At 43.0% G+C, this 72,089-nt stretch overlaps 1 long non-coding RNA gene and 1 pseudogene across 1 annotated transcript; both read left to right on the top strand.

Annotated features, from left to right (window-relative positions):
• The first annotated feature begins 18,872 nt into the window (after nucleotides 1-18,872).
• LOC146058922 (uncharacterized) lies at nucleotides 18,873-51,214 on the top strand. Its single transcript, XR_014470042.1, has 3 exons — nucleotides 18,873-19,005; nucleotides 46,950-47,075; nucleotides 51,119-51,214. It is a non-coding gene; the product is annotated as an uncharacterized LOC146058922 (long non-coding RNA).
• On the top strand, nucleotides 42,853-42,991 carry LOC146060915 (U2 spliceosomal RNA; annotated as a pseudogene).
• Nucleotides 51,215-72,089: the final 20,875 nt, after the last annotated feature.

Below are 72,089 nucleotides of genomic sequence, written 5' to 3'. Positions count from 1 at the left end.
ATGTTGCTGAGAACTGTATGTGAAGCCTCACGTTGCGTTACTCCGAGAAGGAGAGCATAAAGTCCGCAAGTCTGTTGGCATACAGTAGTCAGATTAGACAAATGGTGAAGTTATTGTGCGTGAACTTACCAGCCGCACGGTTTACAAGGAAATACAGATATCACGAGTGTGTATACTCACCAATCACACAGGGATATTGAATGAAAGAAAAACTTATACTTTAAGACAATACAATAAAGACAATTGGCCAATAAAGAATGGGCGTTCAAAGTGAGGTACTATTTAGACTAAAGACCCCAGGTCTCCTTCGTACTCCAAGTACGGCATCTGATCCTAGATCAGGTTATGTGCACAAAAATAGAAGACTTTAACTTCTATGATAGAAGACTCTAACTTCTATATAAGACATTCAACATACCCCAGGCATGGTGTCACAGGTTCAGGATCGAGTATGTCCGTAACCTCACAACAGATTCAGGCAGACTGTAAAATCTTTATGACATCTGTGTAGGAATGGACCTCGCATCCCGGTGGCCGAGCCCCCACTTGAAGAGAATCGATCATACGCCGATGTATCGATTGTCTAATCTATTAATTACCTTATCTGACCTCAGTGTGAAGACCCCTTAGAGCTCCGTGAGAGTGCAACCTCATATGATATGACCAGTAACGAGGACCACAGATACAAGGTTGAACTCTGATTTAATGATGACGAAAACAACATATTTATACACAACAAACGACGCTGGTTCAATTACATGATTGGTTAATATTTGGTGCAGAGGTAGGGAAATAGCAGTGTCTTTGTGGGGTGGCTTATACATCGCCTTGTGTAGTATTCGTTAGTTATGAGAAAGCACAGAATGTACAGTGTCTAAGGAAAGTAACAAAGTGTATGATAGCAGCGAGTACTGGAAAAGAGCCAGGATATAACCACCTTGAAATCAGCAGGGACAGACACAGAGAAACAAGATGGCTGATTAACCCTTCAATGAAAACAAGATGGCTGATTAACCCTTCACTTACCTACATGCTCATTGCTATGAGTTTCTTGCTCATTGCCAAGGGATGAGATACTTGTTATGCCAGGGTAGGTCAGGGTGACAGCAGCAGGCAGCCGGGCATAGAACATAGAGCAGGTCTATTCTGCAGGTTACATTACGCAGCGCTGATTCTCACACCCAGGCTCCAGAGGCTGTGTGCACAGACAGCTCACTGCTCAGCTCTCACAGGCTGTCTCAAAGTCAGATTAAAGTAGTCGTCAACTGAGCAGCCAGTGACTCAAACCCCAGCCGAGCCGACAGCATAGTCTCTCACGAAGCCAGCAGCACGGCAGAACATAGCTGCACACAAGCCATCCAGTCAGCAGTTCCCAATGTGATTTGGCCGCCTATGCGTGGAAGGAGCACAGCCACATTACATATTGGTTTGCTGTTGCTGGACCAGGACAATCAGCACATGACACCCTGCCCCACGGCCAAGCCCACCACTGATTGTATACAATACACTGGGGCAGATTTTATATAGTCCAATAGAAAAAACAACGAATCATCTGCATCTAGTTAAATCTCTCCCCTGCACATTCAAAGAGGGAAGAGGGAGGGCAGCTGGCATCCAATGATGTCAATGCCTGTCCCTCATACCCGCATTACTGGCGAATGCCCATGAAATGCTGGGCATTCCCATGAGACTAGACGCCCCATGCCCCCCACCACTTCTGTGTGTGCGCGGCTGGCGAATAATCAATTCTGCGCATGCTTATGTGCATGCGCAGTCTCTAAATAATGCTCCCATGGGGAGCATATCAATGACAATGACCTCTATAGTGTGGGAGCATACACCAGTCTCATAACAGGATATAAAGCGCTATAGCAACAATGGAGCAAAACACACTGCATCATTTTTTTATACATCAATCAGGATCCAATCTAGTCCTGGAGCCTTAGCCCCTGTTAAATGTCTTAATAGGCCACATTATTTCCTCCAACTTCAGTGGATCCTCTAGATCACAGCTGTCTTCCGCAGTGAGAGATGGTTTTTGCATACAAATTCCTGAATTTGAGTCTGAGTATATGACAATCTTGATTCATAAAGTTTGCTAGAATAATCCCTGAATGTTGTATTCATATTGTAATATCTGCTGTATTGTACTTCACTACCTCTTCCTTATTTAAAATCTTGGGTATAGAATTTGTGGGTTTATCTGCATGGGCCAAGTATGCTAGATAGCTTCCAGATCTATCCGAATTGGCATAGGAATGTTGCGAAATTATATCTCATAGACTTTGCATTCTCTGCCCTTATATGGTCAAGCCAGTTGTTCTTAGCTATATCCCATACTTTTTTGCCTCTATAGTTTCATAAGTCAAATATTTAGCTTTGCATATAGTACAATTGTTTTCCAAATCCATAATTTTCTCCCTACTCACGCTTTTTATCTCCCAGATTCTCTTATAAAGTGCAATACTAAAAGCAAAAGAACTTTGTTTCAAAAGAGTTAGGAAAAACAAAAGGAAAAGGAAGGTAATCAGATGTGCAAAAGCACAGGCTGAGTAGAAAATGGCCCAGTCAGTGTGTAAAGGGGGGGAAAACTTTTTGAGGTATATAAGTGAAAGGAGAAAAACAAAAAATGGAGTAATAAGACTAAAGATAGAACGTGCACTGCACAAAAGTGGAAGCAAGGAAGAGGTAAGCAACTATAGACCAGTGAGCCTTACATCAGTAGTAGGAAAATTGATGGAAACACTTTTAAAACAAAGAGTTGGGGAATATCTCAAAACCAGCATTTTACAGGATCCGAAACAGCACGGGTCCACTGGGGGAAGATCATGTCAAACAAATCTTATTGACTTTTTTGACTGGGTGACTAAAGTAATAGATGAAGGTGGGGCTGTAGATGTAGCTTAACTAGACTTAAGTAAGGCTTTTGAAACTGTCCCACATTGCAGACTGTTAAATAAACTTGAAATCTTGGAAGTGGATTCAAAGATAGTTCAATGGGTAAGATCTTGGTTGCAGGACAGAAAACAGAGAGTTGTAGTAAATGGAGTACAGTCAAAGGAGGGAAAGGTTACAAGTGGAGTACCCCAGGTATCTGTACTTGGACCAGTGCTTTTTAATATCTTTATTGGTGATATTGCAAAAAGAATTGAGGGTAAAATGTGCCTTTTTGCAGATAACACAAAGGTATGCAACAGGGTAGACACACCAGGAGGGGTAAAACAAATGATTCATGATCTAGGAAGATAAGAGGAATGGTCAAGAGCATGGCAACTGCAGTTTAATGCCAAAAAATGCAAAATCATGCACTTGGGTCCCAAAAGACTAAATATAGTATAAATGGCACTATAATGGAAACTACTGAGGAAGAGAGGGATCTAGGTGTCACTATTTCAGGGTACTTAAAGGCAGGTAGGCAATTTAACAAAGCAATGAAGAAGGCAAGTCAGATGCTTGGTTGCATAGGGAGAGGTATCAGCAGTAGAAAGAAAGAAGTAATAATGCCACTGTATAGGTCATTGTTACGACCTCATCTAGAGTACTATGTTCAGTTCTGGAGAGCATATGTCCAGAAGGATATAAATACATTAGAGACTGTACAAAGAAGGGCAACTAAAATGGTGCATGGCCTACATCACAAAACGTACCAGGAAAGACTAAAAGATCTTAATATGTATACTTTAGAGCAGAGAAGGGAAAGGGGGGACATGATAGAAACTTTCCAATATATCAAGGGTTTTAATAAGGTACAGGTGGGAGACAAGAGGAGCAACAGAACACGAGGACATGCACTGAAACTAGAGGGAGGAAGATTCAGGGGAAATGTGAGGAAGAATTACTTTACAGAAAGGGTAGTGGATAAGTGTGAAAGCCTTCCATAAAATACAGTCAAACAATTTAAACATGCTTGGGATAGGCATATTGATATCCTTACAAAATAATAAGGATATCAAATATGGTTTGATGTAACATGTTTAAAAAAAGGGGTAGACTAGATGGACCAAGTGGTTCTTATCTGCCGTCAAATTCTATGTTTCTATATGTTTCTATGTAAAGGCCTTACAGGCATCCCAAGTTATATCCCCTGATGAAGACCCCTTGTTTATTGCCCAGAATTCCCCTCATTGATCTGTTAGTACACCCACAGCGCCCATATTTGTCAGCCATGAGGCATTGAATTTCCAAAATAAGCAACCTTTATCAATAGACTCCAATATCTCAACTTCTAATGGGAAATGATCTGAGATCCCCATGGTTTTATATGCCACTTCTAATATATGGGGAAAGAGATTTCTAGAAATCAAGACCAAATCGATTCCTGAGAAGTCTATGTAATTCTAAGTTAGACACAGAGAACTGAATTACATCAGGATATTTTTCCCTCCAGGGATCCACCCAGCCCATGTCTTTTATGAAGATCCCAAAGTCCTTATTGCCACTGTTAAAACAAATAAGAATGGAAATAACCTGCACAGAGAATGTGTAGGGAGCATGGTATACTGTGCATTGCCCACTCAGGGCTTTATAAGCGTCTGTAATTTTGCCCCTATCAGATGGGTTTTGGTTAAACATACTAGCCCCATAGTGTCTAATCTGTCGCATCAGGATCAAGAATTTTATCTTGTTAGTCATACCCCTAGTATTCCATATTAAAATATGAACCATTTACTGGAATGTGGAAAAAACTTTTAATTTTTACAACACTACCATACATTGGCAACAACAATCTTTTTATCACAATCAGGCACCTCACTGCCCGCTTTAACAATAACACATAAAATATAATACAATTACCCCCACCCTCATCCTGTATACCACCCCTCCCAAGGCATACTTAATAACCACCCAAAATACCCAAAAATCAAACCTAATTAACTTTTAGAGGCTTTAACCCCAAGGCCACATAACGAAGAGAGGCAGTGTAAGATACACACACACACACACACACCCCCGACATAACAATTATATTGTTTACAGATTATTTAAGGAGCCAAATGGCATTTGGCTGGCACCCTTTTATCTAACCACTCTCATCTTTCTTTCGGAGTATGAAAAAATACAGATTCATCATCAACAATGTATTTTAGTTTTGCCAGATATATCATGAAATATTTTAGGTTGAGATCCCTTAATCTCTTCTTAACCTCAGCAAATTTAACTCTACAGTACTTTTCTGGACCTCCAACAAAAATTTGGGAAAAGCTGACCTTTTGTACGAGAGAGTCGCAGAATTATGTCATGGTCCTGACAGTTAAGCATTTTAATAAGCATAGTGCAAGGAGGAACTCCTTGTGGGGCTGCCTTAGTTGGTACTCTATGTTCCCTTTTATCTGAAAATTGACCAGAAAAGGATGTAGCTGTGTAATTATTACACAACATTTGATTCACAAATTTTGATACAAAGTTCCCTTCCGCACTCTGGAAGACCCACAACCCTTATGTTGTTTTAACTGTATATGCCCTTGATGTCTGACAATTTGAGTTTTATCTGGTGAAGTCATTCATTTTTTTCAGTTAGATGCTGTTTGCTGTTTCCGATGGCCTCTAAAATCTGTTGCAGTATAATGGCAGTGAGGTTAGGCCTATTCAAAGGGATGGTTTGTGGAGTAGTGAGTGTGGATTGTGATGTATTGCCTGTTTGAGATCTAGTATATTTCTCCAGGCATGTGGCCGCAGCTGTATCACCTGTTTTACCCATGTCGGCGACCAGGAAAAAAAACAAAATTTCCTTGCACATACAGGGAGGGATACAATGCATTAAAAAAAAAGAGTTACTGTGCTGTACTGACCCAACCAAATCTATAAGATAATACATGAGTACCGCCAGTAGTATATACCGGCTGAACTGACCCAGATGGCACTTATAACAGTTCTAACATACACCGTGTTGCGTCCTATAGCATAGTGTGCAGCCTTATATGGGCCCAAATCCCAGTTCAGGCAGCACAGAACAGAACGCTGGACACAGGGCATCCAGCAAGGAGCAATCCAGTGTTTAGGACGCACAGGCCAGGATATACTGAGAAAATTAAAAAAGGCAGATAATCGGTACAGTCCTGCACCTTGCATTAATTTGGTGCTCCTACAATGAGGGCACCATGTGCTATTATATGTCTCATTGCATCATATATCATAGGCACTGATCATTTGTGTGCCTTGACCAGTATCTAGGCAACACAGGGTAAAATCAGCAATGTGGGACATCCGGCATAATACTAGCAGTACTAAGTTTATTAAATATATCATGGAGGAAAAATAAAAAAATCAGTCTGATATATAACAAAAGTACCAGGAAGTAAAGGAGGAATACACAGGAATCCTGTGGGATAATTTGACCAATCATGAATATAGAATTATTTATACACCATGGCGCGCTCCAGAGGCATCAGCTATTTAATTATTGCTGTAGACTGTTATATGACTAATGAGCCTCAACTAGACAATTCCTCGCCATCTTTGCTCTTCCAATAGGAAGAAGTCTATGGCAATCACATCCTTTAAACACACAGGTTGTGCCTGATATCTGTCAGCTCTCAAATCTGTAAATTACAGACGGGTGAAACAATTGGGGTAGACAGTGAGCTTGATGAAGAAGTGGGTCTTGAGAACCAATTTGATGTTTTTGGGTAGAACTAAAGTGTTTGACAGAGACATGGAGAGAATTCCACAGTTAGCGATGAGTGTAGGAAATATCTTGAAGCAGAAATGATTAAGACATTAAGAAAGTGCTGGGACATCAAGGAATAGATAGTAGAGACACAATTGGCGATATATGTGATGAGAGAGGGGAAGAAGTTGGGAGGAAAGGAAAGCAGATATCATCAGCATAGTAATAATATTGGAGGACCAAATGAGCAGATGAGTTCATCTAAGAGGATGTATAGAAGATGTATAGAGGAAGAAAAAAACTTTGGGGAATACTTATAGTTAGGGAAAAAGGTTGAGTCAAGAGAGGAGACAGAGAAGGAGTGGTCAGAGAGGTAGGAGGATTGCAATGAGAAGATAGTATCACGTAGACCAACAGAGCAAAAGATTTACAGAAGCAGATGTAGACCACAGTGTTTAAACTTAGCAAGAGGGCTAAGAAGAATGAGCAGAGACTACTTGCCCTGATGACTTTGTGTGGGTAGTTTAAGTGGAGTGGACAGAAGCCAAACTAAACAGAGTCAAGCAGGGAGTGGAATGAAAGAAAGGTAGTAAGGCAGTTGCAGACAATACTGTATGTTAAGAATATGGGAGACCAGGGCATGCTTGAATACATGTCAGATGAAAGGAAGAGAGTAAAGAGGTGGGTAAGATGAGAAAAAGCAGAATGAGCAGATAAAGTAGGGGGGAAACGGGTCAGGGGAGTGAAAGGGGGGGAAACTTGGGGGCCATGACTTCAGGGGTGCAACTATGGCGGTACGGGGTGGTACGGCGTACCATTAAAACAAATGGTGCCGGTACCCCGTACCGCCATAACAAATAGGCCGAAATATTTACTGCGCATGTGCGCATATGTAAGTGGCGGGGGGCGTGGCCACTTACATATGCGCGCTAGCGCCGCTCCCCCCAGCCGGGTCTTCCCTGCTCTCGTCTCCCCCGCTGTGTACGCGGGGGAGACGTGCTGCTGCTGCTGCTGCTCTCATGATTTCGTTACAGCTCCTGCTGCTGGACCGCGCGCGGCTATTGGTTAGCGCGCGGTCCAGCAGCAGGAGCTGTAACTATCAGGAGCAGCAGCAGCAGCAGCAGCAGCAGCAGCACGTCTCCCCCGCGTACACAGCGGGGGAGACGAGAGCGTGCGGGCGGGCAGGCACAGGGGGCTGTGTATGTGCCTGCCTGCCGGGGGGGTTCTATCCCCCTGGGCAACGAGCAAAGTGGCACAGATATATCCCCCTGGGCAACGAGCAAAGTGGCACAGATCTATCCCCCTGGGCAACGAGCAAAGTGGCACAGATCTATCCCCCTGGGCAACGAGCAAAGTGGCACAGATCTATCCCCCTGGGCAACGAGCAAAGTGGCACAGATCTATCCCCCTGGGCAACGAGCAAAGTGGCACAGATCTATCCCCTGGGCAACGAGCAAAGTGGCACAGATCTATCACCTGGGCAACGAGCAAAGTGGCACAGATCTATCCCCCTGGGCAACGAGCAAAGTGGCACAGATATATCCCCCTTGGCAACGAGCAAAGTGGCACAGATATATCCCCCTGGGCAACGAGCAAAGTGGCACAGATCTATCCCCCTGGGCAACGAGAAAAGTGGCACAGATCTATCCCCCTGGGCAACGAGCAAAGTGGCACAGATCTATCCCCTGGGCAACGAGCAAAGTGGCACAGATCTATCACCTGGGCAACGAGCAAAGTGGCACAGATCTATCCCCCTGGGCAACGAGCAAAGTGGCACAGATATATCCCCCTTGGCAACGAGCAAAGTGGCACAGATATATCCCCCTGGGCAACGAGCAAAGTGGCACAGATCTATCCCCCTGGGCAACGAGAAAAGTGGCACAGATATATCCCCCTGGGCAATGAGCACAGTGGCACAGATCTATCCCCCTGAGCAACGAGCAAATTCAGTCCACCTTGGCATCGGCATGAAGCCCCTGGCATTGAGCATGTAGGTAAGTGGCACTTATGTGTCAAATGTGTATGGTGTGTTATACAGTATGTGTTGGGCATTGCGTAGTGTTATATAGTATGACATGGGCATTGCGTAGTGTTATATAGCATGTGATGGGCATTACACTGTGTTATATAGTATGACATGGGCATTGCGTAGTGTTATATAGTATGACATGGGTATTACAGTGTGTTATATAGTATGTAATGTGCATTATGGTGTGTTATATAGTATGTAATGGGTATTACGCTGTGTTATATAGTATGTAATGGGCATTACGGTGTGTTATATAGTATGTGATGGGCATTACAGTGTGTTATATAGTATGACATGGACATCGCGGAGTGTTATATAGTATGTAATGGGCATTACGGTGTTATATAGTATGTAATGGGCATTACAGTGTTATATAGTATGTAATGGGCATTATAGTGTGTTATATAGTATGTAACGGGCATTATAGTGTGTTATATAGTATGTAATGGGCATTACAGTGTTATATAGTATGTCATGGGTATTGCGGTGTTATATAGTATGACATAGGCATTGCAGTGTTATATAGTATGTCATGGGCATTGCGGTGTTATATAGTATGTCATGGGTATTGCGGTGTTATATAGTATGACATGGGCATTGCAGTGTTATATAGTATGTCATGGGCATTGCGGTGTTATATAGTATGTCATGGGCATTGCGGTGTTATATAGTATGTAATGGACATTATGGTGTGTTATACAGTATGTCATGGACATAGCAGAGTGTTATATAGTATGTCTTGGGCATCGCGGAGTGTTATATAGTATGTCATGGGCATTGTGGTGTTATATAGTATGTCAGCGGGCGTACAGACTCTGTGGGGGGGGGCGGTGGCATGTAACCACCCCCCCTTGTGTCATATGACCACGCCCATGGCCACTCCCCTGACCACGCCCATTTTTCGCTGCGCGCCGAAGGCGCGCAGCACAGTACCACTAAGTCGTTTTTTCTACTCGCACCACTGCATGACTTTATCTCTAAATAAAGCGAAAAAGGAGGAGAATTCAGAGTTGGTGTATTGGATTGGTAGGGGTATAGCAAGCTGGGAAGAGAGGGGGTGTGCAGAGAGCCTGTGAGATATGATGCATTGATGTATGGAGTCAATCTTAGATGAAGATTAAATGGATGGCAAATTTAAGGGCAGAGGAGGGGGGGATAGAAAGCTATTGGCAGAGGAGGGTGTTTAAAGTGGCAAAGAGACTCAGTGAGTTAAATGACTCTGAGGAGATGAGGTTATTGATATGACTGTGTAGAGAGAGAGAATAGAACTGTAGGATGTGAACATACATATAAAAAAGAGGAAGTCTGCCTTGTAGCATGATTTTATCCACTGTTGCTTAGCAGTTTGTGAACACTTTTGCAGTTATCTTCTGCATTTGGAATGACAGGGCTGAGGTCTTTCTCTGAAAGGTAGTGATTGCTGAAGTCAAAAGCATTGTATAATAAAGCAGAGAAGTGAGTCGGGCAGGAAGGATAAGGATAGAATGTAGTTAGCTTCAATGTGGAGAAGGAGAGACGGTTAAGTTAAAGAGAGAAGGCGATGATCAGAGAGGGGGATTGGGGAATTGCTGTAATTAGAAATCAGATCACTCGTGAGGGTGTGCATCCAAACTCCCCCGTGCACGCCGCTGCCGTTGCCGATGGAGAAATCCCCCACGTGCAAACAAGCTCTCATGGCGTGTTAAAGCGCCAAACTGTCCCTCTGTGGCGATTCCTGGCTTGCTGAGACCTGACAGTACCTGTGGTGAGACTGCGAAGAGTACGTCCGGGCCGTGTGAGAGGCGGTATCCGGAGACGGGACTCAGCTCCAAGGGTCCTTCTGAAGCATGTCTCCTGCAGTGCCTGACCGGAAGACGGCAGTGGGGCTGCGACCTCAGAAAGACGCCCGCACACAGTCCCTGCTAGCGGCGGGTGAGAGCGGCTGCTGTCAGGGCGCCCCAGCGCTGACAAATCTACGGGGAGCAGAGTACCCGTGAGGCAGAGCAGGAGCAATGGCCAGCTTTGGAGGAGACGGTCTCCAGCATATGCCAGCCGGGTCAGTGTCATAGTGCCGACCATCAGCGGCAGCAATCCCAGCCAGGGCCTGGGTGAGAGACAGGCTGTCTGACAGGCTACAAGACCATCCCACAACACAGCCAGGCTGCAAGTCAGCAGCAATATTCGAGAGGAGGTCTGACATGTGGCATTTATGAACCTCCTGCAGGACACAGCCAGCCCTGAAGTTTGTGGGTAAGTCCAGCTGGGCAAGGCCTGTTTGAAGTCCTGCATTCTATTCCTGGTAAAGGTTGAAAATATTGTAAGGAGTACGTGAGCCTGCCTAATAACCAGTTGGGACTACACAAGACAGAGGGGGCATTGTAGTGTTTGGAATATTTGGCCTGAATATTGTGTCTGAATCGTGTTACCCAGGAAGCACCCAGTTAAAACCAGGGCTGGTGTGCAGTCAAGAGACAAGGCGGGGGGACATATTGTTAAACACAGCCAGGACCCGGGTGTGAGACGGGCCTGGGGGTGGTTGGCACATCATAAAACTGTGAACTGCCTTCACTGGGGGCACTTGAAAGTGGCTGAGATTAAGCACAATAAAGGCCAAGTGGGATTTTGTGTGACACACAGGGCCGGTGAGATTATCTATCTCTCTGTTTATTAGAGGTGGTGCCTAATGTTCATAACCATGGGCAAAACAGGCCAGAACACGGCCGTGGCTAGACTGGAGAAATATGCCAGGTCTCAAGCATACAGTAGTTCCCAGACAAGTACCCCTTTATCCACTCCTACCAAGGAGAATAAAAATCCGCCACCCCAGGAGGTAACGCTGCAACAAGTCCTCGAGGCAATAAATACCTGCGAAACACGCCTCCTTGAACAAATAAACAAAGTCCAGTCTGATATCACATTACTAAGGAATGATGCCCAAAAAACTCGCAAGAGATTAACAGAGGCAGAGACCCGAATCGCGGCAGTGGAAGATATAATCGGTCCACTACAATCTCAGGTTAAATCCTTGAATGGCCAAATGACTGATATCCGCCAGAAAATGACAGACATGGAAGGAAGGCTTAGACGGAATAATATCCGCTTTATTGGGTTCGAGGAGCGGATAGAGAGCAATGCCCCGGAATTTTTTTTGGAGGACTGGCTAATACAGATGTTTGGCAACAAGGCCTTCTCAGCTCAATTTGCAATTGAAAGAGCCCATCGAATCCCTGGTCGTGCTCCCCCCCCCCCCGGGTGGTCCATCCCGCACATTAATAGCTAAATTTTTAAACTTCAAGGATCGGGACAGTGTGTTAAGACTGGCCAGGGATAAGGTGGACTTTGCCTTTAATGGAAGGAGGATCTCTGCCTTCCCGGACTTCTCCTTAGAGGTCCAGAAGGACCGGGCCAAATTTAGGGAAGTTAAATTGCACCTCAGGGAGTTGGAATTAAAATATTCTATGCTCTATCCGTCAAAATTGAGAATTGTGGCGGATGGGACTACGAAGTTTTTCTTCACTCCCGGGGAGGCGGCGAGTTGGCTTGATGCCACATATCCCGGAAGGAAACAGGTCGCTGCAAATTGAGATGCTCATGCGATAGAGCATCGGCTTGTGAATTTACTTTTACAGTTCTTATGTCTGTTTATTTCTTTGTTAAATCAATAATGTGAGGACATGGGTTGCGTGCCTTAGTGGGCACAAGTATATTGAACATGCTGGGCTGATTGAGTAATTTAAATATATGACAAAATTCTGAAGTTTCTCCGCTGTTCCTCTCTCTCTATAGAACATCTGCTAGGCAGCGGGGGGTGCATGGGGGAGGGTGGGGGTAGGCCTCTTTGGTGGCCATTAGTTAATTGCTCCAGAAGATATTACTGGTAGTGATACTGTGAAGGGTAGGGATACATGTGGAAGGGGGGAAGGGATATAGGTATGCCACGGGATTTGGTTATACAGGGAGGGGGAGGAGGGAGGGGGGAGTGTGTATATGTGTTTATATGTCTTTGTATTTGTTTATGTGTGTTCACAGCAACAAGTTAAGAGTTCTTCTTAGTTGGCACATGAAGGGCCATGAATATCTGGTAGGCACAACCCACCCCTTGTACATATCCCAAAGAGTGTGGGATAGAGGCAAAAACCTAATTTCTTCATTAATGTATAGTATAAATGGTTAAGTTCGTCACCTGGAATGTCAGAGGCCTGAACTGCAGGGTAAAAAGAGCCTTGGTTCTGAAACAATGCAGGAGCATGGACTCTGACATCATATGTTTGCAAGAGACCCATTTGTCTACTGAACGTCTGGGTTCTTTAAAACGGCCGTGGATCGGCCACAGTTTCCATGCTCCGTTCTCTACTTCCTCTCGTGGGGTAGCAATGTTGGTTAAGAAAACAGTGGTTTTTGAAGTGGGGGCAGTGAAGGTCGATACAGGGGGAAGATATATATTTGTGGAGTGTGCTATTGATCACGTACGATTCTGTATACTCACAGTGTATGTTCCACCCCCGTTCTCATACGATGTGGTGAGAATGGCGGTGGAATTTGCAGCTTCATACTCGGATAATATGATAATTTGCTTGGGAGATTTCAATAAGGTACTGCAGCCACGCCTTGACAGATGGATGAGGTCTGAGAAAGATATTCTTAGTGAGGGGAATACGTTTTCGGATTTTATAGAAGAGATAGGGTTGAAAGATCCCTGGCGAATGAGAAATCCAGACCTTCAGCAGTTCTCCTGTTATTCATCCTCCCATAAAGTGTTTTCAAGGATAGATTTGATCCTCGTATCCGAAAAGGTCCTTAGTAATATTAAAAATGTGCAATATAGGGCGCGAGGGATTAGATTTAGAGACCCAAACTGGGTTTAGATATTGGAAAATGCAAGCATATTGGCTATCTCAAATGGGGGAGCAGGAGGAAATGGGGGGGAAGGATAGATGAATTCTTTGAGGAGAATGAAGGGTCCTCCCCAAATATTGTTGTGTGGGATACCTTCAAGGCCTATCTGCGAGGGGTGTTTATTAAAAGGATAGCTTATCTGAAGCTCTCAAACCGTAAGAGGGCGAGTGAACTGGAAGCTAGGATGATTAATCTTGAAAATATCTTTCTGGCCAACAAGACAGATCTAGCCAGGTCTACATGGCAGGCCGCCCAAAAAGATTGGGTGGAGCACCTTCAGGAGGTTACATGTCGGAGGTTGGCCTCAGGGACTCATAGGTGATATGCCAATTCTGATCAAACCGGGAAATTTCTGGCTCATATAATGAAACAGGAGAGTCCGTCTAACATCATACCTATGATCAAGTTAGAATCAGGTGCAGAGGTGACCAAAACCCCCGAGATAACCAAGCTCTTCTCTACGCACTTTGAAGAGGTGTATAAATCTAAATTAATTTGTAGTAATGTGGCAATTGGTGAATATCTGGCAGGGATGGAACTTCCAAGACTGTTGCCCACTTCAAGGGACATTTTGGAAGCTCCCCTGACAATGGAGGAATTAATAGCTGCTATTAACTCCTTTCCAGGGGGTAAGGCCCCTGTCCTTGACGGTATCCCTGGTGAGGTATACCAGAAATACATCAATAAACTGGGCCCGCAGCTGTTGAGGGTTTTTCAGAACATGGAGGCAGAGGATTGTATACCTCAGTCAATGACAGAGGCAGCAATAATTATGATCCCCAAGAGTGGTAAAGACCCGACCCGTGTCGACTCTTATAGGCCTATATCATTAATAACATCCGATGCTAAGATATATGCTAAAATACTAGCAACTAGACTGCAGAGAGTAATAGACCAGGTGGACCATCCCGACCAAACGGGCTTTATGGTGGGGAAGTCCACTATGATTAATCTACGTAGGGCGTATACCTATCTTCAGAGGGCTGAACTGAGGGGGTCGGATGCAGTGCTCGCGTCATTTGACTCGGTCGAATGGCCGTTCCTATGGAGGGTACTACAGGCCTTCGGGTTCGGGAGAGGTTTATCAAATGGGTCTCAGTACTTTATCAAAACCCAAGGGCTAGAGTGACCATCAACGGGTTTACATCCCCCTCTTTCTCTCTCTCCAGAGGTGGTGGAGCCCCTGGCGTGTGTGCTGAGAACAGCCTTGGGGGGAGAGAATAGGGGAAGGGGTCCTAGTAGCGCTTTTTTTTGCGGACGACTTGTTGGTGGGACTGGAGGTGCCTGGGGAGTTACCTGGGGTATTAAAGCTTATACAGGAGTTTGGGGGCTACTCCGGACTTATAATGAACTGGGACAAGTCCAACTACATCCAGATAGGTAAAGAAGGGAGGTTTGGCCAAGGGATTGAGATACAACTCAACAGGGTGGAAAAATGTAGGTATCTGGGCATTTTGTTTACTAGGAACTCAGTAGATTTTATACCTAAGAATTTAACCCCATTTATTAAAGAACTAAAGTCCAGATGCCGAAGCTGGTCCAGACTCCAGTTATCACAAATAGGCCGGGTCAATCTGGTTAAGATGGCAATCCTGCCCAAGTTTCTGTATATAGTGCAACACTCCCCAGTTTTTATTAAGGACGAGTATTTCAGGAAGATAAAGAGCATTGTTTCCTCATTCATTTGGAGGGATAAGTTGCCCAGAGTTAGAATAGACATTTTGTGTCGGGACAGAGAAAGAGGAGGACTGGCACTTCCAGATTCTAAAACATACTATATGGCCGCACAGATGGTACAAATATGTGCATGGGTTAGGTTAGGGGAGGACTCATCAGAGTTGCGAGACCTTGTGGAGTGTGTGGATCCAGACTATACCCCTCTCCAGAGACTCTTTGTAGGGGGGCTTCAGAGGGATTTACCTCCTATAATTAGTCAGGCCGTTAAAGTTTGGAGATGGTCTTGCAAACTCACAAAAACTGTGGGTCTGGATCCAGACACTCCTATTCTCTCCCTGCCTGGTATGAGAGTCCTTAAAGAACAACAAGGTGGGACAGTATGGAAATCCTACGGAATTAGTTCAATAGGCCAATGGTGTCAAGATGGGGTGCTGAAATCATTTTCCCAGTTACAAGCGGAGTTTGGTATACAGAAGGAATCTTTCTTTAGATACCTACAAGCAAGAAGTGCCATGACCCAATCTGGGAAGGTTGTATCATGGGTGGTGGAGGAGGCTCCCTGAAAAATATTTTTTAAACAACTTGCAAAGGGTAAACGTCTGTCCAAAATGTATCACTACCTACACTCATTTATTCAAGCTGATGAACTTGGGGCTTTATGGGTAAAATGGTCTGAGGACATCCCCCAGCTGGAGGAAAACAGATGGAGGGTGGCCCTGGCAGGTCCCCGGCAAGCTACTAATCTAATGCGGACGCAGAAGGTCCAATTCAATATCCTACATAGGACCTACATAACGCCGGTTACAATGAAAAAATATGCTGGGGCAGTGGCCGATAGTTGTCCAAAGTGCGGAGAGGGGGTGGCCACATTTGACCACTTGTTGTGGAGTTGTCGGGTGGTGAGCAGGTTTTGGGACGAAGTAATAAAAACCCTAGCCTAAAACAGGGAGAGAGAGACAGACCAGAGTAAGAGTGTGAGAGAGAGACCAGGGAAAAAAAGAGAGGGAGAGACAGACCACAGAAAGAGGGAGACCAGGAAGAGAGAGAGACCATGTAGAGAGAGCAGGGAAGGAGAATGAGAGAGAGACCAGGGAAAAATAGAGAGGGACCGACAGACCAGTGAATGAGAGAGGAAGAGATAGACCATGGAAAAAAAAGAGAAACAGGCCAGGGACAGAGAGAGAGACAGACCAGGGAAAGAGAGAGGGAGAGACAGACAAGGTAGAGAGACAGGCCAGGGATAGAGTAAGACAGATCAGGGAAAAAGAGAGAGGGAAAGACAGACCAAGGGAAAAAAAGAGGGAGAGACAGACCATGGAAAGAGAGAGAGGGAGAGACAGATCAGGGAAAGAGAGACCAGTGTTTTGAATTTTCACACAGCTCCAGGGAAAATGTTATTTTCTGTCCCTTTGGTTGCAACTGCTCCTTCTGCTGAAGCCTGCTCTGAAAGTGAAATTAAGAGCAGCTCTTATTAGTCCAATGTTGTGGATGCTGATTTTAGTGCAGTTGCTGGATCTCTGCACATCCTGTGCTGACACTCCACAGATTCCCCCCACTGTCTTCAGGTCACTCACGCTGCCCCCTGGTTGCTCCTCTCTCCCTGCTCTTCGGTGCCAGAAAGAGGCAGCCAGGAAGTAAAGGCACAACGTAATGATGTTGTGAAGTCTACTGAGTCAAAATGGCCACAGGAGGGCTGCTGCGCATGCGCAGGTGCATGCAGCTCCTCTTGCTGAAATTTGGGGTGTTTGTGTGTGCTGGTAAGTTCTGCTCCACCCATCCACTGTCATTTATTCCGGTCCCTCCCCACGACTACTGCCAAAACGGTCTGGCTGCATATGCAGCGATTTTTCATTTGGGCAAGCGCCGCGGCCGCTAACTGCTGAGATCATGCTGTCCGGGGCCCAGCCAGGGAGGAGAGCTGCCAGCCCGTTTCTGTGTCTCATGGGCCAGCCAACCGGAAAATGGCCCTGTTTCCCACCAGGGCCAATACACCCCAAAAACAATAGTAATTCAGACAGGACTTTTAGGGGATATAAAGATAAATTCACATTGATACAGTTATGTAGTTAAATATTTTTGAAAAACAAAAGTTAGTCCAAATATTTATAAGCAAATTTATAGGTTCCTGTGTGTCCAATCAGAGAGTTCAGTGACCGGGTTGTCCAGATAGCAGGCAATGGCGTAACTATGAATTGGGTGCCCCCCCACCGCACCCCCCGCCCGCAGCCTTACCTGTCTTGCTGGTCCCGTCCCGGCTCCCTTGCTGGCTTCATTCCTCTTCTAGTGAGACGGACCAACACAAAATGTCCGCCCCCATACAGCAGACAGTTTCAGAGAACTGTCTTCTATATGGAGCGGACATTTTATTGTGGTCCGTCTCACTAGCAGAAGAATGACCACCAGTGAAGTCAGGTAAGGCTGCGGGCGGCGGATTGGCGGGCGGCAGATGGGCGGACGGGAGGGGGCAAACTATAGCACCACAGCCCCCCGGCGCCCACACATGCACAGCGCGGTGTTTATTTTGTGCTTCTGTAGAAGAGATTGCTGATATAATGGTTTCCTTCAGTTCTCCTTTGGTTTAATTACAGTGTGCAACTAAAATTATACCTAAAATGTAATAACAGTTTCAAAACAAAACAGTTTTAACTGTACAATTGCAAACAACCTCAAATGCACTCCTACTAAAATAATAAATTGGCTTAAACTAACATACCAGCATACAAGTCACACACCTAACAAACAGACATGCCTTCACTTAGTCTACATTCTGGAGATAGTAAATATATTTATTTTTCTACAATAATATATCATAAGGCACTTAAAGGTATATTTATTTTACATCAATCAGCGGAATATGCGCTATCCCCATGTGTTATGGCAGGGGATAGCGCTTCCCCTGATCTATGACACCCGCGATGCGGGTGTTAAACAGGTGGCGGTGCGGGGCAGGAGGCACAGTGCAGCGGCATTATTTTAAAAAGAGCGCCTGCGCCTTATCTTATGTATGATCCGGCGATGTGGGGCTTTGTTCTTTATGGAGCCCCGTCCCGGATCGCCATCTTCTTCTGGCACTGCGGGGCTCCTGCTTCATGGTCAGTGCCACTTGCTGGTCTCCGGCGTCTCCAAATGCAAACTGCACATGCGCCGGGTACACAGCATCCCCTGTAAACATACCCCGGTGTGTACCCAGTGCATGTGCAGTTTTAATCTGAAACCGCCGGAGACCAACAAGTGGTGCCTAACATGGAAAACTGCGCATGCACTGGGTACACAACATGGAGGCAATAATACATTCAGGCGAACGGGGGAGCAGCTTCACCACGAAAATGTGGTGAAGCGAACCTGCATGAAAAAGGAACGTTATGGCCACATTAATAAATCTACCCCTTAGTTCAAAAGGAGATGCCTTATACCTTTGATGAGGTGCAGAGTCTAATCTATTGGTGGTCACGCAGGATACAGTTCTCTGCATGGGTTAATATGTATGCTGCTAGAGAACACTGGAGGCACTGAAGGCAAGCAGTGAGACTGGTCACTAAGAGGTGGACTGATGCATAGTCTTACTTGTGTTTAAAATGTGTTCAGCGAGACTGCATGTCAGACAGCCCTGCCATTAAACAATTCTGGGAACAGATTCAGATTTAGGCTTCAACTCACCTGCTTAACTATTTTCCCTTATTTCCAGAATAAGCCATCTTGGGCATCAAGTGGATCCATCTTTCCAGATCACCAGTGATCAGAAGTGTTTTCTCCTGATACCGTTATGCTATAAAGTGCATTTTTGCAAATGTGGATTTCGGAACAAACACCTACCTTGGTAATTTTCCTTCATAAGCTCTATTTATGTCTCAAAATGGAATGGATGGAGGCTTTACTACTTGGGAAGGTCCATACTAAACTCTTTTTTTCACATGGGAAAGCTTTATAGATTGTTTTCCAATTACATTCTGTATACAAATTCACCACTGTTCCCACACAACCTCATGGTACGAGATGAGACTTATAGATGACTTCCCTATTTCCCTCACCGCTGCTCCCTGCTCAACTTTCTATATCGTGACAGTTCTAGTATTAGATTAGATTTTTATGAGGTGGCTTACCTCATGGTTGACTTTCTTTATTAGGTTTTTCTGTTACTCTATATTTGAATACTTTGATTACCTTATTATATCCTGTGCAAAGCATTTAGGGCCTTATTCGAGTTCACTCTTTCAGACAAAATCCTTCTTAGATGGACAAAACCATGTGCACTGCAGGGGGGCAGATGTAACTTGTGCAGATCTAATTAGATTTGGGTGGGGTTTTACTTCAAAGTGAGATCTATATTGCAGTGTTAAAATAAAGCAGCCAGTATTTACCCTGCAAAGAATCACCAAAAAATCACCAAATCTATTTCTATCTGTACATGTTACATCTGCCCCCCTGCAGTGCACATGGTTTTGTCCATCTAAGAAGGATTTTGTCAGAAAGAGTGAACTCGAATAAGGCCCTTATTGCTCACTTTTGGGCATGCATGTTTGTATTTGTTGCTTTCTTCAACCTGTATTCCAATACATTAGGAAAAAGGCATGGTTAAATGCCAATAAAAACACATTAATTTGACAAACTATTATATTACGTGCATTAACAACATGGTCACTTATACCCCTTTTACACCAAAAATCTCGAATACGACCCTGCATTTGGAAGAAGGATCCGGGATTGACACCGTATAGACTGCGATGCCCACCCGCAGTGTAGACGGAGGCAGCGCTTGGAGATGACATCATCTGCAAGCACCGGGACCACGGTGATCCCCGCTGGAAACACCGATCGCCATGCTGGGGGCAGCCCCCATGCATCCCCCCCAGCTGTCATCTGGGACATGAATGGATGAGGCTGACTCTGCCCCCCCAGTCCAACCTGCGGACACTGCAGTCCGCAGGTTACACGTCCCCATTGATGTAAATGGGAGCTGGGTCGGATGACCCGGTTTACCCATTTACACCACCCTCTATTCAGGTCCTAGCTGTGTTCTAACCAGGTCCCATTTACACCGCCGCTGACCCGCTGAAGACCCGGGGTTTTGCGGCGGTGTGAAAGGGGTACTTATTGAACTGAATGAAATTAAACCATTTTTATGCATTGAATGCACTGAATTTCCAACAAAGCTGTAGAATTTCTAATTATTCTAACTTGTTACAGAGGCAGGAAGTTCTTAGTGGCATGAGTACAGTACATGTGATATAATACACATTTTTTATGATGTATGCTCTGAAGACACCTATTTCCAAAGCATTTTGTTTGGAACACCTCCCAACCCCCAGTCAGGGCAAGCTTTTCTGATAGTAAGGATTGTGAGAGAGTCCTCCAAAATTGTGATGGCTAAAAGGTACCCTCAGACTAAAGCATTCCAGTAAGTACCAGACTAAGCCCTCAGGGGGCCCAGGGCACTTGAAACAAATGGGCCCTCCTTCTCCCACTAAACCTCTACCCAAACGATGCAGGCATCCCCAGATCAAAATCCTCCTGCAACCCCAGGCATAGTTGCCCTCACCACATGGATCTGCTCGGCAACATCCATGATGCACCTTCCAACAGCATAGCTAGTAATAGGCATCATTGAGAGGAGGGCCCTACGTTGCTTTAGACTAGACTATAAGAAGAATGTCCATAAATAAGATTTCTCAAAAGTGTACTTTCTCATATTGGAGAGTATGGAACCACACTTTTAGGAATTTTAGGTACACAAGATAAATAATTAACATTTTTGCATTACATGCCATATCCACAGTATTATTAGATATCATATTATCTTGTTAGTGATTTATGTGATTAGTTTCTGCACTCTGCTGCTTAAGTCTATTCTCTTCTGTTTAGACCTATATTTGTTTGCCCATGCTTAGCTGCCTTTTGCTATGTAATAGGTCAAAGGATGATATCCTCCATTTTACTTACTGCTGCAGTTGATCTGGGATGAGCTGATGCGAAGCTGTGTTACTACAAGTCTGCTAACCCTACAGGCTTAAATCTTCCTACCAAAAGCAACAACAAAGACATATATATATATATATATATATATATATATATATATATATATATATATATATATATATATATATGTTCCCATGATCTCTTGTACATGTACATTGATGTACCCTGGATAATTACAGCTGCAGTATATTATATGGACAATCATTTCAGTCTGTATGAATAAAGGTTTAAAGTTCCAGAAGTTTCAATGTGCCTTAATAGAAGATGGGCTTGGTTAAGCTGTCTGAATAGTTACACACCAATGAGGGTCAGAACATGCCTTTTCTGTTCTGCCCATAACTTTGGCACTTAGTCAAGGTGGCCTGTCTATAATTCCAATTGTAAAAAGTCATACCTTTTGCAAAGCTCCCTTTCTATTCAGCCATGCCCCTGATCTTCTCTGGTCACATTAGTAATCCTTCATGTTTACTCATGGTAAACACAGGAAAGTATCACAAAAACATGAGTGTTGATGGTATAACTGGATATTTTTAAACACAATTAATATAGTTTATGCTTTTTCACCTCAAACAGTTACCATAGACCTAATGCCCAGTTGGAAGAAAATGGGCAAATGCCACTCCAAAGAAGAGTAAATAAAAATTCATTCATTCACCCATATGCAGAGTACATATTTACCGGCAGCCATACATAATACTACATACTGTATAAAAGAGACATTAATAGAGTTTTACATGAATACATCGAGTCTGCTCAGTGCATTTAAATCTTGATTGCTTTATGCAGAATAAACCAGTTTCACATCCCATTACTATTATATTTTGAAAGTATGTGTATCAGAGTTCATTTCTATAAAAATAATTATTTATATATCCAACAACAACACAGAATGTACTGGGAAGCTAAAAATACATATATCCCAATTTATAAAATGATTTAAGAATCATTGTGATATTTTAAGTATGTAAATAATTTATTCTGTCTCAGGGATTAGGAAACAATGTTAATCGCAGAGACACTAAGAAAATGTTTTAATGGCTTATGTCTATTTTGCTAATTATGTAACAAACTGTGCTTTTATTATTTTCTAAAATTCAAGCTTTAAATTATAACTTTTTTATTGTTTGACAAATGAATGTTGGAAATATAAATGTGAAATTTGAAAATCCTTTATGGGGATCCTTTGCCTTCTTCATGATCATCATTTTGAGCATTATCAAAAAATGAACAGTTGAATAACAATGAATTGCATATTTTGCCATCTTAATGAATATGAATAAATTACCATGCAATAAGTTCATACAGAGGAACTGTCAAGGCTAAGGTGTGAAGCCTTGAAGGAACCAAAAAGCCATCTTATATAACAGAATTAGAAAAACAGATTCTCTAAATATAGGATTGTGTACAGTTATCAAGTGATGTTTGGTAACAATATTTGGTACTTGTGTATTATCATGGCGCGTGTGGCGAGCGTAGCGAGCCACCGAGCCCGAAGCGTAGCGAGTGCAGCGGTACACATCCTATGACCTTTTCATACCCCCTCTATCCATGTCGGCGTGGAGTTGATTTTATAAAGTGTGGCAGGCGTAGCGAGCCACCGAGCCCGAAGCGTGGCGAGCGGACGCGTATACCTGTGAAGTTATGCGCGTCCCCTCACGGGGCTCGCTTCGCTTCGGGCCACGCCACGCTTCGGGCTCGTACCGCCGCTCCTCGCGGGCTCGCTGCGCTCGCCACGCTTCGGCTTCACGTTTATAGTGGGGGGTGGCGTGGGGGTGCATTTAACATTGTAAGCACCCATTAGGGTGCTTATCCAATTTTTTAGCGCATCCCATCGCATTGTATGGCATTGTATACATACATTGTATACAATGCCATACAATTTTAAAATTGTATGACATTGTACAACATCGCGCACCATCGTATGCCTTATGGTATAACATGCAATGGGCGCCGTGATAATACACAAGTACCCAATATTTAGACCCGCAATGTGTGAGGTGTAATTAAAAAAAATAGCGGTTCTTTCTAGTTGTGGTAAGAATTATTCTGTAGAGTGGAGATCTACTTTCTTACTCATATGATAATAATATATTGATGTATGGAAAAGCCAATAAGTGAGTGAAATAAATACATTTTATGAAATCAAATGATAGAAGCAAATATGTCTACAGTGTTTATCCTTCCAAAAAACGAATGGTGTACAATAATATATAGAAATTTATATGGTACTTGTTTCCTAGCACGGCCACAAATCTTATGGATCGTGTACCTTTAGTTAAGGTACACGATCCATGCGATGGACCCGATTTCCTTTGAAATCAGGTCCATTTGGCCGGCTAGGACAAAATATCGGGGGCATCGCGTCGGTCGGGACCGTTAACAATGGTCCCGACGCGACTGACGCGATGCCCGCGATTTCCCCATAGGCTTCAATGTTAAAAAATATTTTAACATTGAAATCGTGTCGGGAAAGGTAAAATATCGGGGGCATCGCGTCGGTCGGGACCATTAACATAGGTCCCGACGCGATGCCCCCGATTTTTACATAGGCTTCAATGTTAAAAGATTTTTTAACATTGAAATCCTGAAAAAATGTGAAAAATGTGAAATGGGCCAATATGACCCATTTCACATTTTAGATGTCCCCGTCGTCACCCCACGATAGACGCCAACCCGAAGCGTGGCGAGCGCAGCGAGCCCGCGAGGGGCGGCGGTGCGCGTCCTCCGACCTTTTCATTCCCCTACTGTCGGCGTGGAGTTGAGAATAGAATAGTGTGGCGAGCGCAGCGAGCCACCGAGCCCGAAGCGTGGCGAGCGCCGCGAGGGGACGCGGATACCTTCACAGTTATACGCGTCCCCTCACGGGCTTCACAGGTGTCCGTGGCGTTTACCTGTGACGGTATCCGCGGCCCCTCGCGGGGCTCGCTGCGCTCGCCACGCTTCGGGCTGTGCTCGCCACACTATTCTATTCTCAACTCCACGCCGACGTGGATAGTAGGGGAATGAAAAGGTCGGAGGATGTGCACCGCCGACCCTCGCGGGCTCGCTGTGCTCGCCACGCTTCGGGTTGGCGTCTATCGTGGGGTGGGGTGTATGCCGTGACATTTGGGGGGGTTGGGAATATTTTACATTGAATCCAATGTAAAATCGGGTCCCAGGGACCCGATTTACATTTCATTCAAAAAAAAAAATCGGGTCCAAAATCGGTCGGTCGCGTCGATCGCATCGCATGCGATGCGATCGACCCGATTTTTCCGACACGACCACCCCGATGTAAATCGGTGTGGCCGTGCTAGGAAACAAGTACCATTTATATTTAGGGCTTTGGTCCCACTCTCTGCATATGAATGAATAAATAATGGAGAATACAAAGCTACTGCACCAATAAAATGTATATCAACAGGGACAGCATAGTTCCACATAAAGTTAATGTGAAACAGCAGGATCAGGGTTTAGAGCAGAAGCAGGACCGATTAGATCCAGTCCAGATTCGCGGGGCTCGCTGCGCTCGCCACGCTTCGGGCTGCGCTCGCCACACTATTCTATTCTCAACTCCACGCCGACGTGGATAGTAGGGGAATGAAAAGGTCGGAGGACGCGCACCGCCGACCCTCGCGGGCTCGCTGCGCTCGCCACGCTTCGGGTTGGCGTCTATCGTGGGGTGGGGTGTATGCCGTGACATTTGGGGGGGTTGGGAATATTTTACATTGAATCCAATGTAAAATCGGGTCCCAGGGACCCGATTTACATTTCATTAAAAAAAAAAAATCGGGTCCAAAATCGGTCGGTTGCGTCGATCGCATCGCATGCGACCAAATCGCATGCGATGCGATCGACCCGATTTTTCCGACACGACCACCCCGATGTAAATCGGTGTGGCCGTGCTAGGAAACAAGTACCATTTATATTTAGGGCTTTGGTCCCACTCTCTGCATATGAATGAATAAATAATGGAGAATACAAAGCTACTGCACCAATAAAATGTATATCAACAGGGACAGCATAGTTCCACATAAAGTTAATGTGAAACAGCAGGATCAGGGTTTAGAGCAGAAGCAGGACCGATTAGATCCAGTCCAGATTTGCTCTGACGTGAACAATTGTTCAGTTAATTAACAATACCTATGGTTTACTGTTAAATGTTTGTTCAGGGCAGAGGGTCAGGAATCCAAATGCCACATAGTGGCTGGGCAATAGGCTTGGGGTGTAGGGACTCTGTAGTGTTGTACCCATCTGTGAAGTCTGTGTATTGCCTACTCGAAAACCTGCCATGCTGTAATCTGTGATTTGCCAAGCTGTTGAACCTATATGCTGTCTATCTGCTACAAACAAAGGAAATCAACTTTTTTGTATTCAGTGTCTGTAATATTTGTCACATGTGGTAAGATAACTGTGTAGTCTAGCAAAACAAATTGTATTTGAAAAGTTATAGGTGGCTTGGGAGCCAGAAATGCTATTTGTATTGTATCTATATATACACTTACCAGCCTCCTGAGATCTCCTAAGGTTGTGCTTGTTTTGAAATAGAAGGGCAACATAAGATTGTGTACAGTATAATAGTTATTTAAGTGGAAGCCAGCTTTAAAGGGCAACCATATTTAAAACAGATTCAGTATTAAATCCCGGCGGTCTGGATCCCGGCGTTCAGAATCCCGACCGCCGAAATCCCGACAAGGGGGGGCGTGGATCGCCCCCCCTTGCGGGCCCGGTGCCTCGCTACGCTCGGCACACTAATTTATTCTCCCTCCGGGGGTGTCGTGGACACCCCCGGAGGGAGAAAGTGTCGGGATTTCGGCGATCGGGATTTCAGCGTCGGGATTCTGAACGCCGGGATCCCGACCACCGGGATTTACACTGCATCCCTTTAAAACAGATTGTTGATATTATGTGTCTGAGTGGCCAGCGAATCAGGCAGGTGTGAGCTTATCTGTGTTGTGAGACTGGAACATTATATTAAGCTACCTACATTTTCATAAAAGGGGGAAATGCAGTGTAGTATGGAGGAAGTACTTAAAAGGTCTGCTGAAATGGCTGCAGGGCAGCAAGCTCATATTCAGATGCTGCATGAGGGGCAACAAGCTCAAAGTAAAGTGCAGAAAGCACAGTTTCAGCTGCTGCGTGATGAATTAAAGGAGGTAAGAAACAGTGGGCAGGAAAGAGAGATGTTACTGAAGTTATCCCCAGGTGATGACATTGAGGAATTCCTTTGCACATTCTAATGCACTGCCACTCATTTAAATGGCTATGGGGGAATGGTCTGATACACTGGCTCTGTGTTTAATGCAGTAGGTGCAGAGAGTCTATGTTGGCAAGGGTGTAACTACCATAGGTGCAAGGGGTGCAGCTACTATGGGGCCCAGAGTTGAAGGGGGCCCATATTTACTGTATAAGTAATATGTTTTACATATTTTATCACCATCAGTTGCTAAATAGGGGGCCCTTACAAACTTTTGCTATAGGGCCTATAAATATCTAGTTACGCATCTGTATGTTGGTATGACTGTAGCTGAGGTATGCTCCTACCCTAGCATTAAGACGTATATACTCAGCAGGATTGGGGTGATGGGCCCCAAGAAAAGCGCAAGAGTTTCATGATTAGTGGCTGGATGCATCTGGATGCATTGGAAGACTTGACAGTGGTGACTGAGCGACACCTGACCCATGGGAAACTAAATAATGCTAGGAAATGCTTTTGTGTGAGTACCAAAGCCCAGAACCCAGGTTCCATGAGCTAAGTCAAAGGCCCAGCCTGCTACTGTGTGCTTTGATAGCAGCAAGCCCATTCATGAATGGTGGGACTGCTCAGGGCAGGGAGAGATTGTAGCACAAGGAGAGTAGCTCGGTCCAGCATGGGTGCTGGAAACATCCATCCTGTTCCGTATAATGGTACAGGTGAAAGGCTGGGTGATCTGGGCACTAGTTGCCACTGGCAGGGAAATTAGCATCATCTCTGCTAACATGGTTTCTCTGGGGGTTGACCAGGTGCTGCCTCCTGTCAGAGTACTGTGTATACATGGCAATGTTGAGGAGTGCCCACATGTCTACCACTCTGTCGTGCTATACATACCTGAACCTTGCCTGATACTTACCTGATCACCGCTGATCACCGCTGGTAGCGTGCTGCCAGCAGCTGGATGCTTCCTGGATCTTGTGACTTCCTGTGTGCTGCTGCTGCAGTGTCATAGAGTCACAGATAGTGAGAGATAGTGAGAGATAGTGACAGAGAGTGACAGAGAGTGATAGAGAGTGCTATATTTTGTGTCTGCTGCACCCCTTTTGTGCTGATCAGTATATCTGTGCTGATCAGCAACTTTTTGGGTTTTTTTTTTTTTATATATATACCTGTCAGTTGCACCAAAGGTTGTGCTGCCTGTGCAACTGACTGCTGCCCCCCCTGCTGCCCCCCCTTTTGTGCTGATCAGTTTAAATTTAATTAACTGATCAGCAACTTTTTGGGGGTCCAGGGTTTTTTTTTTTTTTATATATATACCCTGTCAGGTTGCACCCACATTTGTGTGCCTGCTGCCCCTCACTGCTAATCAGTGTTGCATCACTGCATCACTGATCTGCAGTTTTTTGTTTTTTTTGGAGAGTGCAGTGGGGTTTTGTTTTTAAACCCACGTTGCTTTTGTGGGTGTCCTGTGGCCGCTGATCAGTGACGTACATCACTGAACAGCATTTTTGGCACAGGGTTGATATAATTTTTTTTCTGCAGTTTTTTTAAATAGTTTTTTTTTTTGGAGAGTGCTGTGGTTTATTACACCCACGTTGCTTTTGTGGGTGTCCTGTGGCCGCTGATCAGTGATGTACATCACTGAACAGCATTTTTGGCACAGGGTTGATATAATTTTTTTAACCCCTTCAATTTTTTTTTTTTTTTATTATTGGGATCAAATTCCTGTATAAAGTATTTTTTTTTCTGCACTACATACACACTACACACTACATACCCCCGTGTTGAAATAAAGTTTATACCCCCCCTACACTATACACGTGTTGAAACATTACACTTACAGAAACACAAAAATAAAAATGGCATCCCAAATGTCATCCCAAATGTGATCCCAAATGTCATCCCAGTCATCCAGAAGAATGTATTCAGCGGAGGAGGCATATGCCATGCTTGCCTCTGACTCTGACACAGCCAGTGATGCAAGCGGGGAATTTGAAGGATTCGTCTTAAGCTCCTCTTCCTCCTCTAGTGATGAGGGACCCCCTCAAAGATGCCCCCGTAGAGCAGCTGAGACCCCCTCCCCAAATGATTGATCCCGTATGGACCCCACCACCAGACAATTTTGAGCCCCAGGTTCCTGAGTTTTTGGCCATCCCAGGAATCCAATTTGATTCAACAGGTCTCAGAGAAATTGACTTTTTCAAATTATTTTTCTCTGATGATTTTATAAATTTAATGGTGGACCAAAGTAATTTATATGCCCATCAGTTTATTGCTCAAAACCCCACGTCATCATTTGCTAGGTGGACCCCTGTAGATGCAGTAGAGATGATGACATTTTGGGGTCTGGTGTTACATATGGGCATAGTAATAAAGCCAGAAATTAGGCAATATTGGAGTACAGATGTTCTGTACAGCACCCCATTTTACCGTATGGCCATGACTCGGACTCGTTTTGAGACAATCCTTAAATTTTTACATTACACCGATAATGCACAGTGCCCACCCAGAGATGATCCCACCTTTGACCGGCTATTGAAAGTCAGGCCGGTCATTGATCATTTCAGTGCCAAATTTGCAGAGATGTACATCCCTGAAAAATTTATTTGTATCGACGAGTCCCTTATACATTTTAAAGGAAGGGTTAAATTCCGCCAGTACCTTCCCAGTAAGAGGGCAAGGTATGGCATAAAAATGTATAAACTGTGTGAAAGCACCTCAGGGTACACCCACAGGTTTAGGGTATATGAAGGGAAGGATTCAAGAATTGAACCGCCAGAATGCCCCCCCTCCCTCGTAGGTGTTAGTGGAAAAATTGTCTGGGATTTAGTGCACCTCTTCCTGGATAAAGGTTATCACCTCTATGTGGATAACTTTTACACTAGCATCCCCCTGTTTAAGGCCCTTGGTTCAAGAGGTACAGCAGCTTGCGGTACTGTGCGCAAGAACCAAAGAGGCCTCCCAAAAACGCACATTGCCCAAGTACTGAGAAGGGGTGAAAGCAGGGCACAATCCACCGAAAATATGTTGTTGGTCAAATATAAGGACAAGAGGGATGTCCTTATACTGACAACAATTCATGGAGACAGTACCACCTCCATCCCTGTACGAGGTACCAGTACCCACACCTCAAAACCGAATTGTATCCTAGATTACAATAAGTACATGGGCGGAGTGGATCTTTCAGATCAGGTACTGAAGCCGTACAGTCCCCTGCGGAAAACAAAAATCTGGTACAAGAAGCTGGCCGTGTATATCATCCAGATGGCACTGTATAACGCTTACGTGCTATTCCGTTCTACCAGCCAGAGGGGGACATTTATGCACTTTCAAGAGGAAGTCATAAAGGGCCTAATATTTGGGAACCAGCAGGCAGAGGGCCCCAGTACTTCTAGTACTGGCCCCCGTATTGTACCAGGGCAGCATTTTCCTAACGAAATCCCCTCCACTGCAAGAAAGGGCAGGACACAAAAAAGGTGCAAAGTTTGCTATAAAAAGGGAATAAGAAAGGATACTATTTTCCACTGTGAAACTTGCCCCGACAAACCCGGCCTATGTATAAAGGAGTGTTTTAAAATATACCACACATCTATGGATTATTAGGTTCATCATTTCACCGTGCTTCGGGGGTCTTGCTAATGCCACATAGCACCCACCATTCATTCCACCAGAATCTGAGCTGCAAAATCCAAAAATCACTCCTTCCCTTCTGAGTCCTGCCATGCACCCAACTGGTATTTTTTGGTCACATATGAGGCATTGCCATACTCGGGAGAAATTGGGGCACAGATTTTGGGGTGCTTTGTCTCCTTCATTCCTTGTGAAAATGAAACATTTTGAGCCAGAACTGCATTTTTGTGTAAAAAATGTAAATTTTCATTTGCACAGCCCAGTTGTATCAAAATTGGTGAAACCCCTGGGGGTTTGAAATGTACACTATACCCCTAGATGAAGTCCCTGAGGGGTGTAGTTTGCAAAATGGGGTCACTTGTGGGGGGGTTCCACTGTATTGGTGCTTCAGGGGTCTTGCTAATGCGACATAGCACCCACCAACATTCCACCAGAATCTGAGCTGCAAAATCCAAAAATCACTCCTTCCCTTCTGAGTCCTGCCATGCACCCAAATGGTATTTTTTGGTCACATGTGAGGCATTGCCGTACTCGGGAGAAATTGGGGCACAGATTTTGGGGTGCTTTGTCTCCTTCATTCCTTGTGAAAATGAAAAATTTTGAGCCAGAACTGCATTTTTGTGTAAAAAATGTAATTTTTCATTTGCACAGCCCAGTTGTATCAAAATTGGTGAAACCCCTGGGGGTTTGAAATGTACACTATACCCCTAGATGAATTCCCTGAGGGGTGTAGTTTGCAAAATGGGGTCACTTGTGGGGGGGTTCCACTGTATTGGTGCTTCGGGGGTCTTGCTAATGCGACATAGCACCCACCAACATTCCACCAGAATCTGAGCTGCAAAATCCAGAAATCACTCCTTCCCTTCTGAGTCCTGCCATGCACCCAAATGGTATTTTTTGGTCACATGTGAGGCATTGCCGTACTCGGGAGAAATTGGGGCACAGATTTTGGGGTGGTTTGTCTCCTTCATTCCTTGTGAAAATGAAAAATTTTGAGCCAGAACTGCATTTTTGTGTAAAAAAAATAATTTTTCATTTGCACAGCCCAGTTGTATCAAAATTGGTGAAACCCCTGGGGGTTTGAAATGTACACTATACCCCTAGATGAATTCCCTGAGGGGTGTAGTTTGCAAAATTGGGTCACTTGTGGGGGGGTTCCACTGTATTGGTGCTTCGGGGGTCTTGCTAATGCGACATAGCACCCACCAACATTCCACCAGAATCTGAGCTGCAAAATCCAAAAATCACTCCTTCCCTTCTGAGTCCTGCCATGCACCCAAATGGTATTTTTTGGTCACATGTGAGGCATTGCCGTACTCGGGAGAAATTGGGGCACAGATTTTGGGGTGCTTTGTCTCCTTCATTCCTTGTGAAAATGAAAAATTTGGAGCCAGAACTGCATTTTTGTGTAAAAAAATAAATTTTTCATTTTCACTGCCCAGTTGTACCACAATTGGTGAAACCCCTGGGGGTTTGAAATGTACACTATACCCCTAGATGAATTCCCTGAGGGGTGTAGTTTGCAAAATGGGGTCACTTGTGGGGGGGTTCCTAACTTTTAGCATCTTATGGTGCCTAGAAACCTACATGGTGCCTAAAAAATAATCTCATAAAAAGGAGGCTCCAAAATCAAGTAGGTGCTCCTTCTATTATGAAGCCTGTGGTTTGGTCAACGTGCACACTAGGGCCACATATAGGATATTTATGAAAACAAAAGAATTGGGGGAATCAATTTTTATTCACATTTCTCTAGTAAAATCTACTGTGTTCCTTAGAAAAATTTATTAAAATTGCAAATCTGCAAAAAAAATGAAATTTTGAAATTTCACCTACACTTTGTTTTAATTCCTGTGAAACACCTAAAGGGTTAACAAACTTCCAAAATGCTGTTTTGAATACTGTGAGGGGTGCAGTTTTTGAAATGGCATCATTTATGGGGGTGTCTCACATACAAGTCCCTCAAAGTCACATCAGATCTGAACTGGTCCCTAAAAAAATCAGTGTTTGAAATTTTCTTGAAAATTTGAGAATTTGCTATTCATATTTTAAGCCTCCTAGTGTCCAAAAAAATTAAATGGAGGCTGAAATAATGATGGAAACATAAAGTAGACATATGGTCTATGTTAGTTATTAACTATTTTGAGTGGTATGATTATTTGTCTCACAAGCAGAAAATTTAACATTTTGAAAATTGCTAAATTTTCCATTTTTTTACGACATTTTGGTATTTTTCACAAAAAAACACAGACTGTATCGACCCAAATTTACCACTAACTTGAAGTACAATGTGTCACTGGGATAAGTAAAAGCAAAAAAAAGTTATCCCCACTTAAGTGATACATGTCAGATTTGAAAAAAAGGGCTCTGTCAGGAAGGCAAAAACATGCTGCGTCAGGAAGGGGTTAATGTTCCCCTTGTATGTCTCCTTAACATTTCTGAGCATTTTGAGAGAATTGGTATGAAACTGATACGGTCAGTGGAAAAATGAGCTTGAGGGTATCAGTACATACTTGTGGCAGGGATTATGCCACCAGATACCCAGAGGCTTTACCATTGCATAATAAAAAAATCTAGCACTATTGCTTGAAAGTTACTCGCCTGGGTATACCATTTTAAAATTGTACCCCTTTTGTCTCTAAATGTATGAAAGATCTATGCCGGTTGTTATTTTACCATCCACACACAGTTGGCTTGGTAGCAAGATTTAATCAGATCTTTAAACAGATGATAAAGAAGGTGGTATCTAAAGAAAAGCAAGACTGGGATTTACTCCTACCGCAGATAGAGAGGTTCTTCAGTCCTTTAGAGGGTTTAGTCCCTTTGAATTTATCTATGGAATATAACCCAGAGGGATTGATCTGTTAAAATAACGTTGGGAACAATCACCATGCCATGAACCTAACATTATTCCATTCGCCTGGTATAAGGCGGAGAAATGCATAGAGGACACGGGGCACGGCTGGATGCGCATGAGACAGGACCATTTGATTGCTCTCTGACAAGACCGCAAACTAGGACTGCACCAGTGGTTGGAGATTATCATTGGAGACTGGTAGCCGTTTCCCCCCCTGTTATATCTGGATGCTCTTAAGTATCAAACAAGCTGGAAATGTGCACATTTAATAGGAAATACTAACTTGTAATATTTACAAACTAACAATACTAATTGACTATAATATTATAGGAGAATCCGTTCTAATTATGCATGCACTCACTAACTGCTAAAGCCATACTAATTGAGTTGTGAAGAATAATATAGTTTTTTATTGAATGTTTGTGAGTCTGTCTTATCGTGGCCCACAATATAATATAAATTTTAATAAATATTTTGATTATTCAGTACAGCGCTGTTCCATCTTTTTCTTTTTTGCTTGGTTGGGTTAAAAAGGGGTTTGGTAATCCCCCTTTTGGAAACAACTGCAGCACAGAATATCATACAATCAGCTCTCAATATCATTGCAATTTTTTGTTTGACCTAGAATTTTGGCTTTTGTTGATGATACCTGGGCAAATCTCAGAATGATGTTACAGAAAAAAAAATTGCTTAATGTTGTTTCCAAAAGTAAAGAGCAAGTAATTTACTCTGTATCAAGGGGGTTATGAGCATGTCTGAGTAGCTAACCAATGCAAGAATGAGGATTGTGTGGGTTTTAGAGCTGAGTATAGGTATATTCGTGTGGGTTAATATCCCTCCAAAAGTAAAGAGTGTGTATCGCTTTTAGCCTGGGCTGGTGTGTCATTCCCCACAAAGCCATCCCCATTACTGTTAGTAGATTTTAGTTTGTTAAATGTTTCTGGGATAAAAAATATAGGGTCTGGCAGCTGGCCAGACCAATACAGGTACCTGCTTGTAATCACACAGACTTTTCAGTAGGTGTCAACTGTCCATGTCTCCCAGCTGCTGGTGCCTGCGACCAATATAGCAGCTATACATACAGATAGTGGTAGATGCTCAAATTAGTTCAGTAATACCATTCAGGTGCATGCAAGGGAGGGGTTAATACTGAGTAAGTAACACAAGACATTGGTTCCCCAGCACACTGAGTGGTATTATTAACCAATCTTGAACACTACATGATAATAGAATTCAGAAATATTGGTTACATATACCTGCGCAGGTGTATGATATGCCCCCAAGCCACGTCAAGGCTTCTCTGTATATTGGGGGTCCCTAGCGCTATATCTAGGAGCAGGGTGCGGCACCCCAAAAACTATCATAAGCTAGGAAGCTCAGTGCGGCACGCCAGTGAGATAATATAGTGTTAATAATTGGTGATAGGAAGCCAAAGCTATATATAAAGAGAGAAAGATAAAATAAAAAATGGAATGCAATTATAATAAGAGAGGAGATAGTGTTAGTGAGGGAAAAGTGTTAACAGAATGTAAGGGCATGCCGCACTAAAGCCACCCAGCCCAACCAGTCCAGGGGCACCGCACCCCACACCACCATTTCCCTAAATTGGGTCTACAATTAACCAGCAAGGAGCCACATGATAATGGCTCCTTACTTGATATATCTGAACTAAGAGCTACTTACCTTGGAGCAACCCCAGACTACTCCATGTGGCATATCAGGACCTGCATCTCCGCCAAATACAAGATCCCTTCTGCCTCTCACAATATACACTGGCGGATAAAACTATATTGAATGTAATAAGTGTTGTTTGCATGTGCTCGGATGGTGAGTGTAATGCCATGTGATGTGATGATGATATAGCTAGGCCTTGGATTGTATAGTGCCATTTAGGTGCTCTGTTCAGAGGAGTACATTGTAGCTTAATGATATTTTAATTGTGTATGCTGCAGGTTTAGTGTGTTTGCTGAATGTGCAAGTTATATTCCGGATTGTGAGTGTTGTTTGATGCAGGGTCGTGTTCATCATTGTCTACCATAAAATGGCAGAATGCCATGCGGCAGACCAACATGTGCTCTGGCCAAAATGGCCGACAATCAGGTTCGTTCATGCTACGGTATAGCCACGCCTCCCGCACTGTATTCACATACACATATATAACACTGAGGTTAACTGTATTTAAGGATGCTGGTGTAATAATCGTATTAATTATAATATCTGTATTGTTATATTGTACAATCCGTACTACAGTTTCATCTGCTTACATTCATAAATAATATTCATTGATTATAATTCTGGACATTCGCTTATTGGTTGCGTGCAACATGAATAAATTAGATAGACTTTGCATATATAAATAAATGGACTTCCTTAGCTGCTTACTGTATACTGTAATGCAGCAATCAGTCAAATGTACAAATGACTGTACTACTGTACAGTATAGTGTACTTACTGCTCCAGCGAGAAGATACAGTACTGTACTGTTCTTGCGGAAGGAAGGCAGTATGATGGTAAAGCTTGGTAGAAACACGTTCGCAGCAACAACTTGACTTTGGATTCAGCAGAATGAATAGTCCAGGTGTACAGGTACAATCTCGTGCTTGTATACAGGCAAGAGATGAAGAGACGATCCGTAGCAATTCTACACGGTTTAGATGCAGAAAAACAAACTGGATAGTTTGACAATTTTAGTATCTGTAGCTGAATTTATGCTGGCAGAGACAAAGGAAATCCTTCATGAAGCTGATAGGTGCATTTGAATTATGTACAATTACCAGCGAAACAAAAAGGCAGACTGCAATTAACATATGACTGCAATCAACATCTTATTGTCTGAGGTGTCGTTCTGTGTCTGAGTTTGGAGAAATCTATTGTTGCGGAAAAAAAACGTTCTCTGTAGCGGTCAGTATGTACAGTATGGGTATTAACTATCGTGTACATGGATGCCTGCCATTGTGAATTTTTGTTTGTGGAAAAGTCCGAAAGAATTTGATAAGCACCAACTACTGCAACTACAGTACCTGTATTGGTTTAAAAAAAAAAAAGAACGTTTAAAAAATAAAAATATATTGTAACCAACTGAGGATCGAACTACTGATACTGAGATAGTGAAGCCGTGCCTCTACCCGCTAGGCCACTATTGCCTGTGATTTTACTTCTGGCAGATGGTTAGCATGGCTTCTGCACCAATCACATACAGTTCATGACCATCCAGTACGTCACTGCTGCTGCAAATAAAATACTGTACTAAAACTCTGTCCGTAAAGTAAGGACAAAATCCGTAGTGTAAAGTATGATACTGTAGGTCCTCAAATAACTTTTTAAGTAGTCATCTAGCAATAGCAAAGGTTAGCATGGCTTCTGTACCAATTACATAAATTACCGTACGTAGCTGCTTCTGCGAATAAATACTGTACAAACACTCTGTCCGTAAAGTAAGGACAAGATCCGTAGTGAAAGGTGGCTGGTTAGCAAAGGTTAGCGAATTTAATCCCGAAACACGGTCCTCAAGGCAAGGAATTTTACCTGAAAAGCTAAATCTATTTTGCGAAAAAAAACGTTCTCTGTAGCGCAGTATGTATGGGTATTAACTATCGTGTACATGGAGGCCTGCCATTGTGAATTTTTGTTTGTGGAAAAGTCCGAAAGAATTTGATAAGCACCAACTACTGTAACTACAGTACCTGTATTGGTTAAAAAAAAAAAAAGAACGTTTAAAAAATAAAAATATATTGTAACCAACTGAGGATCGAACTACTGATACTGAGATAGTGAAGCCGTGCCTCTACCCGCTAGGCCACTATTGCCTGTGATTTTACTGCTGGCAGATGGTTAGCATGGCTTCTGCACCAATCACATACAGTTCATGACCATCCAGTACGTCACTGCGGCTGCGAATAAAATACTGTACTAAAACTCTGTCCGTAAAGTAAGGACAAAATCTGTAGTGTAAAGTATGATACTGTAGGTCCTCAAATAACTTTTTAAGTAGTCATCTAGCAATAGCAAAGGTTAGCATGGCTTCTGTACCAATTACATAAATGACCGTACGTAGCTGCTTCTGCGAATAAATACAAACACTCTGTCCGTAAAGTAAGGACAAAATCCGTAGTGAAAAGTCGTGGCGGCCACTGTTTTGTAGAAGAGATTTTTACGCATGCGCTGTACTGTTTGGGAAAAGTGACATCTGGTGGTCAATGAGTGTAAGTGCAGGTTACATTTACAAGATTACGTTACGTTATAACGCGATCTATAACGGGACTATAGCGCAAGGAGCAGGCGCGATCCATGCGCGATTTGCATGGCGCACTTTATGCGCAACGCAGCCACGATGTACTTGGGCATAACTGTACATACAGATAGTGGTAGATGCTCAAATTAGTTCAGTAATACCATTCAGGTGCATGCAAGGGAGGGGTTAATACTGAGTAAGTAAAGTAAGACATTGGTTCCCCCAGCACACTGAATGGTATTAGTAACCAATCTTGAACACTACATGATAATAGAATTCAGAGATATTGGTTACATATACCTGCACAGGTGTATGATATGCCCCCCAAGCCACATCAAGGCTTCTTTGTATATTCAGAGATTTGTAATTTTTGGGGGTATTGTACTGGACCCATTCATGCCCTGCATGCTGGGACTTTTCATTCTTCAAATCCCAGCATGAAGGGGAGGCTTGCTGTGGCTTTTAGTTCTACTACAAATCCCAATACCTAATTTTGACACTTTATTTTTTTACACTTTACTGGCATCAACCTGGTGCCCACTACCAAGGGGTGCAAGGGACAGCCCTGGGCGTCTGCCTGGGCCTAAGGGGGACACCTTTTTTCGGGGGTCCCCAATTTCCCAAAGACATGGCCAGGGCTGAGCAGCTGAGGTGTTAATGCTTTGACCGATTGAACTTAATAAAAAGTTACCCCTGGCTGTAGTATGACACTGATGGGCTGTTGGAACTCTGTATTGGTTATAAAAATATGGGGGGACTCCTGTTCATTTTGTCCCACATACTTTTGTAACCAGGACCAGTCCAAGGGCCCATTGCTGGTTATAGACTTACAGGGGACCACAGTTTTTTGTTTCCCTGTATTTCTGCAACCAGCACCAGGGCCGAGACACGGAGACAGCAGCAGCGTCTCACAACAAACAGTAAAGTTGGCTCCACATGAATTTACTTGCATTGGGGGGAAGTAACCCCATTCCACTTGATGGGTATAACACAGGTCACCTAAGGGCTAAATATGGGATCCGGGAGCCTCTCTTGCTCTATTACAGAGGTCCCTTGCACCCGGTGACTGTGGTGCTCCACCCCTAACTGGGGCTGTGTGTGCTCTGGTCCCGGCAGGGGCACTGGGGCTTGAGCGGGGTGCTGCCCCTCTTAACCCTCAGAGGTGAGGGGATAGTGGTCTCGCTGGGCTCTAGGAAGGGCACATGTAGGTACAGTTGTAGTTACAGTTGCTGTCTGCCTAGGGCAAGTACCTGTAGTCTGGATCCAGTTGCAGGCTTCCGCCCTTCACTACTCCGTCCCTCGATGTCCGGTCTGCTGGCTGTTAGGTCCCTTCTTCTGCGGGAGGGCGCACTAGTGTGGGCGCCGCAGCGTTGCCGCACTCAGTCGCCCCTCTAGTCTGCCGGTCACTGCACTGGGGCTCTCCCCGCTGGATGCGCTGTCCCTCTCTCTCTCTCTCTCTCTCTCTCTCTCTCAGCTCCTGATGCCATCTGGCTCTCCACCGCAGCTCCTCTTCTCCCTTCCGTCTGCCGGTCGCTGCTCTCTTCCTCTCTGCCTCCAGCTCCCGGTGCAGGCGATCTCTTCTCTCTTCACATGGCCAGGCCACCCACTTCACTCTCCTCCTTCCCTACTGACATCACTTCCCCTCTCCTTGTCCATCAACAAGGGGTCAGCTGTTGCCCCAGGAGGGTAGGCAACCCTGATGTAGTTCAAGATCAAATACTTAAGGGGTGTAATAACCTGCAAGAGATTGTTGATACATACACTTGATAAATATCTTTTTATTGCTTCAGTATTTGGCAATAATAAATTATGTTTATCAGGAAAAAACTCTGGGGAATGATATATTAGCACCAATAACCAGAAGCCACTTAGGGGTAAATTTACTAAGATGGGAGTTCTATTGAATATGGGATGTTGCCCATAGCAACCAATCAAAATCTTCTTATTTATTTGACACCTTCTAGATGATAATAGATCATCTTCAATATAACTTCCACGTTATTAAATTAACCCCTTACAGTTTTACAATCCCAGTGGACCCAATCCCTAAGAATCAATTTGTCCAGCCCAGATATCTCCCTTAGGAAAAAAAGATGAAAGGGGAAAAAAAAGCTGGCCAAGAACAGAATTCAAGGACACCATTTTGATAGCATAAGAGGGGGAAAAGTAGAGTCACAAGAAAATTCTAGTCAAAAAAGTTTGAGGGCAGCCGGGAAAGTGCAAATGACCAAATGACTGAAGTATTTGCACGAGAAGAGGGTGGTCCACAGTGTCAAATGCAGCAGAGAAGTCAAGAGGGATCAAAATAGAGTATTGACCTTTGATTTAACAGTAAGAAGGTAATTCTAGACTTTAATGAAGGCATGTTTTGTAGAGTGAAGAGGGTGACACATTAAAGTACTCACTCAGGGAGTGGTAGGAATCAAAATTGTTAACCAGGTTGTAGACAATCTGCTGTAAAACCTTGGAGGCAAAAGCAAGGATGGAGATAGGGCATTAGTGAGCAAACACATCAGGAAGAAGGTCAGATTTTGTAAAAAAAAAAAAAATGAGAGAGACAAGGGCATACAGACAAGGGCATACAGCTAGAATTGTGCCTGATGAAAGAAAAGTTAGAAGATATGGGCAATCTAAGAACAGGCAGTGAGAAAGAGGGTGCAGTGAAGGCAGGAGAGGATATAATCCAGAAAGGGCCATGACCACATCTACAGAAACTAGAGAGAAGGACAAGTTGGCACGATAGAGGGGGAGGTGGATAAAGGCTAGATTGAAGATGGTTTAATGTGGCTGTGATCATTAGGGCCTGGTGTGAGGTGATATTCTTATATAATATAATGTTGAATGTGATGTCAAGGGTATAGAGTAAAGAGGGAAGGTGAAGAGGTTTGTCAGAGGATGGAGTACAAAATAACAAGAAGCAAATGGATTACTGATAGTAGAAATGATAATACTGTTTGGAGAGTGAAGGGGTGCATTGTAAAAAGATAGCATAGATTTTAACTGAAGAAATTTGGAAGGGAGTGAATTCCATTTGTGTTGCTCAGTAGTCCTATTGCATATGTATTTGGAGCATTTGCAGAACCAGTTACACACAATGGCGAACTGACTTCCCTGCACAGGACAAACCCCCGGATATTGGAAAGGGTAAGAGGCAAGCTAACGGGGCGGCTCCTTGCCTACAACTCCCTGCAATACAGAAACTATAACCACTTCTTGACTTTGTCCCCTATTATAACTCATCCCCATTCCCATTTTCCTTCACCTGCCCATTGCCCACTTGAGACCACTGCATTCACCTGTTAGGGACATAGGTCCCAAGTTAAGGGATTTATGGTAAAAGTATCCATAAAAGATACCCTTATACCCCTTAAGGGTCCTGACAGAGTGATACCTCATAGGTCCACCTGTTGTAAATACTCCAGGAATTACATCTGAATACAAATAAACACACAATTTTCTTTAACACATGGTTTATTATAATTTCATTTTTTACATACATACAGATCTTTTATCATATTTATTTCACTGCATCATTAGTATGCACATATCATATATTGATAGAAGGTGAACGCTTGGTATATCCATAATTTTATGAATTAACTGGAGACTTGATTAATCCACTAAGCAGCCCCTATTCATTTCTAACTTTAGCGCTGTAACACCCCCTTTTTTCCAAAACCAGTGTTGAACCATAGATCAGCAAAGATTTTCTTAAATCAGTAGACATAGAGGTGAGGTGATGCTGCATGTTAGAGAAACAGAATGCAGTGAAGAATTAAGGGTACTTTTAAAAAGGGAGATGTCTTGGTTAGAGCAGAAGAGGATGATGATGAGAGAGAGAGAACAAGGAGGAGAAGAAATAGAGTCATCACCTCATGGTTGTATTTAGTGTTTATGGCATTGGCATGGGTTACATGAAAGATGTTGGTCAGAGAGAGAAAAGGGAATTGTTGGTAAAAGTTAGAGCTGTGAAGAAATACCAGATCAAGGGAGTGATCACTGACATGGGATGATGAGGGGGATCATTGTGGGAGGCCAAATTATGATGTTGGATATTTGGCGTATAGAGGCAGAGATGTGTCAGTAGGCAAATATGCTAAAGAATTTGCATATAGGGCAGGAGGGACTGATAAACACAGCTATGGAAAGGTAAATTAAGTTGAAAAGGAAGTTAGCTTAAACCTTAAAGACAGGAAATAGCGAGAAATGTAATAGTCTGATAGATGTAAGAATCAGTTAGGTTCCAGCAAATCTGTCAGGGATCTAGCCAAAGCCTGAATCTAAATCTGAAATCTGAATATTTTCTGATAAAATACTGTGGTATGTGGTAGAGACTTCATAAGTGGAATTAGTGGACACAGAATATCTTCATTCTTTTATTTATTTAATTATTTATTTATTTACCATAGCCGTAACCATGTGGAGCTTCTATATTCTCAGTGTGCTTGTGTGGCTTTCTTTTGGATGTTCCAGTTTCCTCCCAACATACAAAAATGCACTGGTATTTTAATTGGCCTCCAACTAAAATTACCCCTGATATTAATGCCAAAATATCCTCTGTAAAGTTCTGTAGAATATGTGTGACCTATTTAATTAACTGTTAATAATACAAAATTAACTTCCTTTAGCATAATATGTGAAAAAGTGCAGTAGATCATGGTGCTTTTTTAGAAAGCAATATCGAAATTTAGTATGAAAAACATTTGCATTCATCTGAGAATGTTTATCTCAATGGTTACATTCTTAATAATATTAAGGAGTAGATCTCTTACCCTAAATTTGTGGTAGTCTCTGTGGAGGAAAATATATCCATGGCATCCAACCGCAGTGCATTCAACGGAATAAGTCACAGCAAGTTTCATTTATAAAGTGACTAAAATGTTAAAACATTTTAACAAATATCAACATCATCAATGAAGAATTTTGACTTCTCAGCATTTTATTTTGTTAAACGAAAGCATTCTGACTGCATAAAGTTCCAACTCATTACTCATTTGTCCCTTAAACATTATAGTCTAAATATAAAATACAACCTGCAATTATCTCAACATTTTTGAAGGTTTAATGATCCCCACATAATTATAAAAATATCTTTTATTTGTCATAAAATGCCCACATGTAATAAACATTAAACAAATGTAATGTAAACAATACAGACAAAAACAATGGGAGAAAAGAGGTAACACTGGAGAACGGGATTGTGCATGATTCCCAGTTGACACAAAGTATTTAAAGTGTGGATTGCCGCCGGAAAAAAAATCTCTCTATATCATTTAGTTTTACACAAGGCTGAACAGTATCGCTTGCTTGAAGGGAGTAGGGAAAACAAATCACCACTCGGGTGAGAAGGGTCCCTCAAGACACTATTTGTCTTTGAGAGAAGCCGCTTCCCAAATATATGTTGTATGCTTGGTAAGGCAACCCCGATTATTTTGCTTGCAACTGATAATACCCTTTGAAGGGATTTACGGTCAGCAGCAGAGCAGGGGCTGAACTATGCCACAACACCACAGGTAAGAACACTCTCAATGACACTTGTATAAAAGTTCACCAGGTTTCTCCTACACATACCAGCCAAACGTAGCTTCCTAAGAAAAAATATACGCTGGTAGGCCTTTTTGATGACAATATTAATGTGGGTGCTCCATAGAAGGTTTTTGGACATGTTTACACCCAATAATTTAAAAGAATCAACTGTCTCCACTTGTTGACTATTTAAAACCAGTGGGCAGTATGAATTTTTGTGTTATTTTCTGAAATCCACAATAATATCTTTGGTCTTATTTACGTTCAAGATCAAGCAATTGTCCCTCGGCCTTTTGGCTAAGATCAAGTGTAGTATCTGTTCTTATCAGTTGAGTCTGGACCGCCCCCTGGCAGAGAATAGAGAAAGCAGTACCGTAGCATCTTGTTACTGGGCCTGAGGATAGTAGCCATCCTCATGTCCTGGGCGAGTGCTAGGAATGGCTTAGTCTCGATGCCCTGCTTGGGAGGGAATACCATTCTTTCCACTGGTAGGGAGGGGAGAAGCATCGGGCTTTGAGATGGGGCTCTTGTTCAGGGGTCTTTGCCTCTGTGGGAGAGTCACTCGAAAAGCTCGGTCTAGTATCCACTCCCAGGAAGACGGGAAAAGCTGGGACCGAGTAGATTGCTCACTGTCCCGGGGGTACAATGGACCTCGGCCAGGGAGACAGCGAAAAGCCCAGCCCAGTACTCAATCCCTGGGAGAGGTGAAACGTCGGGACTGAGTAGGTGGTTTCTTCTTCCTCAGTTGGTCTATTTGGGCCTCTGCGGGGGAGACTCACCGAAAAAGCCCAGTGGAGTATCCATTCCCATGTCGGGGGTTGGAAAGGGCCCACTGGTTGAGCGGAGAAACACTTGGTCGGACGCTGACTGGCTGGCTGCCTGGAGTCCGAGGCTGCACTGTGCCCCCGGGGAAACTCGGGGGTGCTGAACCTGCACGGGTGATCCCCAAATCACCTGGCACAAGTAAGCACTTGCACTGCGCACTTCCCCCCTCTAGGATAGGCTGCACGTCCTTACCTCTTCCTTTTGGATGGGGTAGGACAATTTTTCACACCCCCACCCCGGCCTTCTGGCTGGGGTCCTCTTTATTATTTATTTCTCTTCTTCTCCACGTTCGTGCACTTTTTCACGTTTTCTGTTTTCTGTAGTGTGTCACGTTTTTTTGGGTTGTGTGGTCGTCCCTTACGGGCCTTCCATTTCCCCAACGTGCCAAAGCTCTCGCCTTTTGGGGAGAGCTGCGGTCCCCCCGAGGACGACCCCGAGCCGAAAGGCGGAGGGAAATCCACTGCGGGTCTCTCCAAACCATGGGGTGCGGAGGACCCACCGTCCTAACCCTTTCGGGGGTTGAGAAATGAGGGTCTCTCTAAGCTTCAGCGAAGAGGACCCACCGTTCCCTATTTTCCCCTCTTCGGCCTTATGGTTGAGAGGGGTTAGGGGAAAAACGGGGCCCGTCTCCTCTGGGAGAAAAGCCCACTCGAACGCACGGCCCCCTTTGCACGTGTTTAGGCACAGCACTGGTGGTAGGGAGCACACCTCGGGCTCCTGAGTTTTTTTTTCAAACTCATCAAGCAATTGTCCCTACTCCATGACTCCAATCTGGATACTTCCAGCCTATAATTTGACTCATTGTCGTTGATGATAGGACCCAGTATAGCAATATTGTCTGCAAATTTAACAATTTGAACAGAGTTGGAGCTTGAAAAACAATCATGGGTGAACAGTGAGTACAACAGGGGGCTCAAAACGCACCCCTGAGGGACCCCTGTGTTGACTATTAATTCACCAGATACCTGGTCTTTTATCCTAACGACCTGTGGCCTATTGGATAAGAAGTCCAAAATTCATCTATAAATAGACCCACTTAAACCAATATTAAAAAGTTTGCTCACTAACGATGATGGAACTACCATATTAAAAGCTGAACTATAATCTACAAATAGAATCCGAGTGGATGATCCCTTATCCATAATGATAATGATCCCCATTTTTGGTTTAAGTGTAAAAGCCAATGAAGTTTTTACAGATGAACATTACTTTCTGAGAGAATGTAAAGAGAAATCATGGATGTTAAAGTAAGAGGGTTTGAATTTGGTTCTCTTAAAGCTAATGCAAAAGGAGTTTCCTGATATACATTTATGTAATGGTCACCAGTAACACCAGTAGGTGAGCAGTTTTGTCAGTCTAGCTAAAGTCTTCACCTTTAGAAGTCCTTTAGCATAGAACTCAATTTCCTTCCAATGCAGCTCCCCGCCACTCCCCGTCACATCTCCACCGGTCCCCTCCAATCACCCCCATCTCCCTGCACCACCCCCCCCCCTATCCCTGCCTGTCTACCTGAAGCGGAGATGGGCAGGGTTCACGTCCCCCACCGCCTGGAAACTGGGATGCACATGCGTAGGAGACACTCGCCCGTCCCAGTCAGATGGAGCGTCAGCTCACCAGCAGGGGCATTTTGGCAAGCCCCAGCGCAGGCTGAGAGGCGTTCCATCTATAGAGCTCACCAGTATGACTAGCTCAATATCAATGAAAAGAAGTTTATTGCATATACAAATAGAAGCAATATAAATTCAGTAGGTAAAACATATATGTCAAATAAGGCACTAAGATCATGCCAACCATCAAGGAAAAATGGTCAATACTAAAGGTCAGCAGCAATAATCCAAAAAAACAATAGTAGGCCTACAAATTTAACGTAACAAAACAAATAACGAGCATCTGAGTAATTTTTGGGCACTGTAAAATTACAGTGCACATAGATTCAACAAAATAATGATGGCTGAGGTAAAACAATAATAGACACTTACCTATATATATATATATATATATATATACGTATTTAAGAAAACGCAGTTTCACAAAACTATGCTCTCTTAGAGATGTTGCAAATAAACAGTACTACTACAGTATGTCAAACTCTTTTTAGACTTCTCATTTTGAACACATAGTTTTTTTCTCACTTTTTTTCTCCTTCCTCTGTGAACTGTTGTTATGCATTGCCTTATCTAAAACACTATAATATGTTTTATTAAGTTATTATTTTAATTTTCTTTCAGTAAAGAACTTATTTAAAAGAAAGCAATTGATTACAAATGCAATGAGTTTTCATGTTTCTACATACTAATTTAAAAAAAATATTTTTGCTGTATAACAGCAATAAGATAAAAACCCTTTTTTTACCATTTATTTAATTATCGTAGCCATTATTATATAACTTGTGAGTGGTACACTTTTGAATGTCTTTGTATTTAATTTACTCATTTAATAACAATATTAACAACACTACATTATACAATATACAGTATACTTAAACATAACAAAAATATTGGAGTAGTGTTCTAATATTTAAAAAAAATCCTAATGAAATATTTAAAATATGATCCTATTTAACCTTTAGTAATTAACACAAATAAAATGTATTCTGCTGGGTGGTTGAAAATGGGATGGGAAAACACAGATCTCCAAATGCTCCACCATGAGCCAGGGTTGGGACTTGTAATAAAATCAAACAAAAAGTTTCATCACAGCACCAACTCCATATTGCCAATCTGACTAGCAAAAGAGAAATTAAATAGATTTTTTTTCTGCCAGCATACAATATTACTGTAGATCCAGGCAGACTAGAGTGAATAGTTTTTGTCATGCCATTTATTACTAATTATTTATATTGGATCTTTGGACAATAAGGAATAATAAAATAATATATAACATTAAAATAAAAATGTAAACATAAAAAGACCATAATATAAATATCACATTTTCCTAAGTGCATTTAACAGACATCTTTATATGCGGGTAAAAAAAAAAAGCTAAAACTTTTTTTTTACCCTATACACAGAGCACTTAATATACACAATTATTACATTTTTCTTACACTATACACAGAGCACTTAATATACAAATAAAATAACGTTAGTAAGTAAAACATAAAGAGATTGAACCAAATGCATTACATGTGCATGAAAACGTATTTTCCGTTAAAGTACAAAATACCTCTTGGGCAAATATAATATTTAGTTTCTAATTTACTTTAAAAAAAAAAAACTCTAGTACAACTATTCTTTCTTTGAAAATGTGCTGCACATGTAAAGTAAGTATTCTAAAAACAAAATTTAGTTACTCACATGCATAAAACATGTATTGAATGATTTTGTGTTGTTATTGGAACAAAAAATACTTATAATAGTACTAAACGCAAAGCTGTTTTTTTTTTTTTTTTTTAAATAATGCAAATCATGTTCATTTCTAATATTGAAATTATATTTACAGGATTTAGAAAAACAAGGTTTGAGTGTAGATAGTTGGATTTTTGCTAATTCCTCAACCATGCAATGCTTTACACAAGAATGTTTTTAATACACTCTACCTCATTTTCAGCTTTAAAGATAAACATGACTGGATTTCTTCCCCTCATCAACCTAAATTCCACTTGCGGACTGGCAGGGAGCAGAACAAATTGTGATAATTGTGTTTAATTAAAAAGCCTAAATGGATTATCTGCAGGTAGGTTTGATTTATTAAACTAATCAATCAGATTACAGTGAATACATGGGCTGAAGTGTGGAATTAATTTGGAAAAGAGTGGTAGGACCTCTTTCCATCAAACTGTTAATTGTCCAAGATTTATTATGAAGAGGCATTCTTGGAACAGAGCATTTATAAAGTGTACTCATAGAATATTTACTAAAAAGGAAATATATATATATATATATCAAGTACAAACAGTGATTACTTTTCTAGAGAGTTCCCAAACTAAACATTTACCCAATTTATCACAATAACAAAATATAGTTAAAAATGGTACTCTTTACTTAGAAGGGCGCCCACGATTTTGATCGTGGGCATCGTTAGTAAAAAATCTCGGGCATTGAATGCACTAAAAAATCGGGTGCGATCAACCGACGAGATGCCCGAGATTTCCCATAGGGAACAATGTTAAATGTCTCAATTGACCCAATTTTCCTGTTCAATGCCTCAATTGACCCGATTTTTCCATAGGAAACAATGTTAAATGGGCCACAGAGGCCAAATAGGCACCCTGAAGTGTATAATGGCCACCCGAATTGTTAACGCCACCCCACGATCAACGTCAACCCCATGCGTGGCGAGCGCAGCGGTACGCGTCCTACGACCTTTTCATACCCCCACTATCCACGTCGGCGTGGAGTTGAGAATAGAAAGTGTGGCGAGCGCAGCGAGCCACCGAGCCCGAAGCGTGGCGAGCGCACGCGGACAGCTGTGAAGCCCGCGAGGGGACGCGGATACCTGTGAAGGTATCCGCGTCCCCTCGCGGGGCTCGCTGCGCTCGCCACGCTTCGGGCTCGGTGGCTCGCTGCGCTCGCCACACTTTCTATTCTCAACTCCACGCCGACGTGGATAGTGGGGGTATGAAAAGGTCGTAGGACGCGTACCGCCGCCCCTCGCGGGCTCGCTGCGCTCGCCACGCTTCGGGTTGTTCGGGATGTTGATCGTGGGGTGGCGTTAACAATTCGGGTGGCCATTATTCACTTCAGGGTGCCTATTTGGCCTCTGTGGCCCATTTAACATTGTTTCCTATGGAAAAATTGGGTCAATTGAGGCATTGAACAGGAAAATCGGGTCAATTGAGACATTTAACATTGTTCCCTATGGGAAATCTCGGGCATCTCGTCTGTCGCATCGCACCTGATTTTTTAGTGCATTCAATGCCCGAGATGGCCGAGATGGGCGCCCTTCTAAGTAAAGAGTACCTTCAAAATAAAAATTTTACTTTTCAGATAAAGCATCTGGGGTGACATGTAGTAGGTTGCAATTTTTTCGTACACCACAAAATTGCACTATATAACAAAATTAAATTGTGCAATTTTTATCTGGGAATTCGCAAATTTATTATGGTGTGATGTTTCGGCATAATCGCATATAAGAATTTAGATAAGGTAACATGCAGGTTTTTTTTACCACCATGATTTCTAATGCAATCAACCCACCCATTGGCCCACACAAGTCCCCTACATTATGTATACCACCCCCTACAATGTCCATTTTGTCCTTTGATAGGTGTTGAGGTGATTGTGATGAAAGGAGGATGCAGAAGAGAGGGAGAGAGAGAGGGATACCTTCAGAATGTCAAAGAGACCAGTGGCTGTGCAGAAAGGGGTTGAGGAGGTGGAGGAGGTTAGCAGCCACACTGTGAGGGATGTGGAGGAGGAGGACAAGGTGTTTGTGAGGAAGGGTGGTAGGGAGCAAGAGGAGTAGGTGGAGGAGGCCGACAACCCTGATGATGAGTGTCATGAGGAGGATGAGGAAGGGAAGATGGATGAAGAGGAGGAGGATGAAGAAGTTTCCCCTTTACCTGGGAAAATGCCCCGTGGTCGCAATGTGCATGTTTCTTACATGTAAAATTGTGCAGACTATGGTGCCCATTGTACGCCAAATGTGGCACAGCATTACCGAGGAATTAAATGATGTAAGGTTATTTAAGAGAAAGGTGGGCGATATCAAATAGAGATTCAATGATACGAAGAGGGTGCTGAAAAAAATGGCTAAGGAGAAGAATGAGGCATCTCAGACAAGGGATGATGCCAGGATACCGTGTCCATTATGAGGTCCTTCCAGGAGTACATGTGAAGGACACAGACTAGCCTGCATCATCTCTTCATTCTGGTGAGTCTTCCGATAGCCGCTGACGATCTTAGAGGCGGGGAAACGCGTCACAGGACCGTGCCTGTAACACACAACCAACGAAAAATGGGACATTTGAACCGGGGGCTGGATATTCTAGAAAAGGCTGTATTTATAGGAGGCACCATGATGAGAGAGGCCATTACCCAACAGGTGGACTCTAAAACCCAGTCTAAAAACCTTGCTCACTGGCTATTTTGCTTTTATTGCTATATACTTGCTGCTATAAACAAGCCTTCTAACCAACTGCTTTTATGGAAGGTGATGCTGTCTAACTTAGTCTGCTTTCAACAATTTAAATGAAACACTGTCCTTTGATTGTTATAAAGGTTGCTATAAAAGCTAATTACATATCAAAAGCTACCAAATACCACCAGAAAAGGAACCTTGGTTTTGCATGTCTAATATGGGACTAAGACACTAACCACTAATTGATATATTTCTGATGAGCCTGGATATGCTTTGCTAAAACAGCTGATTGAAAACTACAGATGCTTCTCTATGACTGGCTAGTAATGTTTACTATTTAGCATATTTTATACTGTTAGTCCATGTTCTATTACTTGTGATTTGATTTGATTTTATGTTGTGTGCTACCAGTCAGTGGATTTATCTTGTTTAAAGAATAAATGTCTAAAATGATTTAAAGAAAAAGTTTGCTTGTTTTATGTTTTGGTCCAAAAGCACTGTTTAAACCATAAACAGTTTATTTTCTTTTTCTAAAAGGGCCAAGTATCCCTTTTTGAAACAGCAGCAGGTTGGACCTGAACCAGGTTTTTTGCGCTTAGTTTATAACTTTTTTCCTAATATTTTATAATAACCTTATGTATATAAATAATGTAACCACAAATGTGTTTTTGACAGGGAACTGCACTTTTGTGTTGCTGTGGCACTATACTTCCCAGCATGGTCTCATTTTCTGTAACTGATTGAAACAATATTTTATGTGCAAATGCTGGTATTTGTAGTTCCACAGCTGCAACAAAGAATGTATGAACCCACAATAGTTTACAATGTAAAAAACATGGATGTTCATATGTTGAAACCATTAACCTTTCAATTAAATTCAATTTACTGATGTCTACTGTTAAGCTTGTTTTGTATTTTGAGCTATAAAGGCAATGGTACAGCACTTTGAGTCCTATTGGGAGAAAAGTGCTATATATATATATCATTACTATTATCATTACTATTATTATTATTATTATTATTATTATTAAATGTCAACAATCATGAGCAGAAACAAATAGTTTTTTTGATTTTTAATTGGTGAAAATATAAATGCCAACAAACAGTGGTGCTTATTGTAGTTGGATCGGTCCCTTGTGCATTGACACAGGGGAGCGAGGTTTAGAGACTGCGCATGCGCATAAACATTTATGGTGAATTGATTATTTGCTGGACGCTCACACACAGCAGTTGCTCCCATGAAAATGCTGGGCGTTCTCATGGAAATTCACCCGTGGCGCTGTTGCGGGTAGCTTACATAAGCCAATGTCAGCTGCCCCCCTGCTTCTCGCACAGGGACCCACAGATCTAAGACACCAGAGAGGTGTCTTAGATCTGTGAGAGCATTCAAAATCATTTGATTGTCGGCAACCATCTAATGATTTTTCCCCCTCACGCAAGGCTACAAATGGATGTTTATGCTAAACATTCATTCACAGGAAATTGGCGTGTGGGGGATGGTGTTTGTGCAGGTACCGGGTGGCATTTAGAGGACCCTCAAAGCTTTGCGGATGAATCAGAATAACCCCCATTATCAGGATTTTTAATTTAGTATAGTTTCAAGAGCATCATTGTTATAACGGCATTATGCAGCTGATTTGCAATATTTACTTCATAATGATAGTCACACATATTTTTCACTTTATGCATTCTAACAGGATCCTCCTTTGCTTATGTAGCTCCACAGCAGTCAACCTCAGCAAAGAAGGCCACCTCCACGTCGGGATGAAGATGCAGATGGTGAGTATTGGCTGAAATAGTAAAACAAAATCTGGATTTGTTTTTGTACTAAATACTAAATGACACATTTATAGTTATTTCATGCCCTTAAAGTGGTTAAGGGGATGTGGGGTAACTCATCTCCCTCTTTAAAATAACCCCTCCCCCCTTTCAATTAGGAAGAACCAATGGGAGATTAGTGGGATGTAGGTCCAAATTCACCTCACCATTAGAGGTGATAGTTACACATTTCTTCCCACATAGATCTTAAAACATATTCAAACTACAGTCATTACCACTATTTCCATATACACTGGACCATCCCAACAAATTAGCTGACCAAAACTTCAAGAGGAGATCATCCATGAACCTGTGGTTCCTGTGGTGCAGGAGGAGAATTCAACATAGTACTATATATAATATAATTGAAGACAGGTCTCCCACATCCATGCAAAAAGCTCCAACTCAACAGCAAATTGCTGTATCACTTGATGCCTTTAAAGGCAAACAAATATTTATGGTGTTACAAAGCCAACATGCCAATACCTACCTCCACTCTATGTCACACCACCTCCGTAAGGTGGCCAGTGCTATCCATCTTGCTAAGGATACACTGATTAGGATGGCGGCAAATATAGATCTGCACTTTTGTGAGTTTAGACAATCAATTAGGGCACAGAATGATGCCATTGTGGCCTAAAATGCTGCCATTCAGGCCCAAACGGCAGCACTGGTGTCCATACACAAGCACTTAAGTGGGTATAGACAAATTGAGGTTGCCTCAGGGGCATCCACTAGAAGTAGTATATCCAGCACACCTGGTAGTACCTCTCTAGTCACACCACCACAGCATAGTGTGACACATGGGTGGGTTCGCTAAACCTCCTACAGGAGGCCGGGCAAGCCAAACCCTAAAATGTAATTTTGATGTTTTGAAATGTAAAATTACCCATGTTCCTTTACTTATTTAAATCATCATTGTATGGATTTTTATATATTACATATGTGGGGATAACTCACATTCAGTTGTCCCCACAGATCCCAGCACAAAGGGGGGTGATTCAACACTGCTCCTTAAGCAGTGGTCATTTGCTGCTTTACGAGCAGCTTAATGCCCCCCTCCCCCATCTTCTGCCACCGAATCCCCTTGGTACCATGGTGAGGGTATGAGATCACATCCCCTCACATGCAGCTGCTAGCAAGAGTAATCATTCGATTTCTCCTGCCTTCGCCAATAAAAGCCAGTCTGTACTGACTTTTATTTATGAGCAATAGCGCGAAAACAGGCTAGGTGGCCGATGTCCTGTGACTGTGTGCATACCCATGGGAATGTCCAGCATTTTCATGGGGATGCCCAATAAACACTGGGCATCCTCATGGGCAAGCCCTGGTCAAAGGGATCTGCCCATGCACAAATATGCGCTTGCACATGAGCAAACCCACCACCATTGGAACGAGGCCAAATTCATCCCACTCTGAATGGTGATGATTCAACCCTCAGTAAAGGTTTTTTGTTCAAAAATGTGTAATTGGTCGATTGGTATGCCAAATATTTTTCCATTTTTAATTTGCTTGTGTAATACATCTTAATCAATTAATAAAAATAGCTTCTAAGGTGCCCACACACTAGAAAGATCTGCGATCGTAAGATGTGCGCATAAATTAGCCTTGAATTCTTTTGTCCATTCTGGACAAAAGATTTCAGGCTAGCGCACATCTTTACCAAAGATTTTTCTTAAGATCCCATGTGCGTTCCTATGGATCTTTTGTTAAATCTTCTGATCTTTCGTGCAGCATGTAAGATCAGAAGATTCAGCTAAAGATCCACGGGAGCGCACATCGGACCGATATTGGCCGATTTTTGACCGATTATCGGATATATCGGCCAAAAAATCGTTCTAGTGAGTGGGCACCTTTAGGGTCCATTTGGAGACTGGAGACTGAAATTATGTAGCCTAGGAATGCCAGCTCCTTCTGCCTGAAGGAGCACTTCTCAAGCTTGCAAAAGAGCTGATTATCCAGAAGTCATAACAAAACCTCACATGCACTAAGGACCTTATTCTGGTTGACCCGCAAATCTGTGAAATTTGTACTCACTCAATGGTCATCAATCATCGAATGATTTTGGAGAAAAAAAAAAAAGGTTGTGCCAGTGCTGGTTGAATGATACACAAGACGTTGACAATTAATACATCTGAATTACCATCAATTAATATAATAAATGAATAATATATTGGTAATAAAAATATAACTTAAAAACAGATGAATTATTTGATAATAAGTATAGCATAGTCTCTCTATTATAGTATGTGGTATGGATTGAACTGATTAAAAGTCATGAATCAGCTGAACAAGGGTGAAATTCATATTACCATCCTTGGTTGTCCACTGGAGTATAGTAGGAGGAGTTTGTAATCCAAGGGGTTAGTATAGGACCAATTTTTCCCAGTGCTCTATGATTTCAAGAGCTTAAGACTCCCATTGTGTAGCTCACTCTGAGATCCGATTAGTTTAGGGATCGTGCTAGGTATACCACAGCTTTTCCAATCTCAGATTCAGTTTGGCAATAAGTGTGCTATAGTTCAGGATAAGTGGGTAGGTCATCAAAGGAAACTCTTTTCAGGTGAAGATTAGGTAGTGCTCAATGTGTTTCCCCGGATTAGTGAATCTCCGGCTTCCTCAGGAGCAAGTATTGACTGTGTGCACAGTGCCTTGTTTTATATCACTGCATTAATTGCCAAACTGTTTCACCTGTGTGGATCTCACTCTCAATAAAACAACCCTCTTGTAGAACACATTTATTTATATAGATATAGTAGGAGGCAGTCCTACTTATTATTTATTATCTATTTAATTACAATAAATATATCTAGAAAAATAGAGATTATTCAATAACACCTGTTGTATAACGAATCAAATGGGTCATGGGACCCAGAAGTATCTCTCACCATATTCAGACACCACGCCTGCATTCCCAGGGGAACACCCAGCCCCCCTCCCCTACCCGTGAGAATGCCTCTGCGAGTGTGATACTCGCCAAAGGCATTCACACAGGGGGTCTGCACATGTGCAAATATGCAATGTGAGGACCCCCCCCACAAGAAAAAAGCCTTTGGAGTTCAAAATTTGAGAAAAATGCTCTTTCAACTAACTAGCACAAAGTTGAGTCCTGAATAATGCTATGTGTAGACGTGGGCTTCATGAATTTTGCTAAGGCTTTTCATACTGTACCACATAAGAGGTTGATCAATAAAATGGAGGAAATGGGGCTAGGGGTAAAAATTTGTAGATGGTAAGAAACTGTCAGCTGGATAGAGAACAGAGAGTGGTTGTAAATGGTGCAGTTTCAGGCTGGATACCAATAATCAGGGCTGCCAAGAGAAATCATGGGCCTGGTACAACAACTTTCCGGGGCCTCCATGGAGGGCGCTCCCGGCAGACTCCGCCGGCGCTGGCTCCCCCAAGCCACCACAGAGTCTGCTGACCCATCGCTATGCCACTGCTTCCTATGTGGGTGCTTACTGAGTGGATCACTCCCCCTTGCGGGCTTGCTGCGCTCACCATGCAGCGGGCCCGATGCCTCGTTACGCTTGGCACACTAATTTATTATCCCTCTATGGGTGTCGTGGACACCCACGGAGGGAGAAAGTGTTGGGATTTCGGCGGTCGGGATTCCAGCGTCGGGATTTTTACTGCCAGGATTCCGACCACCGGGAAATTGACCGCATCCCATCCACATACATACTGTACTGCCACTAACCCTGCACAGCACCGACAATCATCTGCAGGCTAATTTAAAAAAAAAAACACCTGTAGGAATTTTCCTTCCAAAAATCATGCACCTATTTTTTTCTTCATTGGATACTGCACAAACTAAACTCATGGTAATGCCCCCCACAATGTATATGTACCCCTGCCTGCAGGCACTAGCAGGCAGGCACCCCCCCCCCCCTCCTCTCTCTCTCTACCTTTCTATCTCTCTGCTCCAGTCCATGGGTCTCTTTTCATGATCAGGATGCAGCTTCACTTCTTCCTTCATTTTGCCTGGAAAGGAAACCTAGCCCCTTCCTGCCACAGCTTAGTTGAGCTGCACAAAGGAGTCAAGACTAGAGTCAGAGAGCAGGAGCATTTTCCTACACTGAGGCTGCCGCTGTACACACACTGTGAGTGACAGCTGACCCCGCCGCTCTCCTATTCCTCCAGTATACTCAGCATCCGCCCGCTCTCCCATCTGCGCGCCCTCCTCTACACAGTACACACGAGCAAAATTTTTTTTTTTTTAAGTGCATGTGTGTTCCCGGCCCGGACCAGGGCCCCCCTGCCAAGCCAGGGCCCAGGTAAAATGTACCCGCTCCCCTCCCCTCTTGGCGGCCCTGCCAATAATGAGTGGAGTACCACACGTGTCAGTGCTAGGGCCTCTGTAAGGTTAAACATCTTGGGAGACATAACCAGTGTGCTAGTTATAATATAAGTGGTGTGGCATTGGGTAAATCAGAAATCATGTAGCAGCAAATAAGGCCAACAGGACACTATCCTGCATAAATATGGAGTACAATTTCCATAGAACTGGAAAAAGTCCAGAGAAGATCAACCAAGCTATTAAAAGGGTTCGAGAATCTAAGCTACTGTATGAAGTCAGACTGGAAAAATTTATATAGTTTACGCTGGAAACGAGACATTTAAAGGAGACATTGTTAATGTATAAATATTGTCAGGACTACCATTAATACTGCCATTAATATAATTCTGGTCCTGATCTGCCAGAGGTGCTGTAGTTCACTTCTGTTGTGTTCGTACTGCAGTACCTCAGGTGGCTCAGGGTGCTGCTGTTATGTTCGGCTTCCAGTACCTCTGTGTGGCCAGAGGTGCTGCTGTCATGTTCAGTCTGCAGTACTTCTGGGTGGCAAGAGGTTCTGCTGCTATATTCTGCCTGCAGTACTTCTTAATGGCCAGAGGTTTCTGAGGGAGGGGAGACTGATGCCATGTCTGATGGTCCAGCCCCAGGAGGGGAGACCAATGCCGTGTCCAATGGTCTGGCACCAGGAGGGGGATCAAAGTCTGTCACCCCAGAAGGGGGTCCATGTATCATAGACCCAGGAGAGGGTCCATCTGCCCTTGCCTTCGGACATGAAGACCTGTCTGCCCTTGCCTTTGGGCATGAGGACATAGTTGCACCAGCCGTTAGGCATGTTTTGAGGGCCGCTGTGTCGGCTGTCAGTCTGGGTGTAATTTTTTTTCAGATTGACCGAGATCCAGCCAGTGTATGCCCTGTCAGTTTCTGCTGTGCCGAGGTCCTGTTGGCGTCTGATGTCTTGTCGGTGCCAGAATTGGCTGTTGCTCTGCCCAGTGAGAAGAGCCTGAACTTGGCTGGTTTTCCAGAGGTGCTGCTGTTATGTTTGGCTTGCAGTTCCTCTGTGTGGCCAGAGGTGCTGCTGTCGTGTTCGGTCTACAGTTCCTCGGGGTGGCCAGAGGTGTTGCTGCTATGTTCTGCCCGCAGTACCTCTGAATGGCCAGAGGTGTGGGTTCTGAGAGCAGACCCAGCTTGTGTAATAGCTGTTCTCTGGATGCCATTCCCAGCTGCAGCACATATTGAGGATTGATGGGTCTGTATCTGTGTGCTGCATAGATTGGTCTACTATTGCTTTACAGCTGTGTTTGCCCTGAGCTTCAGGGCCAGTAATAGCCTTCTTAGCCTTGTCTGAAGTCCTGTACCTTGCCTGTATTTGGGTAGTCTCCTGTGAGTTGAACCTGAAGTATGTCACTTTTGTTCCTGTTTCCTGAACCTGAAGCCTTGTATTTTACTTGTACTGTATTTTTTTCTGATCCTGCTGAATACAAGTTATTTCACATCCATCCTGCCTCCATTGTCTGTTCCTCCAGCAGATATGATTATTAGTCTTGCAGTCCTCTGGGACTCCTAACAAATATATCAAGGGCCAATATAACAAACTGTCAGGCACCCTTTTTGCTTTGAGGAAAGAGTCAAATACCCCTTTCACACCGCAACTATAACATAGTATTTAGCCATTTTTTAAGAGTTTATAAACGATTATAGCTGCAATGTGAAAGCACCAGAGTGATTTTACTGGTTACAGAAAACTGGTATTTGTAAACGGTTAAAAAGGATCCTACATGGTTCAGAGCCGTTTATTGTGCAGTGTGAATGGTTCAGAACTGGTATTTACTACCAACTAAAAGCTACAGAAGGTGATAGGCTGTCTCCCTGCGTGATGTCACTGCCCACAACTAGGAAATAAACAGAGGAGTAAACATTGCAGTGCAGCTACACATTTTATAGTTATTTCTGAGGATTATAACCATTTTTTGGTTAGTGGAGGAGGTGAGTGAGCTGCTCAGAATTAGGGATGTGCACTGGCCACTTTTCGGGTTTTGGGTTCTGATTACCTTGAGGTTTTGTGTTCTAATGGGTTTTGGCAAAACACCTCCTAAGTGTTTTGTGTTTGGATTTTTTGTGTTTGGATTTTTTTGTTAAAAAAGCATTAAAACTGCTAAAATCGCAGAATTTTATTTATTTATTTGCTCCTACGCTATATTAACCTCAATAACATTCATTTCCACTCATTTCCAGTCTATTCTGAACACCTCACACCTCACACCTCACAATATTGTTTTTAGGGCAAAAGGTTGCACCGAGGTAGCTGGATAACTATGGGCCTTATTTTGGTTCATTCTTTCTGACAAAATCCTTCTTAGATGGACAAAACCATGTGCACTGCAGGTGGGCAGATGTTACATGTGCAGAGAGAATTAGATTTGGGTGAGTAATTTTGTTTCTGTGCAGGGTAAATACTGACTGCTTTATTTTTACACTGCAATATAGATCTCACTTTGAAGTAAAACCCCACCCAAATCTAATTCTCTCTGCACATGTTACATCTGCCCCACCTGCAGTGCACATGGTTTTGCCCATCTAAGAAGGATTTTGTCAGAAAGAATGAACCAAAATAAGGCCCTATGTTAAGCCACACAAGTGTGCGGCACAAACACGTGGCTCATGTAAGATTGGCACTGCAGTGGTAGATACGGCAGTACTAGGCACCAGACAGGTAGATAGGACAGTACTAGGCATAAGACAGGTAGATACGTCAGCAATACTAGTACTGTATGTGCACCAGCATAATTTATAATAATTAATTTTATTATTAGGTACTGCTTCAAGTGGCACTCAGTGGCACACGTCAGTGCTCCAGCAGCATGGAATTAATTTTTACAGTGCCACGCAGCACAAGTATTATTTTTTAATTAAATTTAATTAAATTAGATATAGCAGCCTAGTATGTAATTGTACTACTAGGTAGGTACACTTAGGCAGTAACACTGCCAGTGGCAAAAGTGGACTGAGTAAATAATACTGGCAACCTCTATTCACAGTATTCAGTACAGGCAGCACCAGTGGACTATATATAATTCAATTAATTAAGTATTATTAATATAGCAGCCCACTAGGTAGAGAAAATAAACTACTAGGTAGGTGGGCAGGCAGGCAGTAGCACTGCCAGTGGTCACCTTAAAAGGTAGTTATATTACACACCACCAGTAGTTTTATGCAGTGCACCAGCAGAATTTATAATAATTAATTTTATTATTAGGTACTGCTTGGCAGTGGCACACGTCAGTGCAGGGCCGGATTAACAGTGGGCCTGATGGAGCTACAGCTCCAGGCCTACTCTCCAAATAGGCCCATTTTGTAGCTGAGGGCCAGGGCTTTCCAACGAGCCCAGCCTCGTGTCTCTAGCCCCCCCAGGAACTGGAGATACCACCAGGCAAACCTGGAACGTTTTCCCCATAGGATATTCCCCTAATTCCCCTAATTCCCCTAATTCTGACCTCCACCCGGTTCCAACGGCTGCCAGTTCCCCCTCTGGCATCAAATAAGCTCCAACTGAAATCGCTGGGCCTTCAATCTGATAGCTGGTCCATTTGGGTTCATTGGTTCTAGAGATATTGCGGGTAAACCAATTTATTTTTCATTTCTGAAATGTAATTTCATGGCTGTTCATGTTGTTTGAGGACAGATTTCTCTGGAAACAAACGGCCCAGTTTCACAGGACCAAAATCATTCGAAGCCTACATGTGAATGGGTCAGTTGGTTCCGAAGATATAGCGGGTTGTTTAAAGGGGGCGGGGTTGGATTTCTCTCCCCCCTCACACCAGAAAATGCAGGGACTAGGCATGGACTAGTGTAAATCCGGGAATGTCCTTGCATGATCCTGGGGCCATATTCCCGGGTAAATCCCTGCATTTTCTGGTGTGAAAGGGGTATTATTTCAAATAGCAGTGCTCTGAATACAGCCGGGCAGCCCCCTGCTCTCTGCCGGGCTGTCAATAGCTGTCATTTCTGCCCAGCAGCGGCTGTCCCCCAGTTACCACGAGCATGTATTCCCCCTTGGAAATGAGCATGTAATCCCACATGGCAACAAGCATGGAACCCCTGGCAATGAGCATGGAACCCCTGGCAATGAACATGGAACCCCTGGCAATGAACATGTAGGTAAGCAACACTTATAATTTTAATATGCATTATGGTGTTTGGCATAATACGTAATGGAGATTATGGTGTGTGCCTTAACATGTAATGGGCATTACGGTGTAAATTTTTAATGCGCCCCAATGCCCCTATTTATGAAGCATATTGTGCATTATTGCTCAATCTGTTTGGTATAGTGCAGGCATGTCCAAACTTTGTCCCATCATGCATTGCCACAGTTTTGCTATTAGGGAATGCTAAAACTATGTCAAGGCATGCTGGGATGTGTAGTTTCACAACAGCTGGAGGGCCACTGTTTGGACATGCCTGGTATAGTGTGTATTTTGGCTCAATCCATGTGGCACAATGTGAATTTTGCCTTAATCTGTGTGGCATAACGTGAATTGTGACTCTATCTGTGTGCCATAGTGTGAATTTTGGCTCACTCTGTGTGAATTTTGGCTCATTCCATGTGGCATAATGTAATAGAGGCAAGTACAGTATAAGGGGGTTACTATTGTAATAGAGGCAAGTACAGTATAAGGGGGTTACTATTGTGTTGCATGATTTGTATAAGGGGTATATGGTGTGGTAAATTTAGGTGACCACATACAAGGTGCTGAAATGTTGTCTACCAAGTTTCGGCTTTCAGTATTTTTTTTATGACTGCAGTGCTGCCTCACCCTGCAAGTATCTTAGTACATTGACGTCCTGCGGGTGCACCTTTGGAGTGCATCCGCCAATATATCTCCCTGCATTTTTCTTATGCCAGCCCCTGCCTTTTCCAGGCATATATAATTAGTTGAAAGTATTTACACAAATAGAGACACACCCATAAGCAGACCACCCTACCAGAACACAAGTCATGCCACCCACATTATTAGGTGCTGGCCACAACCCCTAATATTGCGCATAATAGGCCCTTGATCATTCAGCTCCAGGCCCATTTAGACCTTAATCTGTCTGTGAGTGCACCAGCAGCATGGAATTACTTTTTACAGTCCCACGTAGCACAAGTATTATTTATTAATTAAATTATATATAGCAGCCTAGTATGTACTAGGTAGGTACACTTAGGCAGTAACACTGCCAGTGGCAACAGTGGACTGAGTAAATAATACTGGCAACCTCTATTCACAGTATTCAGTGCAGGCAGCACCAGTGGACTATATATGATTCAATTAATTAAGTATTAATAATATAGCAGCCTAGTAGGTAGAGAAAATAAACTACTAGGTAGGTAGGCAGGCAGGCAGTAGCACAGCCAGTGGTCATCACAAAAGGTAGTTATATTACACACCACCAGTAGCTTTATGCAGTGCACCAGCAGAATTTATAATAATTAATTTTATTATTAGGTACTGCTTGGCAGCGGCACTCAGTGGCACACGTCAGTGCACCAGCAGCATGGAATTATTTTTTACAGTCCCACACAGCACAAGTATTATTTTTTTATTAAAGTAGATATAGCAGCCTAGTATGTACTAGGTAGGTACACTAGGTAGGCAGTAGCACTGCCAGTGGCAACAGTGGACTGAGTAACTAAATAATACTGGCAGATTCAGTGCAGGCAGCACCAGTGGACTATATATAATATAATTAATTATTCATATAATATATATTACAGAACCAGAGGTAGGCCCCAGCACAGAGGAGACAGTAGTACTACAGGTACACAGTTAGACTGTCCTCCTTGCTAGGGAGAGCCCACCCTAAGCAGAGAGGAGAACAGAGTACACAGCAGCACTGAGGGAGACAGCCCCAGCGCATAAAATAATTACAGCACAGCACACCAGAGGTAGACCGCACAAAGGAGACAGTAGTACTACAAGTACACAGTTAGACTACACAGCAGCACTGAGAGATTAAGTGAATAAAAAATATTGCGGTCAAGCTCAAGCTCAAGTTTAAGCAGCAGCACCAACACACCCTCTCCCAACCCACTACTAGACTGGAGTGAAGATGGCAGGCGCAGCAGCTGCTATTTAAAGCCTCGCGAAAGCCGGCGCCGGGAGCTGACGTTCTGACCACGCGGACGGACCCAAGTCAGGCGGGAATCTCTGAGCGCTGCTCGGAACTGGGCTCGGAATGATGACGTTCATGGGGGCTCGGATCTCTGGAATCCGAGTCTGCACATCTCTACTCAGAATAAGAGGGGAAGAGGAGATTTCTCACCAGATGACTGGTACTGTGAAAGATGCAGTCCTCTACAAGAATATAGCAAAGATGTTGGCAGCTGTTGGGTTTGTGCGGACGACTGCACAAATCATAAATAAACCGAAGGCCCTGAAACGTAAGTTTCACCAAGTTAATGACCATAACTGTAACCGGAGTGGGGATGCATGTTTGGAGTAGAACTAGTAGCACCGCCAGAAGCTACCCAGGTCTGTGCTGAATAATTCTTTCCCATAACCCATTGCCCATAACCACTCCTGTGCCACTAGCCCAGTACCTACCATCACCACCACTCTTCGATGATGACATTCAACATCCACAAACGGTAGTGTCTGAGACCGCTGAAGGCATCACCCAAACACAGACTGTGGAAGTAGAAAACAATCAAGCTGGGACCAGCTTTATATGCCCAATTGCTGAGACCACGCCATTACGTGGAAACAATAAGTATAACACCGTCCTCTGAAATGAGGCTTCCCACGGGATGTATAATGTGAAAGCAGTATGGAGGAAGGATGATGGAGTGGTGCATGCCTCTATTTGGGGGCGGCGGTTATAGTGAGTTAGGGAGTGTTGAGGCTGGGTATGATGGGTATGTAATAGGAGGAAAGGCTACAGTGTGGATATTGTTGAGGGGGCATTGTGTGTGGACGGTCGTAGTGGGCTAGAGATTGAAATCTCAAATGCTTTTGCGTGGCAATGGTGAATTCCTGCATTTCCCTTTGTTGTCTCATTTTATATTCTGGGAATTCTCTTTTGCAAATCCTTTTGAATCAAGATTAATATGGGAAATGAAGGCAATCTTCATTTACTGCTGTGCCTGCAAGGGTGAATAGGGTGAGTGGCCGGTGTGGGGGTTAAACAGCAAGCCTTGTTTTTTAGACATTTAAGCCCCTAGCAGTGCGCATTGAATATGGCCCATTGTGTAGGTTGGAGGAGGCCACAAACATTTTTGCACACATTGATGCATTCTATTATTGTAAAGTAATGCATTTTTTTATTTTATTTTGCCCACAGTATATAATGTGACCGCAAGGAGATGACGTCCAAATAAAACTGAGCAAGCGGCTCGGATCATGGCTACGGTCCTTGCAGAAAGGCTAGAACAGATGGATGCTGCCATGGCCATTCGAGAGGATGCACGGCTTGATCGTTACTTGCCGGCACAGCAGGAAATGAATTAATTGCACAAATGAATCAAGATACAAGGTACAGTATTGCCTATGGAAATTGCAAGAATTCAAAATCAGACGTCAAAGGGAAATGAAGGAATTCACCATTGGCCGGCAAAGGGAAAAGCAGGCATTTTTAGTGTCTTTATTTTAAAGATTTCTGCCACACCAAGAGCGTCCACACACAATGCCCCCTCCACAATATCCACACAATATCCCTCATTCTATGACCATACCCAGCCTCCACACTTCCAACCCCACCCTCCTCAATATAGCCATACCTGAATCTGTTCATCCTCCACATACCCACCCTCCCCAAACCCACCCCTATCCCCTACCTGAAAGTATGCATCCTCCGCATACAAAACCTCCTTCGGAAAGGCTGACCACACCAGATGACCCTATTTTTACAGTTTTACCTTAAGTGTAAAGTTTTACATTTTTGATTGGTTTGGAATATAAGTGTATTTTACAAAACTTGTTATTAACTTGATAAATAATGTAAGGTTTGGAAGTTAGGGTTTGTACTATTAAACATTTGAAGGATATTCTTCTACTTTAAAAATGTGTATGTGTAATACCCTGGTACTGCAAGAGTTAAGAACTATTTAGTTTTATCATGCTATTAGGGCTATTTCCTGTGCACTGATTGGGAGAAGTTTGGAAATCAGGCAGTGTTCACGTGCAAGCCTCCTGCAGAGGGGGAAGACCAGAAGTGAAAGTTAGAAAAGATGCAGATTCAGCAGAAGTCTGGAGTGATAGTAAGGAGAAGGTGCATGCATGTTGCTGGGACCATGGAATGGCCAGATGTCATTTCCATGGTCCCCAGCTTTGGAAACAGCAGCCATGAAGAGAGTAGCAGCACCTGTGGGTGGGTGTTTTTCTGCAGAATAACATGAGGAGAATGCAGACCCTCACAGCACATGTGCCAGCAAGGCACCTGACAGAGAGAGAGAGATTGCAGTGTGAGAGCAGCAGTACTCAGAGTCCAGTGAGAGGGTGGTGCCCTAGAAGAGTGCCATGTGTGAGTCTCAGGAGAGGACGTATCTGGGTGAGCGTTCGAAGCCATGCAGCATGCTTAGTAGCCCCCCATTGACAAGAGTCCTTGTTATGGATGAGAGAGACAGTAACCTGTGATGTGTAGCACTACTGGTCCCAGGATGCCCTGGTATGAACTGCTGTTCACCATATTTATGCCACTGCAATTAAATGATGTGCTGGAGGAGGTGCCCTGATGTACTGTAACCAATGCGATTAATGTGCTGGAGGAGATGGCGTGATAAGTGATCTAATGTAACCATTATGCTTTGTGCAGTGTTCAAGAAGTTATCCCTGCTACAGTATATGCCTGCTATATGTTAAATAAACTGTTTATGCTGTTATATGAGATGGCCTGGCGCCCAATTCTTTCTACGCTGCACTGACACCTATAGTCCACTCCCACAATGCAACTGTAATTAAACTCCTGATTATTCAGGGGACCCCCTGGTACCTGTGCCTTACCCATGACCAGCCAGAGGAAAGTAAGGGTGATGCACCATACACAGTGACTGTAGGTATGCATACCTAGTGCTGGTGGGGTTTTACATATGTGTCTATATATGAAACAGGAAATGCACATAAACATTGAACTGCTTTATTTTTCAAGAAAATTCAAATAACAAGAATAAACAAAACACTTAAAAAAGTAATAGAGCAATGAGGGGCGGTTGGCCACTATAGCAGACCTCATCTGCTCTGCACTTGCAGAATGTTCACCCATGTATATATCCAAATCAGGTGCAGGGTACACAGCTGAGTCCTAAATGGCCCACTCTGGCAGAAATTCCTCCCTCTTAAATTCACAGGTTCAAGGTGGTGAAGTATACAACAGGCAGCGACTATTTTAGGCATGTTTTCAATGTCCACATCATTGCGCTTCAGAAGACAGTGCCAACATCCTTTTAAGAGTCCAAATGCGTTCTCAACAACCATTCTTGCTCAGGGTGTGTGAGTACTGTATTTGGTTAGGGCTCAGTGTACCATGTTGCGTGTATCCTTCATTAGCCATCTTCTTAAGGGGTAGGCTGCGTCACCGATTATGTGCACCAGAATTTCAACACCGTCCACATATTTAGACAAAATTAGAAAAAGATTTACGTTAGCAAACAAGATTTGGTATATGCACATCGTCACACTCCTCCATGTGGGACAGGCACGTGGATACATTGGGAGCATATATGAATAAACGATTGGGTCACAATGGTCGCTGAATCACAAATAACTCATGGGACTGAATACTCTGCTGTACACCGGTCATGGAACTACACATCCCAGCATGTACTGCAACATTTCTGATATTAGTCCCTGCTGGACCTGGCCCAAAGCATACTGACAAATGTATTTTAAAACCTGCAGAAAAGGCAATGTTGTGCAGCCACAATATAACCATTCCCTATTTTACTCGTCCTATATAACACAAAAAATTACCCATCCCATCATGCAAAAATTGCTCAGCTTCTGGCCTTTCCGCACTGCATGATTGTCATTACCCTTCTCAACAATTACTACTTCAAACAGGTGATGGCAATCATACAGAGTAAAGTCCAGGAGCAGTTTCTAGTGAAAGATATGACACTGTGGCAATTTATATTATAAAGTACATGTAAGCCAGGTCCTGCCATTAAAAATTGTAAGGAATTTTTTAATTTACATACCTCTCTGGGAAACAGCCATACACCTTGCTTCTCCTCTGCTATACGGCACAGATCAGAGTTTACAAGCACACATGCATCTTGGGAACGACGGGCCATCCTATGAATACATATGTGAAGCTAAAGATAAATATATATAAAGAGATATAGATATTTATTTATTTATTTATTTATTTTTGACGAATCGACCTGGCACTCTCCCAATTCAACAGTAGCCCCGGTGCCTTCCGGAAAACATAAATATCACTAGAAAGAACAGCATGAAGCGGCACTCGGAGGACTCGAGGCTTGAACGTTTACTCCGCCCACACACAGTCCCAGAATGACAGACAGGACTCCATGCGACAGCTTCCTACAAACTAGCCTGCAGTGGCGGGGGATCCATTTGCACCCCACTTCCTGCAGGCAGATAAACTACTGTGCAGAGGTTGCGCCTACCCTATCTACAGCTGGGGACACTTACAATCAGAGTCCCGCTGCCACTCCCCGTCCAGACCCGACCCCGCCTGCCCCCTCCTTCCCTGTTCTCATCATGCTGCCAGGGAACTTGCTATGGCTTTTGAACACATAGCTGGCAGAGCTGCCCTGTCCCTACAATCCCCCCTATGCTCAGCAAGTTCCCCCTCCCCACCCCTCTCTCCCACCACCGCTAAACAGCTTACCCGGGTACAGATGGGGCATTCGCGCAGGAAGCGGATCTTTTGGACGGATCCGATAAACAAGTGAGTGAGTCACCGCTCCCAAACAGGTGATCCGTCATTTTTTGCCTGAGCTCAGCACTGCCACCTGTGGCAGCTGAGATGTACTAACTCTAGAGACTGAGTACAGTGCTGTGACTGCAAGTGAAAGAAACAATCACAAGGCTGCTGCTGCTAGGGATGGCCATCGGTGCAGACGCCATCGATGGTTCACCCAGCCATGGATTAGTGTTTTGCTCGGTCATGTATGTTCTTATTTGTTCAGCTCACTGTTTAAAAAAAAAAAAAAGACTGTTGCTTTTACCGTTTACACCAATAAAAGATTGTACAACAAATTATGCTTTGTTATTATCCAATTACCCCATTTTTAAAAGTCAGCCGGTGATCTGTCTAAAAGATCCGGCTTTTCGCACAGATTGATCACTTGATTCCAGCTCTTTTTAGTGACCCATTCTGCCCATCTCTATTCCTGGCCATGTATATCACTAAGCAAGTCCCTGCCCAAAACCAACAGTCCCTCTCATTGTCCACCCCGCTGCCGCTTAAAAGCTGACCCGGCCAGGTATGTGTGTGTCCGAAATAAGTCTCAACCCAGACCCGACTGTCCCAGTCACCCCCCACCCTGCTCCCGTCTCCCACCGCCGCTAAACACCTACCCAGCCCAGGTATATCACTGAGCAAGTCCCCGCCCAGAACCCCCCGTCCCTGTCACCACCCACCCCACACCCCTCTCCCACCACCACTAAACAACTGTTTCCGGAGAAAGTCCACGCACAAACCCAGCTGTCCCGGTCATGCACCACCCACTCCCATCTTCCACCACCACTAAACACCCACAACTTCTACACCACCAGTATTTCCCCACCCTCCCCTCCTGCACAAACCATATTTCATGCAATAACTGCTTTCCACGGTTAAGGGGGCGGAGCCCCTTAAAACAGTGTGAAGAGCGCCCGTAGGGCGCAATGAATCACCTAGTATATATATATATATATATATATATACACACAGGTTGTTCTGCGTCCAAGCAGTGCATAAAAAACAAATTAAAAAAAATCAGAATAAATTTTTATCATCTTTAATTATTCATTCACACATAATATATACTGTCAGCAGGTGGGTGTGTTATTGTTCTGCATCCAAGCAGCATTGTCCAAGCTACGCATTAAAAAAAAAAAAATCTGAATCAATTTTTATCATCTTTAATTATTCATTCTTTGTGTGTAGTGCACCCATAGTATATACTGTCAGAAGGTGGGTGTGTGATTGTTTTGCGCTCAAGCAGCATTTTCCAAGCTGCGCATTAAAAACAAATGTAAAAAATCTGAATAAATGTTTCTCGTCTTTAATTATTCATTCTTTGTGTGTACTGCACCCATAGTATATACTTTCAGAAGGTGGGTATGTGATTGTTCTGCGCCCAAGCAGCATTGTCCAAGCTGCGCATTAAAAACAAATGTAAAAAATCTGAATAAATGTTTCTTGTCTTTAATTATTCATTCTTTGTGTGTAGTACACCCATAGTATATACTGTCAGAAGGTGGGTGTGTGATTGTTCTGTGTCCAATCAGCGTTGTCATAGCACAATCTTAATTAGGTATACTTTATAACCCTTAAATATAACGACAAACGCTGAAATACTTGCATGCCAACACAAACTTGTAAAAAAATGTATGGCAATGCTTTACTAGAAAAATAGCTCAATTACAGGTATTTGCAAATGCAGACTAACACAAGAAACATAAAATTGATTAGCTAATACTTAAACAATAATTCTAGATCAAATCAAAATGGAAACCTATCAAGGACAGTGATCAGCCATTAAACCTCATTTCATAGTTACCTCCAGCCCCCTGCTTGCCTGTTCTTCCTCAACTGCCTGCCCCTTCCTTCTCTAACTCTGATATTTAAACCTTAATCACATTAATTAATTAATTACTCATAAGCATTGAGTCTTATTTGCAAGCTTTGTTTTCAATCATGATGTCATCATTAACCCAACACCCAACTTCATTGTTACTAGGGAAAGATTCAGTGGCCTTGGGGTCTACACATGTGTGGTCCTGTTCTCTTATTGTTGATAAGTTTGTAAAGACTAGCTGGCTGTCCTTGCTTCACTATACTGTCAACATCACATTCTTAAGCTTCTAAAACCCAAAACAATTCTCTATAAGAAATCACTTTTACAGCACTGTTCAGGGGCAAACGCAGGATTTTCAGAAGGGGGTTTCCAGAGGGGCGGAGCAAAGCCGGGTCAGTTAAAGTATTATAGATAGACCAAATGTATATAAATAATAACAAATATATATAGTGGAGTGGGCTTATTATTCATAATTTTCTGGTGGGAGGACAGCTTGCTTGACTGCAGATATCCAGTTCCCGGAAATAGATTTCTTAGATTTTAATGGAATTAAAAACTAGAGAATCCCACCTACCAAATGGTATTGGGGACTAGGGGATCAGAGTTCAGGAGGCAGAGCAATCCGCCAACGAGTATATAAAACTACATGCCAAGTGTGTGGAGCTGCAGCAGTAACCAGCTGCTGGAGGGCCGATATCTCTGGTTCTGGGCACAGTAGAGACAAGTTACTAGTATCATTCAAAGGGGGAGAGTCCCATCTTTTGGAATATACTCTAGGTCAGACAGAACCTGAAATATCTGACTGGGAAAAGCAATTAACAGGCTTGGATGGGGACCACTGCTTTGAAGTCAGATATCTCCGGTTCCCAAGGGCCGATTTTTTTTAATTTTGCACCATGGAAAGAGGGGACCCTCAGCTTTCAGTCTAGGGCACTTAGACTCCTAGGGGGTTTCTGGGTACTCAGAAACCCACCCTGTGTGCGCTACTGCTGTTCTGAATCTTTAGCCATTTTATAATGTTTTTATGCAAGTCATAGTTGACAAAATGGTTGCTGCTTCTAACAAACACCTGCTGCTTAGCGCAAAGGGTAGGCCTCATACGCCGTGGCTAGTACCTTGTGCAACAAGCTAACGCCATCTGCAGTAATAAATAACAGTATTTAAGAAAACAGAGTGTAACAACAGCATAGAATTATTGATGCGTTATTTCTGTTTTAACAGTTGTCCAAGCTGCGCATTAAAAACAAATTAAATTTAAAAAAAATTCTCGTCTTTAATTATTCATTCTTTGTGTGTAGTGCACCCATAGTATATACTGTCAGAAGGTGAGTGTGTGATTGTTCTGCGTCCAAGCAGCGTTATACAAGCTGTGCATTAAAAACAAATTAAATTTAAAAAATACTAATCAATTTTTCTCATCTTTATTCATTCTTTGTGTGTACTGCACCCATAGTATACTGTCAGAAACTATTTGTGTGGCTTAGCATAGTTATCCAGCTGCCTCGGTGCAACCTTTTGCCCTAAAAATTGTCTGGAAAGGGCTGTAAATTAATGTTATTGAGGTCAATATTATTAGGGACAAAAAAACACAAATATTACGTGATTTCGTCATTTTCTGACCATTTTTCCCCAAAAAATCCAAAGCTTTACACCGCCGTTCGACAAAGCCAAATCTGAATCCAATTCTCGGCGACGAATCCAAATCCAAATCTTCGGCCCCGGCGCTCATCCCTAGTTTTTACGTGAGCACATAGTCTATAAAGGCTCCAAGCACTTGCTTTACAAAAACTTATTTTACTACCGTATCCCCAATCAAGCAGCTCAGATAGGTGCAACCCTAGCTCTCTCTATTTTAGTAAAATTTTACAGAATACAATCAATTCCGCTGAAAGGGGCAGCGCTTTCCTATCCAGGAGTTACCTTCCTGGGGTACAAATATCAAATACAACAAATAAAGCAGGAAAAAGCGCTCACTGTTAGGGAAAAATGCTTATGTTCCATTATTATATTACAGTCACAGATTTCCTCACCCACCTGGTGCGTTGTTGCCATTTAACATATCATATCCAGACTATGCCCTTTACTATTGATCATCGAAACTGGTGAGCATTCCTGGGTTATTTAACATCTGTAGTCTCCCAGGGACGGGTCTTGAGTAATCCATAAGAACTGGCATATTTTTTATCATTTGGAAAAAAAAAATTATAATAAAGAGATTTTTTCTGGAAAACAACTGGAAGTACGTCCATGTTTAAAGATACCTTGATATGAGGATCCCCATACATATGAATGTAAGCATACAAGAAAGAGAACCTGCTTAAAAGATACCTTTATGTGTTTTATAACCACCTGCTATATGTAAGCATACATGTACGTCAATCCATTTGGTGTTCGATGACACGTGGTGAACCTTTAAAGTTACATAAACACTGGGGAAAAGGAGAAGTAGTGTTTGCCCTGGAAACCCTGCAATATTGAACTATTATACAAACAGGACTACACATTGTTTGTTTTGTTGTATTGTGTTTCTTTACATATATCTCATCTGGAGGAGAGTGGGCAAGGAAATCTGTGACTGTAATATAATACTGGAACGTAAGCATTTCTCTCTATTTTACTAGTGGGAAATTTAGCAAAGAGTAAGTATCTTACCACTCTTGATTTACCAAAGGGTATTTGCAATCAAACAATGACTGAGGCTGCTAAAGCAAAAATAGACTTATCTACCCCACAGGGCTTTTTTCAATCTAAAATACTTGCATTTGGTTTATATGGTGCCCCAGCAACCTTCCAGAGCAACCTATGAAAAAGTTGCTTTGGCCCCACAGGATAATGTCCAAGAAATGGTAATTGCACAACCAAACCCTCAGCTAGTATATATATTATTCTGATATTTTTTAGCAAGTCTTTTTGTGCCTACACACTGATAACATTTTGAACAATATGTTGGTTTTCGACCAATTGGAATGACCAATCATATAAAAACTGTTTACGTGTGGACATGAAAATGATGCAATGTGCGTACCCGCCACTCGTTCATCTTGCTTGCTTACCCCTGCAGCATGTATAAAGAGAACAATCTGTCTTGCAGTATTTGGCACACATCATGCCATGTGTAGTCATGAAGAACGATGTGCCAGTGATGTGTTAATGATTTGCAGTCGTTAAATGACATACTATCAAATCCTGTGATCATTTCCACAATTGTTCTGTTTGTGTGCATAATATGGTTTGGCCAGGAGTGTTCTGGATTTCAAGGGAAATTGGGTGACAGATTGGATTGTTCATAAATTTGTGCCATTTGTGGATACATTTACTAAGATAGTTCTATTGAAGATAGATGTTGCCCATAGCAACAAATCAGAGTCTACTTATCTATTTAGCACCTTCTACAAGAAAATAGGTACATTCTTATTGGTTGCGATGGGCATCCCATCTTCAATAGAACTGCCATCTTAGTACATGTACACCTCAAATCTAAAGCTGGGTACACACCTAAAGATATATCTGTCCAATCTGTCTGGTGGGAACAAAAATCTGGAAATGTATGGGAATAAATGACAGTCAACCATTTTCTCCTAAATACTGTACTACAGACAATGGTTATTTAGATATATTGATTAAATCTGTGCATTTAACAAATGTATCATTTTTGGGCTTTACAGTGTTTGAGAGCAAATGATTAATTGTCATTTGCTCCCAAACATTACCAAATTTTTGTTCCCACAAATTGAATAGATACATTTTAGCTGTGCACCTAGCTTTCGTCAATATGGCTATGCATAATAGAACACACTGTACTTTTTGTATATGTTTATAACTG

This window comes from Crinia signifera, chromosome 2 (assembly GCF_055691185.1).
Source record: "Crinia signifera chromosome 2, ASM5569118v1, whole genome shotgun sequence".
Classification (NCBI taxonomy): Eukaryota; Metazoa; Chordata; class Amphibia; order Anura; family Myobatrachidae; genus Crinia; species Crinia signifera.
The sequence above is the reverse complement of the archived record's forward strand: the minus strand, read 5'-3'. Positions and strand labels throughout refer to the sequence as shown.